Source organism: Mustela putorius, unplaced genomic scaffold (genome assembly GCF_011764305.1).
Source record: "Mustela putorius furo isolate JIRA1106 unplaced genomic scaffold, ASM1176430v1.1 tig00000228_pilon_pilon_pilon, whole genome shotgun sequence".
NCBI lineage: Eukaryota > Metazoa > Chordata > Mammalia > Carnivora > Mustelidae > Mustela > Mustela putorius.
Window position 1 is genome coordinate 829,846 of NW_025421322.1, and position 72,089 is coordinate 901,934.

The following is a 72,089-nucleotide window of genomic DNA, read 5'->3' on the forward strand; positions in this document are numbered from 1 at the left end:
GGTGGCCCAGTCAGTTAAGTGTCTGTCTTTGGCTCAGGTCATGATCCCAGGATTCTGGAATTGAGCCCTGCATCAGGCTCAGAGGGAGCCCTCCCTCAGAGGGAGAAGCTCCCTCTGCTTGTGCTCTCTCTTTAAAATAAATTAAATAAATAAGTAAATAAATAAATATTAAAAGTCTGGTTTGTCTGGTATAAGAATGGCTGCTTCAGCTTTCTTTGACACTCATTAGCATGATAGATGGTTTTCTATCCCTTTACTTTCAATCTGCAGGGGTCTTTAGGTCTAAAACGAGTGTCTTGTAGGTAGCATATCAAGCAGTCTTGTATTTTTATCCATTCTGACACCCTATGTTTTTTTTTTTTTTTAATTTTTATTTATTTATTTGACAGAGACGCAAGTAGGCAGAGAGGCAGGCAGAGGGGAGAGGGAGAAGCAGGCCCACTGAACAGGGAGGCTGATGCAGGACTCGATCCCAGTACCCTGGGATCATGACCTGAGCTAAAGGCAGTCGCGCAACCAACTGAGCCACCCAGGTGCCCCACCCTATGTTTTTTGATTGGAGTTTTTAGTCTATTTACATGCAGGTGGTTATTGAAAGATAATCATTTAGAGCCATTGTGTTACCCGTAAAGTTGGCATTTTTGGTTTCTGGTGATATTCTCTCCTTTCTAGTCTTTGTTGCTTTTGGTCTTTTTTCTTTCCTCAGAGTCCCTCTTAAAATTTCTTACAGGGCTGGTTTCGTGGTCATAAACTTCTTTAGTTTTTGTTTGTCTGGCAAACTCTTTATCTCTCCTTCTATTCTGAATGATAGCCTTGCTAGATAAAATGTTCTTGGCTGTATATTTTTCTCATTCAGCACACTAAATATTTCCTTCCACTCCTTTCTGGCCTGCCAAGTTGGGAGAGAGAGAATCTTAAGCAGGGCACGTAGCCCGACACAGGGCTTGATCTTACAACCCTGACATCTTGACCTGAGATGAAATCAAGAGTTGGACATTTAATGACTGTGACACCTAGGTGCCCCTACTTTTTATTTTCTATAAGACATTCAAATAGTAATTTTCAGTAGGCAAATAAATTGAAAGGCAGTGTTGTAGTAGTTAAAATGCATGGTCTGTGGATCCTGATTGACTCTTAGCAGCTGTGTGACCTTGGGAAAGTTTCTTAACCTTTCTGTGTTCCCTAGTTTCTTCATCTAGAAAATGGGGATTATAATAATAGTACTTATGTCATAATGTTCCTTTGAAGCCCAAATGAGCTTAGCATATATAAAGAACTTAGATTGGTGCATGGCACAGAATGAATACTATATTGATATTGGTCACTATTATTATTTATAGACAATCCCAAAGCTCAAGGAAATCTGGGCTGCTCCTGTAAATTTGGGGCTTATTCACAATGGCAAGTGTGAAGCTTCATGTGGGATGAGGCTTTTTCTCGGGAGTGTGTACAGAATGAAGAAGGAAGATGGCCTCACTCCAGGTCTCAAGGAATCTAAGAGTAGACTGAAGATGAGCGATTCACAGTGCTTGGGACTGAATGGGAAAGAGAGACAGAGGAGAAGTTTGGAAGCAAAGGGAAGACTGTGCTTTGAGGAGGAGGGAGGCTTCAGCAGTGTCATATGCTGTTAAGAGTGCCTGAATGCCAGGACAGAAAAATGCCCAACAGCTAGCAGGCAACCATTGAAAACTTTTGAAAATTTTAGGTGGTGCAGTGGAGATTGAAGCCAGGTTAAAGAGTGAGGAAAGAGGGAGACTTTAGGTGGGAACAAATTATTTGAGAAGTTTGGCTTATCAGGGAAGAAAACTTCCACTAGGAATACAGGTTACCTCCTGGCCAAGTGTGGGCCAGTCAATAAAGACTAGCCCTGAAGTATCCAAATCCCCTTTTGCATGCAGTGGAGGGAGCTAGAACTCCCTCGGTCATCGCCTTCAGTCCGATGGAGGAATTAGCCTCGGCGGTCTCCTGAATTGGCTGAGTTCAGCAGTTGTGGAAGTGGCCTGTGTTGGCCAGGTTTCTGTTGGATTCAGTGGTCTTGACATCACCAGTGGGCAGCAAGAATGTCTTACTACTCAGGGAAGATGATAGTTGAGGGATTGGGGAACATAGAAACTAGGCTGTTTCTGGAAAGTGGCTCAGAAAGAAACTGGCTTCTCTTACTGTCAGTCTGGGCTCAGATGCTTATCTGTGGAAAGAGCATTTTTTTTTTTTCTTTCTTTCTTTCTTTCTTTTCTTTTCTTTTCCTTTCTTTTTTTTTTTTGTCTGATACAGGTCTGGATGAGACCCCAGATCAAAGTACTACTTTAACAAATGTATGTTCCATCACCTAAAGTGAGGAAACCTGGCAGAACAATCAGGTCTGGGTTGAAAATAGATGTTTTGTGGGAACATCTGCTTTTGGAAAGACTTTCCTCTAATGTCCCTCTTTAACTACAAAGGGTGAGCCTTTCATTGTAACATGCTGTGATTTGCTGACAACTGTTGGAATGTGGAGGTGAACTTCGTTAGGTCATCTGGTTATGATGCCAGGCCACTGGAAGGCTCCAGGCAGGCTGGATTCAGAACTGTGAAGTCATTGGATTTTGTAAGGGCAGGATTCACTGAGATTGATGGTACTCACTTCCCGTAGTTTCTGCCCCTGCCCCTGAACACTATGCCTTTTGTGCAAGAAAGAAACAAATAATAGGAAATCAAACCTAATCAATTTGCATTATTCATGGTAGTTTTGTTCTGAAAGTTTCTGTGTAAACACTGAATTAATGAATATTAAACTACTGTTCCTAGAGGAAATACAAGCTTAGGCAGTATTTCACATTTTCTTCAGTGTTTAATATATGTAGCCTTGTTTTATGTGCATTTCTTTTTAAAAACACTTTCTTATTGTCAATTCATTAGCATGGAATTCTTGGCTAATGGTGCTAGAACTCATGCATGAGTGAAGTTTATCTAAGACATGTACTTTCTCTGTAAGGGGTATCATATCATTGCTTTCTTGTGCTTGGGAACAGTCAATAGTACTTCAGTACTATCGGGGCCATTTTTAGCAGTGAAATTATCAAAAAGTACAAAACAAAAATTGTGGCACTAAATATACCGTGGAAAAGAATCGTCGTATATAGTCTGAAACCTGAAACAGGAAGACAGGGTGTCCCTACTGTTTGACTTCAGCTGGGAACATGTGTGTCAGGAAGCTCAAAACTTGCCCCTACTCTGTGCATGTTTACAGATGAGTGGGAAAGCAGGGTGAATGTTGATATTGGGGTTACAAATAAGTTTTAATGAGTAGATGAATTAAAAAAATAATGGAATCCATGAATAATGAAGTTCAGTTTTCATGGATGTCTATAATTTGGATAGTTTGGTACAAGTTGGTTATTTTAACCATTTAACACACCTTCTTACATCGAGATTCTGTCATTGTCCTGGGGGTTAAAACCAAATCAGTCCAAATGTCTATACCTTTTATATCTAAAAGGCAACATAAGATCTATTTAGAAACATGGAACGACACCCAAAGGTCCTTACTCAGATTTCTTGTTATTATAGCGGCAGGATGGCGATGGCGGTTCTGAGCATCCAATTCAGACCCACAAAAGAGAAACTGTTTCTTCCCGTGTGTCTTCTGTTAGTGAAAAAAATCCTCCTCTGAAGCATTCTAAGAGATTCACTCGCACATCTCATTGGCTAGGCGTATGTCACAGGTCTAGCCATTTGCTGGCAAGAGTAATGAGATCAAGATAATCTCCAATTCAAATTCACCCCCTGGTGCTGGGAGTGCACATTGTCTGAAGCAACATGGCTTTTTTTTTTTTTTTTAAAGATTTAATTTATTTATGTGAGAGAGAAAGAGAGGGAGAGAGAGCACAAGTCGGGGGGGAGGGCAGAGGGAGATGCAGACCTCCTGTGGAGCAGGGAGCCCATGGGGGACTCGATGGCAGGACTCCAGGATCATGACCTGAGCTGAAGGCAGACACTTAACTGGCTGAGCCACCAAGACACTTGCAAGGTGGCTTTGCAGAGAAGATGATTTTTTAAAAATTTATTTTTTATTTATTTTCAGCATAACAGTATTATTATTTTTTCACCACACCCAGTGCTCCATGCAATCTGTGCCCTCTCTAATACCCACCACCTGGTTCCCCCAACCTCCCACCGCCCCCCGCCACTTCAAACCCCTCAGATTGTTTTTCAGAGTCCATAGTCTCTCATGGTTCACCTCCCCTTCCAATTTCCCCCAACTCCCTTCTCCTCTCTAACACCCCATGTTCTCCATGCTATTTGTTATGCAGAGAAGATGATTTTAAACAAAACTGGGCTTGGTCAGAAGAGGAAAGGGAAGTGAATTTGGGATAACCGAACAATAGTGTCTACCATACCTACTAATCAAAGACTGTATACTAATATATGGGAAGAATTTTAATCTCAAATTAAGTTTGTATTTTATGTTAGAGTTTCTACCACCCTTAGTAGGATGCCAGGACAATTACATGGTATCCTTCTGGATACTTCTCTACAGAGGGAATCTTCAGAGGTTCATTCTTTCTTCAGGCACATAGAAAAGAAGCTCTTGTTAAAGCCATTGGGGGGAAAAACTGTGAGCATTTGTGGGACTTAATCTTGCTACGGTAGGATAAAAGGGAGTCCAGATTATTTGCTACTACTTCCTTTGAGAGATGGGAGTCTAATTGCCCACCCTTAAAATTGGGCTGGTCTTTATGGATTGCCTAATTGCAAGAATGTAGACCCAGACCTCTTTGAATATTCAGTCTTGAGATATAGCTACTGTGTTATGAAGAAGTCCAGATACTCCATGGAGAGGGCCCTGTGAAGAAGAACCAAAACCCCTGACCTGATGACAGCCTGGGTTGAGCTCCAAGCTGATACATGGCATCAACTTGCCAGGCATGTGTGTACCTCATCTTGGTACAGCTGCGCCTCCCCAGATGAACTGCCTGGAGCAGAGATGAACCATCTCTCCGGAGCACTACTCTAATTGCAGATTCAGGAGCAAGGTAACTGACAACTTTTATTTTAAGCCACGGTAGTTTTGGGTGGTTTGTTATTAAGCAATATATAACCAGAACACTTAAGAGAAAGCAAGACAGACTCAAGATTGGAATAATTCTATCTGGGTGCTTAAGAAATGAATAGGCTTTTAATTAAACTCTTATTAATCACCCCACCCCTACCATGGTGCTCAGAAATGCTTATTGAATGAATGAATGAATGGTCATTTCACCCTTGCTGCCTTCAGAATAGGGAATAAAGAGAAAGTTTTAAGCAGTTCTTTTCTAGGAATATGATTTCAAACCTTGGTCCTTTCTGTTTCTTTGGAACATCCAGAAAAATCCTAGAATCAAAGAGCTGAAAGGGAGCATGTGTGATTTGTCACCCTGCCCTGGGGTTACATGGCACTTCATTCCTATGCTTTCCAAGTTGATTTTATTGCCTCTTTAACTTTTCTCTTGAAAATCTCAGGAGAAGAAAAGCATCAACCTCAGTTGTGACAAGTGAGTCATTGATAATCATCAAGAAAATGGAGAAAAAACATTTTCCCCTTAATTTATAATACAAAGGGATTTTTTATTTTTACTTCTTAAATGTACTACCTATTTCCACATCTTATATAATGAAGCCCACAGCATTTTGGAATGATTTCCCAACAGATGACAGAGTTCCTATTTTTTCTCACAGAGTTATTTTTGCTCACAGCTTTGTAGAGCATGGTGGGGGGGGTCTACCTCAGTTTCCAGTTTCCAGTGAATGCCAGATCTCTCTAATGGGGACATTGCCTTGACTGACTGGGCTTATCAGGTGTCACAGAAACAAATTCTGGGGTTAAGTTTGCTTCCTGCCTGGGCATTGCCTTTAAGTGCTTAGGCTTATAGTACTCATTGTGGAGTTGTCTGGACTCTTCATGTGAATTTTATATATGCAAGAAGGTTATGACCAATGAAGTCTTTGCTTGAGAAGCAGTTTCAGTCTTTTGAATTATGTCTTCAGTTTTAATATCTGCCTCAAGGAGGCAGATCAATACTTTTGTGAACAGCTAGGAGAGTTGAGAAAGAGCTGGTAATTCACACAAATTGGCTCCGTGAATCCTTCTAGTTGTGCAACCCATGTTCTCTGTTTAATATGAAAAAAGAAGTTGGGGTATGTATTTTTGCTAAATCCTAAGGTCAACAGCTTTGTAGGACAGAGTAAACTGGAGAACTGCCTCTAAAGGCAGTGTTGAAATCCCATTTCTGTAGTGTAGTGTTTTCAAAGGGCAGCTTGCAGACCATTTTTACCAGAATTACCGTGTGTGTGTGTGTGTGTGTGTGTGTGTGTGTGTGTGTGAGCACTTGTTAAATATTCAAATACCTGGGCCTCACTGTAAACATAGTGAATCTGAAGGGGGTTGGGGCAGGAATCTGCTTTTCTAATAAGCTTTTCCTGTTATTTAAAAGGTTCTGACACCTGCTGTCCCTGCAGGAAGACTGGTGGTTTGTGAACAACCATCTCAGACGTAAAAAGAGGCTTTAGAAGACACTGAGAGATGAGTATTTCACCTTCCACTGTCCCCAAATGACTTGTCAGGAAGTGGAACTTACAGAGAGAGGTCTGTGGGACTCCATAGCGGTTCTGAACAGGAATCTTTAAACTCTTTATCAACCATTTTCTACTTTAAATTTCTATCATTTTTTTTAAAGATTTTATTTATTTATTTGACAGAGATCACAAGTAGGCAGAGAGGCAGGCGGGGGGCTGGGGGAAGCAGGCTCCCCCTTGAGCAGAGCTTGATGTGGGGCTCAAGCCCAGGACCCTGGGATCATGACCCAAGCTGAAGGCAGAGGCTTTAACCCACTGAGCCACCCAGGTGCCCCTATCATGATGTTCTTAAGCAGAAGGACTGTTCAGTAGAATTTTGGAGCATTTTTAAAAACACTGCATTATCACAGACCTTGCTTAACCCAAATGTGCGAAATTTTGCAAAAGGAATTTGCCTGTTTAAGAGAATACTTTGACACTTTAGAAGAAGTTGGGGTTAAAATATTTTGTTCCTTTTGGTGTAATGAAAACTTGGGGTCATAAAAACATTGTCTTAAATTGTTATACTGGTTTCAATAAGTCATGCCTTTCTGAACTGAACCTGGGCTAGCCTAAATGACTTCCTTGGGCTAAAATAACTCAGTAGAAGTAACATTGTACAAGTTCTGGGACAGGGTCCTCCACATTCATGCTCTTGTGGCTTGTCATGTAAAGAAGCTCGGGCTAGCCTCTTTGAGCATGAGAGGACTTATGGAAGGAGAAGCCCTGGTGCATAAAGGACCATGGGCTGTCACAGTTGAGGTGCGAGAGCTGTGAATAGACCCATCTTGGATTTTCCAGCCTCAATCAGTTTGCCAAGTGACTGAAAATGCATGAATGAACCCAGAGAACTCATGAACACAGACAAGCTACCCAGCTGAGCCCAGCCCAGATTGTAGAATTATGAACAAATCAATGGTTTTAGGTCACCGATGGGAATGATTTTTTACAAACCACTAGATAACTGTAACAAACATGGTGGGAGACATGGGTCCTTTGGGTCATATGACGCTCAGGGAAGCCAGATAGGAAGAATGATTATGGAAGCTCCTGGGGATGGCGACACACTAGAGATTTGTCTTGGGCAGAGGAATCACAGTTGGGCTTCCATTTTCTCTGAGGGATTGCAACACCATGTCTTGTGCATACTTTATTTGTCACTAATATATAATTTGTTTCCATGCCTGTCTCTCTCACCAGAATGTGGAGAGTTCCTTGTAGAAGAGGCCACATTTCAGTTGTTCTGTAGCTCTAGCACCTAACACTGTTTACTCTATAGAGGTTGCTCAAGAAATGTTTGTTAAAAAAACCAAACACTGAAATAAAACCCCAATGAAGTGCTACTGTGTTACCAAGGAATAGGAAGGAAATGGTGCACTCTTGAGTGAACCAGTACAGAGGCATCTAGAGAAGGAAACAGTAGTTGTTTCTTTTGAATTTATGATTTTTTCCTTCTTTGAGTTGCACAGTTTATATTTCCTTTCTATTTCCTTTCCAGGGTGCTCGATGCATCCTACTTTAATCCTTCACTTTGTGGTAATTACTTCTGGTCCCTAGAAAAAGGATATAAAACTTCATTGTTGGATTTTCTCCCCCATGATTTAATTCCATCATTTTGACTGGCTAGTATGAAAAGACAATTTCATTTATGCCTAGAGTTGGGAAAATACAAAGGAAATTTAAATGTCTTTGGCATCAGTATCATATGAGATCACAAAGTGAATGCTATGTCGGTTTTGAAAAGTGGTATACACAGTGTGTTTGCATGTCCACAGTGCTCGGAGTGTCTATTTCTGTTTCTCTCCCCTCCCTCTTTTTCCTTATCCTTGTTTTTGTCTCCTTCAACCTTCTAACTTTATAAACACTTGCTGTATCTTTATCTTATTTAGCATTAAAATCAAACTGCAACACATATTTTACTAATTATAAACCATTTGTATTTTTTTTTAAAAAGATTTTATTCATTTATTTGACAGAGAGAGATCACATGTAGGCAGATAGAGAGAGGAGGAAGCAGGCTCCCTGCTAAGCAGAGAGCCCGATGTGGGGCTCGATCCCAGGACCCTGGGACCATGACCTGAGCCGAAGGCAGAGGCTTTAACCCATTGAGCCACCCAGGCGCCCCTAAACCATTTGTGTTTTTTGCTGTTGTTCTATTTATTTGATTTTTAGATTATTATATAACTTTATTTCTTGAAACATTCCTAATTATAAGGAAGTCTTATGGAACTTATGTCTCTGAGTTTTCTATGGGTAGTGGCCCTCAACATTAAAAAAGTTTCTACTGGGTGAGATCTGGCCTATGATGCACTTTTTTTTTTTTAAGATTTTATTTTTTTATTTGACACTCAGAGATCACAAGTAGACAGAGAGGCAGACAGAGAGAGAGGAGGAAGCAGGCTTCCCGCTGAGCAGAGAGCCCGATGCGGGGCTTGATCCCAGGATCTGAGCCGAAGGCAGAGGCTTTAACCCACTGAGCCACTCAGGTGCCCCTGGCCTATGATGCTTTTAAGGGCCTGTTTCCTCTTTTCAGTCATATCGAACTTGAGTAAATGGGGAGAGAGGAATGAAGTTTGGCTTGAACCTACTTGTAAGCCCTCAGAGGACTTCCTTACCTCTGTTCAGAGATAGAAGCCCCTATGACAGTCAGCCTTGACCTTTTCTGAAAACCAAGCAGCAGATTGTCAGAGGCTGCTTTCCAACCTTCCTCTTGGCTGTTCCATGTTTGGAGCAGCGTCTTACTTCCCCTACCTGGCTCCACCTCCACCTGAAAAAAAAAAAAAGAACCTGAGAAAACTGTGATTCCTCTGCGCATGACAAATCTGCCTAGTTTTCTGTCTTTTCTTTCTGATGAGTCCATCAATGCCGAATCCCTGGTTCTTTCTTGGATCCCGAACTCTGAGGTCATAGTTTCTAAACCCTGCGTGCCACGCAAGTATGGCAGAGACTGCTGCTGCCCACTGAGAGTCATTTTCTTCTTCATTCCCTGGACTCACTCACAGTTTTATGTATTCATGTAGCTGAATTCATGCCAGTAGAATGTGAGTGAGTATGGTAAGGTGTAGGCCCATTTGGGCTGGCCATAACCTTCCATGTTTGTTCCTCTCTTCTTTCTCTCTTTTGCCCACCTGGAATGGCAATGCGCAGGATGACCTTGGAAGCATGGTAGAGATGACAGAGCTGCTGTCTGCTCGGATCCCCGAAAAACCTCATGGAGCAGACTTCCCTTCTTCAATCAGGAACCACCCTGGATTGTTATGTGAATGAAATATTCTGTTGGGGTTAAGGCTGTGTTTTAGGTATTTAACACTTAGCTTATAAACCAAGATAATATAACAATTGTGTAAGTGTTCAGTAAACAATTCAGCCTAAGATATTGATACATCGTGAGTGGCTTATAGTGGAAAGAACTCTGGTGAACATTTCAAAGCAAGCGTGTGTATGTATGTGAGTGTGATGTGTGTATCTGGGGTCAAAAGCAAATCCTGTTCTGACATAATGAAGTGTATCAGTTAGCTTATGCTATTGAACAAAACACCCCCACATGTAGGCACTTAATAACATTTTAATTAAAAACTAATACTGTGGAGCTGCAATTAATGGGATAGTTCTTCTGGTCTCGCCTTGGCTCACTCTTGCACCTACCAGCAGCTTGCCTGGGGTGGAATGGCCTAGGATGGTTTCATGGCTAGAGTGCTTTGGTGATTCTCCAGCAGGCTAGCTGGGACATGTTCACATAGGAACCTCAGGGTTCTGAGTGCAGCAGGAGAGGGCAAGTGTCAATGTTGTCAATACTTGTGTCAATACTTGTCAAACAAGTATGTTTCAAGCCTTTTCTTATATCACGTTTGCAAATATCCAAATGGCTAAAGCAAGTGACATGACCAACCTCAGGTTCAGGGAGTGGAAAAAACGGGCTTTTTCTAGATGTGGCATTGATGGGAAGACATGCAAAATATTGTGGCTTTTTTTGCAGGGGGGAATTTATCACTATTGAGTCATGCAAGTAAAGTGCCACAGTGCTGAGCAACCTGATAGAAGGGAGTCTGGTACCCTTGTTGCCACCTTTTGTTGTTGTTGTTGTTGGACCTTAGAAAAGTCACTCACCTGCACTCCCCACCCCAGATGCAGGAATGGAAGCACAGTAAAGTCGCTGAGCTCAATAATCTCTAATGTCCCACCCAATGCTCTAATTTTGTCTTTCTTTCCCAGCAGAGGAGTCAGGGTCAAAGTACACATTATGGGAACTAAAAACATAGTTTTGTGTGTTGTTTTATGGTGGTTACAGGGGCACCTCCTGACCAGCCAAACCCTGAGCAAGACTCAGAGCAAACCGGGTAGGTGCCAGTGCCAAGGGCAGTGCCAGGGCAGAGCTGCGCCAGCCCAGCTGTGGCCACTTCCATCTCCTTTTAAGTTTAGCTCGGGTGAGTGGGAGGTGGGAATCCATTTTTATTTCTGGTCTGCTTCCTGCTGATTGTGATTCTTCCGTTAATGCCCTGTGCAAGTTGAATCTCACCTCCACTGTCCTCTTGAAAGCCAGATTCTCCTTTTACAGGTGTTTTCTTTTGCGGGGGTGGTGAATTGATGCAGCCACATTTTCCAAATACAAATAAACCAGAGTGGAAGGTGCCCTTGAAAGTGTTAGTGCTTGGAGCAAAGTCCCGGAACTCTGTGGAGCTGTCAGCCTCCTGGGGGTCTGCTCTTGCTTTGCCAGAGTTTGTTGGTTAGTGAGGGACAGGTGGCAATGGTGACAATCCTCCTCTTTCAGAAAGCAGCAGGCAGAAACCTTGAAACCTCCTTGAAATAATTCCCCTTTTAGTGCCTAAACAACCTTTAGGCAGGGGGAAAAAAAATAACCTTAATGGGAGAAGAGGAGGGGGTGGAGTGGGGGCAGAACTGAGATTTTGTCTTTTCTCCAGAAGGACGGCTATGAGGCCTATAAACCCCATGGCTTTTCCATCCCTCACATACGCTACCCTACTTTTCTTCCAGAGGGATTTGTCCAAGGGGTTTTAGCTGGAATAGTACCCTGTATGCAGCCTCTTTCCCACTAGCCTCCCCACGTTTTCTTACAAAGAGAGAATTGGGCTACACCACGAGGAGAGAAAGTGCTGGAAGGGGAAAGGGAGCCATAGAGGAGCAGCGGACTCCCCATGCCAAGGTGGGGAGAGGCATCCCATGGAGTGGAGGAGCTGATGAGCAGAGTGGGTGAAAGGGCCTCAGGGCTCATCGGGTCTGTCCCTGGCTCCCAGTCCCATAAACTGCTCGGCTGGTGCCTGGGGCTCCAAAGCTGAGCACGATTCTCTGACGATAACCATGAGGGTGATAGTGACCGGTGGCTGTCACTAACCAGAAAGAGAGGATTAGAAGGACGTGGAGAGGGAGGAATGGAGGAGGATTAAAACTGATTTTCCCGACCCAGTCCCACAAACGGGAATTTCTGGGTAAACGTGGTGACTCCTTTTGTTCTAATACTGCTTCTTCTAATGATTAAAATAGAAGATCAGGCAGAAGACACTAGCCAGCAATCAGCTCCCTTTCCTGCACTGTGATGCTGTTGGTACCGCTTCTGCCCTGGAGGAGATCCTCAGTAAAGGCCAGTTCCTTTGAGGATGGAAAATGAAACCAGGTTATCAGATTTTCCGTGAATCTTAGTGACTCAAACTCTGGGCCACCATTTAATGGCTGCGCTGGGTGAATATAGAATCACTGCAAGTTCATAACTGGGGGCTATAATAACCATTCCTGATAGCAGTTGGAGATGGCTGGGTGTGTCCTAGGAGAGCAGTGAAGAAGGAGTTCAGGATGTGAATTAAGAAGGAGAGGACGTTGGAGAGTATGGGTAAATACAGATGACTGACAAAAGGAAAGGGAGAGAACAGACAACACAAGGGAGTCTGTGGAGGATATTTTGTGTGTGTCAGCAAAGAGGGGCAAGAAGTGACAGGAGGCTGTTTTGGCATAAAACTGCTACCCTGGAGAGCCTGGCTTGGGGAAGGCAGGGAAGCTCGTACAAGAGCTTCAGACTTTGTTATAAAAGGACCATTATAGGAAATTTCTTAGAGGCCTTCTATCCAAATACTGGTTAAGATGCTTGCTGGTCCACTGTGTCCAGGTCTGGCCATGATGAAAGATTGGAAGTAACTGGTGTGACCAATAAATCTCCAGCCTTAGTAGTCTGTGTCCTACAAAGAAGAGTCCACTTTCTTTTAATATCCCAACTAATTTTCTCGAGTACCCATTGGCTTGATTGCAGGAAATTCATTTCTCTCAAAAATTCCCCCGCTAATTTTAAGACCGCTTCCTTACTGTATAATTAAAGGGGCTCAACCGTGTTTCCGCTTAGAGAACAAAGGGATAGACTGCTTCAAAGTCACGTTCTAGCTTGCCTCCAGCAGGCAAAAACCATTACTTTCAGAAGGGAGTTTATTTATTTTTTTGGCTTTCAAACAAGCAGAGCTGGTCTCTCTGCAGGTACCTCCTTGCAATGCAGACAACCACCTCCTCCATTAAATGTCTACTGTGCACCAAACATTTTGTTGGGTGCTACATTAAATGAGACATACGTTAAGTTGTGCAATCAGGTCCCAAAGTAACAGTGGCCTTTAGCACAGAGTTTATGCCTCTCTTTGTAAAAGTCTATCTGGTGTTTCGTCTCTGCTCTACAAAGTCAAGTAAGGTCCCAAGTTTCTTTGATCTCATCTCTCTGCTATCCCCTGGGTCTTGTCCCTATCCATACCTTCCAAGGTGGTTCTCCATCATGTCACATGCCAGCCAGAGCCAAGGAGAAAGGGGGAAAGAGAATGCAGGCCTGGAGATCATACATTTTTTTCCACATTCTGGAACTTAGGCTATGAATACCCATAGCTTCAAGGGAGGTTTGCAAGTACAGGTTTTACTCTGAATGATCATATGCCCAGCTATAAATGTTATTATAGTGGCAGAAAGAGAAAGTATATAATGGGTCAAAAGTGCTAGTAAAAAGCAATAGTTGTTGCCATAGGCACCTAACATACATTTTTTTTTTCCATTTAACCTTCACAGCAGCTCTGCAAGATCATTATAGTACTCCTTGAAATCTAGGCTTAAGGAGGCAACTTTTGTTGGTCAGACTTATCAGGAAGCCAGAGGACAGGGAAGACTGAAAGGATGTGGAGAGCAGAGGAGGGGAAAGGTTAGGAATGGACGAGAGCAAACAGGTTGGTGACAGGCATGTCATGGACTTGGCACGTGAAGCAGCCCTGTATCTCCACGAAGTGCAAACACTTATTTACTGGATACACGCCACAAGCATATGTGTCTAAGTAAAAACAGACTTAGGGAAAAAGAGGGCAGTTTTGAGTTTGAGATTTATAGAACAAGATTGAAAGAATATAGTTTAATTTTGTGCTTTCTGAAAACCCTTGTCCCTCTACCCAGGATAGAGATGAGGAAGATAGAGACGGTGAATACTCGACAGGACATTAGATTGGGAGTAAATGTACAATAACGTCAAATCAAGCTTCCCTGTTGTCCTCACACTAATGGGAAATGAAGCACATGAGAGAAATAAAGCTATTCCTATATGCCAGTCAACATTTGCTGGAACCGCTTTCAGTTTCTCAGATGTTCCCTGGTCTATCCTACCTCTGATCCTCTGAACATGTTTTTCCTTTTGAAACTCCACTCCCACCTCTCAGTTACCATTCCGCCTTCTAAACCTTCTCCCCTGTTCCTTTGTTCAGCTAATCCCTTCTCATCCATTGAGTCTCAATTAGAAGTCATTTCCTCGGGAGGCCCCCCCACAAAACCTGGGTTGGACTTGTCTTCTATGTGTATTACTGCTACTAGTAATGGTAATCTTATTATTAATGCTTATGGAGTCCTTTCCACATGGCCAGTGCTGTGCTAAGTGCTTTCTATGCCTTATCTCATTTGAATAGCCTGATACGATGTGTACTATTATTTTCCATATTTTAGGGTTGAGAAAACTGGAGATCAGAGAAGTTTAGAGGATTAATTTTCTTCAGCTGTTATAACAAATGACAACAGACTTAGTGGCTTAAAACAACAGAAGTTTACTCTTTTACAGTTCTGGAAGCCAGAACTCCAAAAATCACGGTGAGAGCAGGCTGTGCTCCTCTCCAAAGTTTCCAGGGGCCTGCCTTCCCTCTTGAAGCTGCTGGAGGTTCCGGGTGTTTCTTTGCTACGTCATTCTAGTCTCTGCCCCTGTCTTCGTCTTTATCTGTCTCTGTCTTTTGTTTCTTTTCTTTTCTTTTCTTTCTTTCTTTCTTTCTTTCTTTTTTTTTTTAAAGATTTTATTTATTTATTTGACACAGAGAGAGATCATAATTAGGCAGGCAGAGAGGTGGGGGGGGAAGCAGGCTTTCTGCTGAGCAGAGAGCTTGATGTGGGGCTCGATCCCAGGACCCTGAGATCATGACCTGAGCCGAAGGCAGAGACTTAACCCGCTGAGCCACCTCCATTAAAGACCCTTGTCTTTTGTTTCTAATAAAAGCACATGTCACTGGAGTTAGGGCCCACTTAGATAATCCAGGATAAACCCATCTCAGGATCCTTAATTATATCTATAAAGACCTTTATCCAAATAAGGTCATAGTCACAGGTTCAGAGGTTAGAATGTGGACCTGTTTTTTGGGGGGACTACCATTAGACTAAGTAATTCAGACAGTTGCTCAGGGCTAGGGGTGTGAACTTGGGCAGTGAGACTTGGGAACTCCAGCTTACCGTCTCTGCTATTTTGTTTCCCTGGGCGCTGGCTTGAGTATCCACTGACCCTCTCTTAGTGCTCTATACTTGTATAGTTTCCCGTTAACTGGACTGTATCCCCTATTGTGAGTATCAGGACAGTTACTGTCTTTGTTGATATCCATTGTATTCCCAACACAGTGTCTGGTTGGTGGTATGTTTTCAGTGACTTTATGCTGGATGAATAGATTGTTGGCCAGTTACATTGCCGAGCTCTTCAGAGCATACTGCTTGGTCTGAGTCACTTGGTCTGAGTTACTGACGGCAAAGCTGGTCACCTCCTCATTGTCCCCTCCTTCCTGAGGGTGCTGCCCACCTCTTGTTCTGAGCAGCTGTTGCTAGAGCCTTTGCCCAGCACCTTGAGTGGCAGGAGTCTGAGCTCTGCGTCCAGGCTGGCTCTCCCTCACACCCAGCACCCCAGCCCTGTCTATACCAAGTGTCTGTCTGCTTCCGGGCTTAGATAAAGCACCACTCCATGGGAAAGAACTCCAGCTTTCTGAGTAGCCATGGAGGAGCCAGATGATGTAACTTAGAAATATGGGGGTCAGCTTGTTATAGGGTAAACCTCCCTCAGTGAGAAGCAGGGCGATTTAGACTTACAACCAGTTGTTAAAAGAGACTGTAATTCTGCTTCTCCAGATGCGACTTGTGCCCCTTGATAAGACGTAAACATTGTGTATCACCTTGAAATATGTCTGATACTCTCTACTGGACTAGGTCCCCTAAATTCTTGAATTATAATGGAAGTTTTATGTATATATATTATGTATATATAATGATACAATTGTAATGGAAATTGTAATGGAAATGATGTATATATAAAATGATACAACAGTGTATATATAAAATATACAATGATATATTTGCATGAGTATACAGATATACTCATAGTCAAGTGGCAGAAAACTTGCATCTTTTCCTTATAGAAAAACCACATAGTGATCTTAGCATCGGCCTTTCTCATCCCATATTCACTAAATGATGCTGTTTATTCATGAGCTTATCTTATAGTTGAGGAAAAGAGGAGCACAGACATGAAGAAATGATAAAGAGGTGGCAGGGAGTGTGTGAGGAGAGGCCTCGCCTCCACTTCTGAGGAGAAAATGATGAGCTCCAGCTGGTTAGGTCTCAGGTGGTAGCCAGTGAAATGGAGCTGGAGGATGAGTCAGTCCAGAGAGGCAGGAAGGAGAGGAAAGGGCATCCAGAGGGAGAAGGGAATGATCTGGGTGTGGCATGGAGGCTAGAATTCATGTCATGACATCTCTTCTTCCTAACATTTCTTGCCTGGACTCCATAATCATCCTTTTAGAATTGAGGTACTATTCATATAAAATGTTCAAAAAACATAAAATTGCTCATTTGATAGTGTGCAATTCAGTGGCATTTAGTACATTCACAGTGTTGTGCGATGATCACCTCTATCTAGTTCCAGAACATGTCATCACCCCAAAGGAAACCCTTTCCCCATTAAGTTGCACCCTCCCCTTCCTTTTCCAGCCCTGGCAACTACCAGTCTGCTTTCCGTCTCTAAGGATTCACCTAGTCCAGATATTTCATATGAATGGAATCACACATATGTGACCTTTCATGTCTGGCCTCTTGTAATAATCGTCTTTTTAACATGTCTTCCATCTTCCCTCATTGTCTCTTCCAATCTATTCTCCATAAACAGTCATGATGCTCTTTCTAAACCACAGAACTGAGCATGCCACTCCCTTTTGTGAAATTCTTCAAATGCTTCCAAGTGCCCTTGGGATAAAGTCTGTATGATTGTGCCTGCCTGCTTCTCCAGCTGCAGGTTTGACTCCTTGGTCCTCATGGACCATTCTCACTGCCCATTGTGTCCAAACCCAACTCCTTTGAGTTTTTTTTTTTTTTTTTAAAGATTTTATTTATTTATCAGAGAGAGGGGGGCGGGGGAGAGAGCAAGCACAGGCAGACAGAATGGCAGGCATAGGCAGAGGGAGAAGCAGGCTCCCTGCCGAACAAGGAGCCCGATGTGGGACTCGATCCCAGGACGCTGGGATCATGACCTGAGCCGAAGGCAGCTGCTTAACCAACTGAGCCACCCAGGCGTCCCTCCTTTGAGTTTTTTGTTCACCTCTGGGCCTTGCTGAGGCTCTGACCCTTGCCTGGAGCACTTCCTCCTCACCTGTCCTCTCCTACTTTGTGTTAGATGTGACTCCCTTCAGAGAACCTCTAAACTGGGTTAGGACCTTGGTACAAACTGCTTTTCCCTTTTCTGCCAGCCTCGTAGCAATGGGAACTCTCTATTGCATGCTGTGACTGGAACAGTAGTTTCCCCTGCTGGACAGAAACGGCCTACAATGAGATGGGCTGAGTAATTGGTTTTTCTTAAAGCTCTCTGGATGCCAATAAGCAGTCAGAGTTCATGTCCGCTATCCTAAAGGGATTTTTCCCCCTTGTTCTAGAACAACAGATACTGAATTATCATCTTCCTGAAGGCAGGCTCTGTGTGGGTCTTGCTTATTCTTTGGCACCTGGCAGCAGTGAGTTTTGTTTCATGAATGTTTGTTTCATGAAGAGAGGTGGGGGAGAAGCTATTTTTTAAAAAATATTTTATTTATTTATTTGACAGAGATCACACGTAGGCAGAGAGGCAGGCAGAGAGAGAGAGAGGGGAGGAAGCAGGCTCCCCACCGAACAGAGAGCCCGACACCGGGCTCGATCCCAGAACCCTGGGACCATGACCCGAGCCGAAGGCAGAGGCCTTAACCCACCGAGCCACCCAGGTGCCCCGGTAGAAGCTATTTTTGAGGGGGTCAGAGAAGTTTCTGAAAAGCGGGTTCACATATTAGACAGTGGTGTGATAGCATGACCAAACTGAGGAGAACCTTGAATGCTAGGAGTTTAGAGTTCATCCTGTAGGTTAAGGGCTAATAAATTCAAAAAACTGCCTGAGGCTAGTGGGAACCATAATGGGTAAAAGGCCAGAAGAGGAGCACAGGTGCTGGTGGAAACATGGTGGATGGTAGAGAGCAGATGCCAGGGACGGGCAGACAGGGTCGCTCAGTGTCAGCTGATTGTTGCCAGGTGGGAACACAGGCCCAGAGTTGCCAGACTTTTTGAATTTTTAAGAGAAACCAGAGGGAGAGTGTGTGTGTGTGTGTGTGTGTGTGTGTGTGTGTATGTACGCACATGCACACATGCACACATACACGTGCATCTCTATTTTAAAATGTATCTAAATCAAGTTTTGGAAAACACAGTGTGAGCCAAACAAAAGCCTGCTGGGGCTGGATTCAACCAGAGGCTTCCAGTGCTCAGCCTCTGCTAGAGACATTAAAGGTGCTTGAGCCGGGAAGTAACACATGGACTGTGACATCGTAGGGTGATAACTGACGGGAGAACTTCCGAGGATACAATGCAGTGTTAATAACTATAATTACTGTGCTGTACGTTAGATCCCTAGAGCTTATGCATCTTCTATCTGGACCTTTTTGGCCAACATCTTTCTATTTCTCCCAAGCAGGCCCGGGTAACTGCCATTCTACTCTCTGTTTCTATGAGTTGGCTTTTTTTTCTTATTTTTATTTTTTAAGATTTGTTTATTTGAGAGAAAGTTGGGGTTGGGGAGGAGCAGAGAGAGAGGGAGAGAAATCTTCAAGCCGACCCCCCACTGTAAGCAGGGAGCCCAACACAGAGCTCCATCTCAGGACCCTGAGATCTTGACTTGAGCCAAGAGCAAGAATCAAGTCAGACACTGAACTGACTGAACCACCCAGGCACCCCAAGTTTGGCTTTTTATAGGCTACATATCAGTGATATCCTACACTGTTTTCCTTTCTTTGTCCTATTTCAATTTGCATAATGCCCTAAAGCTCTGGTGGTCACAAATGGCGGGATGTCCTTTCTTCATATGACTAATATTTGATTGTGTGTGTGTGTGTGTGAGTGTGTGTATATGTATATATATATACACACACACACACGTATATATATATGTATTCACATATATATGTACACATATATAAATACAGTGATACATATCTATACACACACACACACTCTACATCATCTTTATCCATTCACCCACTGATGGATCCTTTTTTTCTGTATGTTGGCTATTATGAGTAATGCTACAGGGAATATGGAAGATTTTTTTTTTTTTTTAAGGTTTTATTTGACAGAACACAAGCAGGGGGAGCAGGAGGGAGATGGAGAAGCAGGCTTCCCACTGAGCAGGGAGTCCTATGCGGGCTCAATCCCAGGTCCCCAAGATCATCACCTGAGCTGAAGGCAGATGCTTAACTGACTGAGCCACTGAAGGTGCCCCCGAACATGGGAGATCTTTTTTCTCTGAAATTTGTTTTAATTTCTTTCAGATAAATATTCAGAAGTGGAACTGCTGGATTGTTAGTAGTTGTATTTTTAACTTTTTGATGAACCTCCGTACTGTTTTTTATACTGACTGTACTATGAGAATTTACATTCTCATCAGTGGTGTACCAAGGTTCTTTTTTCTCCACACCTAACTGATACTTGTTGTCTCTTGTCTTTTTGAAGATTGCCATGGCTCCAATTTTAATGGTGAGTTTTTACTACTTTGTGATACACTCTTTGGTCAGCTTACCTGCTTAGTTTATTTTCTTTCACCTGTTACTGGATTTTCTATATTGTACTTTCCCAGTCTGTGGGGATACCTCAGTAGTCTTATTCAGACTGTCCTACCTGACTCTGTGATGGTCACTGCCTGTTGAGGCTGCTACCCTTTGTTCTCTTTTCTTTGGGTGGGTGTTGTGTTCTGCCTGCAGGCCTGGACTTTTCTTCAGGAACTGACCCCTGCTGCCTTCTTCAGCAGATGGTCTTGTTCTGGACCCTGACCCTTTTTTGCCTACCCAGATGCATACCAGGCCCTGATCTACGCTCTTAGAGAAAAGCAAAAGTATGGAACATTTGCTTACATTCCAGGGGTTTAAGATGGGGAAGCTGTCAAGTTAACATTTCAAGTGCCCTAACACCAAAACATGATGGCCCATTCTTACCCATTTGTGATTTTAAAAAATTGTAAAATTTCAAGCACACATATATTTGAAACTAAAATAATACATATTTTATTTTTCTGATTGAATCAAATCTAAACCTTCCTCATATTCTCTCCCTGTTTGAAAGTGCCCTAACCATATCAATCTGTATTGGGCCCAGAGGTGAGGCAGAGTGAGGGGAATAGAAAGACCAATCAGTGAGAACTGGCTTAAGGTGATAATGAACCAAGGAATACCTCAATGATTCTAGCTCCTACATGTCCTAGAGCTTTCTTACCTGTTGAATTAATGATGTCGTTGCTTAAGGGAAAGCCTAAAATTAAGTGGCTATTGATTAGGTTTGGGTTTTAAATCAGATTTGAGTCCAAGCAAAATAAAATCAAAGGGAAGAGGCAGTCCAAGCAATATGAAAAACAGCATGGAGTTCCCCCTTTTTTTAAATGAGAGAAAATGATTTTTATGAATTTCAGAAGCTTCTCAGTCCATGTCAAGATCCACATATGGCCAACTCAGACCATAACAATCTTGCCAAAAGCTATAGTGCAGAGATAGGAGGAGGCAATTGGTATGAAGGAAGTTTCTGGTAGGTTGGCAGGAAGGGTAAATGCTTGCTTGTTTAGGACAGGAGCTTAGAGGGTCATGGAAGAATGGCAAGTCAGGTACATGTGTTCTTATTTTGCTTTGTGACCAGAATGACCATGTCACTGGCCAGGCAGCCAAATGACAGCTCAGACCTGACAAGGGCAGTTGAGACCACATCACTCTGTGGGCTCCAGCATGGTAGGCTCAGTGAGCAGAGCAGGGAGATGAACATCTTAGCTGAGGACAGCATAGACCTCAGTCCTGGCCCTCTCCACTGTCAGGAGAGGTGTATATACTTGGGGATGTTCTAGGGAATGAAGAGGGGGAGAACGATCTTTTGAAAGGGAAGTAATAGTCCTGATATGGAGTTAAAATTTTGAGTGGGCTATTTAAATATTTTTGTTTTTCTGTTATGAAGAGGACTTGAGAAAAAATATGAGTTGTTAAAGCTACAAGAGTTGTTAATATCTGAATCATAATATGTTTATATCAAATCCCCCATCCTATCTCTCCAAATATGCAATAGGCTGTTGTGCAGAAGTTGGGTTGATGAACCTTCATGAATGAAAACTATACAATCACATACAGTACGTTGCATCTGGATGTTGCGAACAAAGGAGAAGAACGGGTCTAAGGTGACTTTGAATGACTAGAGTAAGGAGAATGTAAAACAGTGATAACATAAATAGGAAAATAGGGTCTGGTAGATACAGCTGGTTTGCCATGGTTTGAGTGTAGCTCACTCTTCCTAGTGGTAATGACTGCAGGCCTGAGATCCTAACTGCCCCCTACCTTGTCCTGGGCTGCCTCCTCTACGGGGGATCTGTCTTATCACTGTTTTAGCAGAGGCTGCTTGGGGATAGGGAAAGGAGATCACATAATCTGACTACACCTCCATGTCCTAACCACTTCCTTTAATGGACAGAAGTAAAATCAAATTAATTTGCTTTATCACTGGTGGCAACTTCTGACACTATGGTTGCAAAGGAGCTTAGAAACTTCCAATTATTTTTGAATGCTTTTGGCATAATTAAGAATTGATTATATGTATTTGAGATATTTTGAGAACACAAATGCTAAAATTTTGATATTAATATTAATTTAGTCTTAAACTTTAATATAGAATTAAATAAGCTCAAGGGCGCCTGGGTGGCTCAGTTGGTTAAGCATCTGCCTTTGGCTCAGGTTATGATCCCAGGGGCCTGGGATCAAGCCCAAGGTAGGCTCCATCCTCAGCGAGGACCCTTCTTGTCCTTCTCCCTCTGCCTGCTGCTCCCCCAGCTTGTATGCGGGAGCCCTCTCTCTCTCTCTCTCTTTCTCGTTCTCTCTCTGTCAAAGAAAATCTTAAAAAAAAGAGAAGAATCAAATAAGCTCGGTATCTTATGTTTTGAGAAAACCTTGGAGGTAATTTAATTCACCTTTAGTATAACACAAAAATCCCCAGTAGTAACACTTTGATGTTTAATCAGTGAAACAAACTTGGAGCCAGGGACTGTGTCTTAATTATTTTGGAATTCCCAGTGCTTTGTATAATGCCTGGCACATGGTAAGTGTTCATTAACTGCTTGGGTGGCTGTTACATATATTGATTAGATAGTAAGCAGTAAACCAGTTTATCTCAGAATAAATACTCTCAGTCTCTAAATTTAGATTTCTTGTTCCTTGAAGACTTAAATTTAGTAGAGACCACATCATAGATAAAGCTTAGATGCTAGAAACTTGTAAATCAATGGCTGTGATGGAGACGTTAAGACAATGCAAAGGTCAAAAGGGCTGATTTTCTATGCTGACATATTAGGATTAGGAATTAAAACACTTTGTTCAGTAAGAGTTCAAATGGTATTAGACCCATTTGTTGTCTAGATCAAAAAATAGATCAAAACTCTTTAAGACTTTGAAGAGAATTTTTTTTTAAGTCAGGTAGACTATAGAATCTTGACTTTAAAATATGCTTTTAATATTAATACTTTTAATATTGAAAATACAGATTTCACATGTGGGAATAAAGAAAAAGCAGATAATGAATCTTCTCCCTCAGAGATCAGTCATAGCCCATAAGGAATCTTCTCCCTCAGAGATCAGTCATAACCTATCAGAAAAGACAAGAATGCTGGTTGGGGTAAGCATAATTATAGCAGCAGCAGGGCCTGGAGACTTCGTGATAGGAATATTCACAGCAGAGAGTGAACCCAAAAAATTAAATAAAAAGTTTCCAAAACGACAAAGGCCCAAACTGTTGCATCTCCATAGCAACAGGAAATGCAATATTTATGCCCTTATTTACCCTTCTATTCAACCAAAAAAATGCATGGCACTTGCCATGGTAATGTCCACATCATATATGCATGTATTGCTTCAGATATGCAGCCTGCTGTTCTAAAAACAACAAATACATACCAAGACATGGACGTCATGTGAAACCTCTACTCATTTTACAATGTTTTGATGGAAAAATATGTCCCGCTGGACCTTGACATCTTTTTCTCAAGGACTGTTTTCCCGTTTCAGTGGCAGAAAACCCAGGTGTCTCTCCATTCCTTTCTTTTGCCTCCCAAGTAACAGCGCGAGCGCTAGAGATGTGTCATCAAAAGTGGATGTGGGAAGGAGGTCAGGGTAAGAGTATCCACAACAGGACAAGGTCAAAGAATTATGGCTTTGACAAGACAGGGGGAGGGGCTCTGTGGCTACGATGCCAGAATGTATGGAAGAGGCGAGTGTAGGAGACTGTCATCTATGTCCCTGGAGTGATTTGAAAAGCCCTGAAAGGCCTCTTTTCTCCGAAAGATTCTTCTCTGGATTTGCCTTGAAGGCTGAGATTCAACATCTTTCGATCACAGCAGCAGTGTTGCTTCTTACAGTGTAATCGTTGAGGAGAACATGGCCTTAATCCCATAGTGGCCAGCAGTGCCTTGGCTTATGTAAATTAATGTGTTGGCCTGGCCAGGCCTGAAGAGAATTGGACCTAGGATTGATGAGACAGGGTAGAGGAGAAGGAAGGTGTTGGGGCTGTGGTACTGCTGTGGTGGCTTCAGAGCTCGAGTGCCTCAGGTCTGGATACTAGGTGGTTGAAGTATGGGACCGAAATCACTGAAAGGAGAAGGGGGCCAGGAGAATGAACACATAATTCAAGAAATAGTGATTTTGTCAGCCGTGTGGCAGATACCGGGTCTGGAAATAAACTTTACAGTTTTGTCTGTGGCTGCCCAGGTTTTTAGCTTTCTAATTTACCCTACTATTGGCCTGACATAAAAGTTTGGGGTTTGGCTGAGAAGTAAAGGTTCCATGCTGGTTGTGTGGCCTCCATCCCCACCTTTGCCTTAGCCCTTCACTATAACATCTTTCCCAACTTCGCATCTTTGGGATGACCAGTATATCCACAAGAGAGGGCAGACTTTCATTTCCTGTCCTTATTTTATTTGGCACTTCCCTTCTTTTCATTTACTACCAGTTAGATGGCCACTATTTTTGGTAGCCTCTGACCCAGATAATCTTGAGGAAAGGGTGACCTTATCTGAGGGTAGTGCTGTTAGGTTCCATTCCCAGCTTTGAGTCCCATTGAGCCCAGGATGCTTCTGGCTGCCTATTCACATTTAGTTAGATCCGGCTCAGCTCTGCTGCTGTGATGAACACATACCAAAATCTCAGTGGCTTAACATATAAAGCTTTATTTCTTGTTCAAGAAAAGCCTGGCAGTTCCCTAGAGCATTTTCCTTATTGGCCTTGATTCAGAGATGGAGGCTGCTTGACATCCTGCTAATACTTTGGGAAGTGGAAGACAGAGAGGGTCATGCACTGGCTGTTCAAAATTTCAGCCCAGAAGTGAGGTATTACTTTCACTCATGGCCCATTGGCCAGAACTAGACACAGGGCCTGCCCCCATTCACTAGTGGGGAGGGGCTAGGAAGCATGGCTGAGCTCATGAATGTTCAGTGTGTAGTGAATGTTTTTGTCATACCCACGGTGTTTGGTAACCAACTCTAGATTTAATGATCTGAAGAATAGGACTGGTTAGGTGAAGTCAGAGCAAAGTAATCAATTGTTAAAAAATCAAAACCATTTTTAAAGACATTACATAAAAGTATATATATATATATATATTTAAAGATTTTATTTATTTATTTGACAGAGAGAAATCACAAGTAGATGGAGAGGCAGGCAGAGAGAGAGAGGGAAGCAGGCTCTCTGCTGAGCAGAGAGCCAGATGCGGGGCTCGATCCCAGGACTCTGAGATCATGACCTGAGCTGAAGGCAGCGGCTTAACCCACTGAGCCACCCAGGCACCCCACATAAAAGTATATTTATGAACCACTTTTGCTAGGTAGGGTGCTTCTGACAGCACTTAGACAAGTCAGAGCAGCTGGAGACCTGCTACAGAGATGAAGAACACCCCCCCCCCCACACTTAGTCATACCACGTGATGTATATTATTCCATTGGTATAAACAAGAATGGCTCCTAGTGTGAAAAGTTTCATGGTTGGAGCTTCTCTACTGTTCCAGGTCTTAAATTCCCAAGCATTGGCAATCTATCACTTTTGTATCTAGTGGTCTTACCTGGGTACCTGGCATGACAAACCTTTGTCTGTAAACCCATGCTCTTTTACCAAAGATGAGGGGAGCTGTCATATCAGAGAAACTGTCCATCTGCTTTAGAGACCCAGTTGTTCTGGAAAACTACGGAAAATGGCTGAATTTCATGAAATACCCAACTTATAAAAGCCAGCTTCCCAAATTCCAACACTTGCTGACCTGGGATATTGTGATGATTAATCAGAAGAGGTATAATTATATCATTAGAATGGTGAGTGTGTGTCAGCTCTCAGGAGCATCATGAAGCATGAGCTGAGGAAGTAAGAAACACCAAGATTTGGGTGCTAAGTGTGCCCTCTGTGGTGACAGAGATGAGGCCGAACTGTACTATCATTCTTGCTGAGGGAAAAAGTGGCATGAGTCGTGGAGATTCCTATGGGGAGTGGCTTCCTTTTGCTGGATCATCACTGCTTTCAGTCTGTACTGCACAATCTAGCTAAATTAACTAAATTAGACATTTAGCCAAGTAAATGGTGCCCTGCACATATCTCACTGTTTGTGTATATGTCATCACTGCTCCCAAAATAAGTGTAGATGAGAAGGAAGTAGGTCCTGTGTCTGTGTGTCTTCTAGGTCATGAAAATGTAGAGGAGGATACTGATTGGCTCTATCTGAGATCTTGGAAATTTAAACCTGGTGATGATCTTTTATCTAGTCCAAGAGTCTTAGTAGGAGAGTTTTAAATTATGATCACAGTTGGAGGTAGAAATGAAAAGCAGGAAAGATGACCATGTTTTCATGTGCAGGGAAGACGCACCATATTGTAACTAATGTCCTTTCTTATAATTCTCTCTTTTTTTAAATTGATAACTACTCAGTACCAAAGGCTCTCTTATGGGATCCTCATAGCAGCTCTGATATGTAGGCAGACCAGAGAGGAAGAGAACAATTTTGTGGCAGTTGCAGGTTTTCTTTCCTTTCCTAAAAGACCTACACTCTTTTGTGGGCGTGTGCACTGTAGAAAGGGAAATAAACATTTCAGAGATTCCTAGGTGTTGGTTCTGAACTAATTTCAGGAGACCCGAAATGTTACTGTGGCCCAGCAGTCAGAGTAGGACACAGAGGGCAGGCGATCAGTGGACTTTTAGCTCAGATCCATCTGCCATGTAGTTAGCCTTTAAACTTATCCTGTGGTTGTCGCCCCAGTTTGTGAATGCATAATTGGAATAGACCTCCTTAGCGACTGGCAGAATCCCCACACTGGGGAGACCTTCCTCCAAGTTCACTCCCCTCCCTCATCTGCCCCACCCAGTTTTCCTTCCCTTTCCCTAGGGAGGATTAGGTGCCCCTTCTTTGAGCATTATTTATTTCCCATATCAAAATGTACATCACACTCATAATTTTTCTTATAATTGTTTTTTCCCATTTGAGGGAACCAGTGAATAAGTAACTGAGTCTCAGGGGCATTATGACATTCATCCAAGAAAACCCAGCTGAGAATGGCAGAGCCAGGCCTTGAACACGGATCTCAATTCCAAGTTCAGGGATCCTTTTACAATATTGGAGGCCCTTACCTCTAACTGTTGACCTTGCTCTGGCCCTCTTGTTTACATGATCTAATTTGGTTTCTTGGTTAGTGCTTTGTAGGCAGAATGGATGTTATTATCAGGACTGGCCACATAATTTCTAGGATCCAGTGCAAAATGATAATGCAGGAGGGTTTGCTCAAAAAGTATTAGTGATTTCAAGACCAAAGTAGAAGAGTGTTAAACCAAGGGCCTCCTTCTACCTGTGGGTGTACACAGGTTGCACACCCATGAAGCTGACCCTCGTAACCACAGGGAACATGTACCTTTAGGAGGTAAATGACGTCGCTCACTCTATGAGCTGTTCCTGTAGTTAGAGTATGGCTGTTCCTGGGTGGGGCTGGATCAGTCACTTCCAGCAGGAAAGGCATAGTAACAGACACTTGACAGTAGACGGTGCTGAGAATGGGTGAGCCCCTGCATAGATCTTGTGTGGACTGTTTCTGCCCTAGTCTTCTCTGGAGGCCTCCTCACAGGGACAGTGGGCATATTGGGAGTATGATGGAGTTGAGTGAGCTGTGTGGCTTTTTAGCTTCCAGTTCTCTGTCTGGATTATTCTCACTTTGAATCCCAAAGAATCTATTTGCTTAAAAACATCAGTAAGCTTGGTTAATTTTTTGTAGGGGGCATATGCCTTCGTCATCTCAAGACAACTTAAAATCCTTTCTAGGTGTTTGTTTTCTCCCCAGTCTCCTTTGTAGCCTTGTTCTTCTTTTCTTCCTCTTTTCTGTTCCTTCCCTTCCTGAACTGCAACCATCTTGGCCTCTCCTATATCCTACCTCTCCTTTATTTTGGGAACTCCAGACTCCTGACCTCTTTTTTTTTTTTTTTTTAAATATGATGCAGTTCAACTCTGCCACAGCATCTAACTGCAAACAGAACAGAGGAACAAAAGACTCCTTAGCCAATGGGACCCTTTCCATTTATCAGTTGACTTAGCGACCATCTTTATTTGGGTGTGGGTTTATTATTTGAGTGTACCCCTTGGAGTCTCCCTCTTTACCTCAAGTGGTCAATGTTACTTACATATTATGTATTTACAGTGAATGTGTACAGTTTGCTCTATCCTTGTTATTATATTATGACACTACTTCCGTGCTGGCTTTTGCATAAGACATCCCCACTACTATCCAGCGATAGGGGGTGAGAGCAGGTGGTTGGCTGTGACAGCATATTCTCCCCAAGCGAGATGGAGTTTGATCTCTGAGTCCCTACTGGGAGAGGAATATCTTCCTGGCATTCTGGGAGAGATGGGGTTGCTGAGTCTCAGTTCTGGATTGCTTGTAGGGTCTGTGCAGTGACCCCTTCATTCACTGCCATGAGCCTTCTTTTATTTTGTAGACTCACAGTTTTAGCCCAGGCAAGTATCACTAGCAGAATGAAAGAAATGGTAAACAATTTAAGTGTAGAATTTTGTGCATTTTGGTATTATCAAGAGAGAATACTTTTATACTTGGAAGCCTTTTGTCTTAAATGAGAGAAATGCTTTCCACTAGCATAAGATGTGAACTTGAAAGGAAAAGAACACGGGCAAGGAAATATTAGCCATTTGGGGAAAGAAGCAGATGCTGTCTGCTCTTCCCCCATGGGAAACATAACACCAGGATTAGTGTTACTAGGTGTGGTCTAATGAAGTCAGCTGGCTCAAAGTTGGATGGAATCCTGCTCCTTGGGAGAGCAATATTCATGTGCTAGTCTAGTATGGTAGTCAGTTTCTTTTTAGTGGAAGAAAAACTTGAATACACAAAACCTTAGCATTTTTCCTGCCAAACATAGGGACATAGTGCAACTTAGGCTGGGTTTTCATTCTCACTTCTGAGAAGGGCCAGCATCACCTTTCCCTGGATAGGTAAGTGTATGGTACTTCTGGAGGCTCTATCTCTTCTCATTTCAATGCCAGCTCTGCCCATGTCTGTGTACCCTCGATTGAACCAAACCAATAGCTACCCCTGGACCATGTACAGCTCCACAGGGAGGGGTTTTATGTGCTGTTAGGATCCTTAGCCTCTTGGGAATGGGGACTGGTCTATTTACAGTAGTGTCCCAGGATGTAGCTTAGTGCCTGGCATATAGTAGCTGCTCAGTGAGTGTGGAAGAAATGAAGAAACAAGAGAAAAATTGAATACCCTTTTCAAAGCAATATCCATATAAAGCCCTGGGGCCTCCATTTTGGAGCAATATAGAAGATCAAAGACAGTGAGATTGAATAATGGCCCAGGAAACTTTATTCACAAGTTGGGGTATTGTGGTGTTGGATGTGGATGGGGCAGGGGTCCATGATTATCTGTACTGGAGTCTATTGCTGCTACTTATACATGGCACACCTATGTCAAAGATCTTCATCTGGGAGAGAGGCAGAAGTTGGAATGAACTAATGGCTGTCAGCCCATGGGTGCAGCTTTCAGAACTAGAACTTAAGGATTGGTGTTATTCGTTATGTAGTAGGATTCTGTGAGTGGAAAGGGACCTTAGAAATAATTTAATTCACCCTCCTCTTTCTCTTCTGATATCTTTTCCTCCCTGTCCCTCCTCTCCCCTCACCCCACAGAGATAGAAACCAAAGCCCAGAGAATTTAAGAGACTTGTTCAAACCATGTAGTTGTTGGGCAGGAGACTCAAGAATGTATAGCTGATCTACTTGTAAGGTAAGAGCTTATTCCATTTGTCCTCTGTGACCTTGTTCTGGGTAGCAGTTCTTAAACATTTTGGAGTCACCCTTTGACAATCTGTTAGCAGCTCTATAGTCATCTCACAAAATGTTTGTCTTCTGAATCATACAAAGTTCTACATATTCTAGGATCCCTGTAACTCTATATGTATTTCTTCCACTTTTGTTTATTTTCACCATTGGCATTGGGCAAATAAATGATAGAAGTGCCTCTGGGGTTAAACTGAAACATAATTCTCACTCAGCATTTTAGGTTCAGCATCCTAAAAGGTTATAGAACCAAAAGATTTTTTTTTTCCCATTCTAGGGGGAATGGTAAAAAAAAAAAAAAAAAAAAGGTATAATTGCAAAATGAGATGAAAAAAAGAAAAAAAATTACAAAGGACTAGTGGGGTTGAATCCCAGGGGAAAATCTTTTGAATGGAAGAGCTATCAGAATGTGGAGTCATTGCCCAAGGTAAGGGCATGTAGCCTTATTGCAATCACGCCTGGATGCGGTTGGAGCCCACAGACCTCGCGGAACAATGTCTGTCTGGCAAGGTGCAAGCATAAGATGACTTAATAAATCTTTTCCATTTTTTATTTCTGTGATTCTGTGAAATGAAAACATTAGTCATACATCTCCTAAAAGCAGGCCACTTCAGAGCTGGCTTGATTACAAAGATCAGACTTAGAGTTAATGTCCATATCTGGGGTTTTGAAGTTTCAAACTGGTGTTCATAGGAGGACAAGTAGGAGGGACTTTGTACAATCAATTGTTTTTCACACTGTTGCTTTTCAGCACTAAGCACTTAAGAGGGCGGGAGAAGACAACAAAACCATTTAGGTCAAATATGCACTCTCTCATTGAGAGCCATCTGACAACCTGTAGTCCCATGTGATGCTGGAACAATTAGTGTGCAGGAGACCTTTGCTGCTGTTCCCCTCTCATCACATTCTGCTTAAGCATCACCAACATGAATCGGGATCCATCCAAGCTGGCTTCTGTGTTCTTTTGACATGTCCTCATCATTATTTAAGCATTTTCTTGCTTTCTGGTGTGACAAGGTCTTCTAGTTTCCCTACCCTGGTCCTTGAATTGTCTGTTTTTTGAAGGAAATCTGATTTTGCTGTGGAGAAGAGTAGTTAGAAGCCAAGCCCTGGGCACTAGGTGTGCTCACTGTTCTTGTGCTGTCCATTCCCTAAGGCCTTCTCAGTAGACAGAGCTAGGAAACACATATATATTTGTACCGTTACATAAATAACAAACATAGATACATGTGTGTATATATATATACACACATATAGGCTGCCCCATGTAGATGTCTCCTGCTTTGTTTCTGACTCCTCAGGCCAGGTTGCCCTCCTGCATGGATGCTCTTCTCATATTCCTTGATCTGCCTTATTCTTCCTTTCTTTAATTATCTCTTTGTTTCTGGTTCTGGGGTCATTATGTCTTTTTAGTTTTTAAAAAAATGTCAATCACTATATTTTTCATTTCTAAGGTTCCAGATAAGGTTTTAAAATCACATATATCAGTTCTTCATTTTTATGTGTTTTGTCTTATAAATTTATGTTCACTTTAATGGCATCTTTATTTATCTTTCAGAATGTCCTAAGCATGCTTATTTTATATTTTGTGAAGTTCTTTTGTACAGTTTATTTCACCTGTAATAAATTTACAGAGACTTGTTTCAAGTTTGGTGGCTAAGTTTCTCAGTATTAGATTTCTTATTTTTACGATTTGGGTTTGAAGATTTAAATGGGAGCTTTGGTTGGTTTTTTTCCTCTTCCTTATTGTCCAGTTCTGTTTCGTTTTGTTGCTCTTCCATTTTTGCCTTTGTTTCTGGGCTGCCACAACTTAAAATTGAGCTTTCATGATAAACTTAGTTCCTTGTCATGAAGCTCTGTCTCTTTGCCCCCATTTCCCTCAGCACAGTTTTGTATGAAGCTATAGCCTTCTATGTTAGGTAAGTATTTTTCTTTATTTTCTAGCTCCTTCCACAATCAAGAAAACCTCAGCCCCATGGCTTCGTGGAGAGAACCTGGCTCCATACCTACTTGTAAATGGAGCACCTTTAGTTGTTATTACCCTTTCTTACTCTGGCGGCCCTGGGCTCTCACTACTTCTGACTCCAGAAACCCAGCAGACCCATAGCTTCAATCCGGACTTTAGATTTTTTTTATAGATATTGTAAGCCCATATATGTCTTATGATTTCATCCCTTTCTGTTTTCATCTATTTGGAAGAGAGGCGAAGCCACATCATGAAGCTATCTTTCCTGGGAAACTTATTTTTAAATGTATAATTCCCTGAACCATGGGCCTGGTGTAATGGGATTTCCCTATAACTTTTAGCCACATGGAACCTCTTAGTCATGCCCTTGACTTCTGGAAGGCAGGAATGTGCAGTCCTCCACTTAATATTCTTAGTATTGGAGGGTCTTCCTGTTGGAGGATCAAAGCGTACTCTTGGAGGATTGACTGTATTTGGAGTTCAGAAGATGGAGAAAATCAGTTCTCTTCCAGATTATTCCAGTCCATACTGAGTGCCTGCAGATGGGTTTAGGAAGTCTCTCTTTTCTGATCATTCTCTCCCTTTTTCTTCCTCATTATCCTTTCTGCATTTCCTAAGGTTTCCTCATCTCAGCTTTTGTTTGTTTTTTCTCAGTGGGCCTGGGTGCTGGTGGAGCTGGTGATTGTGTGTGCTTTAGGTCTGCATAGAGAGGTGAGGTCATGAAGAAATGTGGCTGTTCCCAAATATTCTGAGAGCACAGCTCTGGTATATTATTTTGAGTGTCTGAGCCTCTTTTCCCTGCATTTCAAAGACCCTGTTCTATTATGCTTTGTGGCCAGGTTCCCTGGAAGAAGATGGTTTTGCTTCTAGTCCCAGAAAGGGGGTGCAAAGAAAAAGCAAATCCAATCCTGCCATACTTCCACAGAATTAAGTTGAACCCCATGAAATACCACAGAATATATACCTTTTGGAAATCTTCTGTTGCCCATTCTGTTTTTATATCCACAGACTGAATCTAAGCTATCTGTTAAAACTTCTAATCCACCCTACAAAATAGGATCAAAACAGGCAACTTTTTGAGCACTTTTGAGTAATAAACTGACAGGCACAAATAGGTAGAGTCCAATTAGAAGTGTATCTTAAACATTTAAAATGACTATGGTGGTGATTGAATCATCTGATCATTTTAAGATAGAAGACTTCAAGTTATATAAGAGTCAGTTTTATTTCTCCAGTAATATCAGGGCATAATGTAGTAAATACATGAGGTTAGTTTACTTTATTTGAAAAATAATTCATTTCAGTTTTTACAGTTCTCTTAAATAAAATCTGCAAAGGCTAGAAATTCTTCTTGTGTTTTTGCCTCATTAGGTTTTCTTCCTCTCAGAAGGGACAATTTGCTCAAGTTGTTAATCTCTGGAATCAGATAATTTAATGTTAGAATCCTCTCCCAATATTCAGATTTTATTCACTTTGCTTCTGATAAAGGGGAGCTGCTTTTGAGACAAGAGGGACAATGGTGGTGGAAGCAAAAGGCTGTCTGTCTACCCTCATTTCCCAGTCTCCAGAGTGAATCAAGTTTTATTAGAGAAATTGGTCTCTCTCTCCCAAGTATTTGGAGAGTTATATCATCAGAGACAAAGTTCTGGGGGATGTGCAGCAGATAAATGGACTTTTTGACCCATGACCCTGGTAATTGATCATCTGCTAGAAAGAACTGAGAAGGGAGGGCACCTGAGAGCAGGAGAGACCATCTTCTGACCAGGAATTCGTAAATTCAAAGGCCTCAGTGACCTGTTTTAAGACCTTGTCCTAGTTTGGGTCCTCCTAAAAATAGACCATATTATCATGACACATGGATGTTTTATAGTCCCATTTATCTGGGTATGACAATATTAATTGAACTGTCAAATTTCTGAGGATGGAGCTGCTTGGTCCAAATACTTGGAATTACAGAGAAAGAAATTCCCAGGGGTTCAAGGCAGCTGGACTCAATGTGGAATGCAAAGCTCCTAGGGGTAGCTGCCTGCCTGCCTTTATCTGGTCTGAAATTCCAGGGAGCTGCTGGACTCGTTCATGCCTGAATGATTATATTAAGAAGCCTGGATCTTGCAGAGGTGTCTCAGGCAAACATGTTGTGTGCACAGCTGGTTCTGTTACCTTAAAATACCAGTTAGCCTTGAATTAAGGCTTTGATGAAAGATGTCAGTGTTGATCTTGGGAAGCTCTCTCCACATTAATTCAAGAGGTGTGTTAGCCAGAGTTTGGGGCACAGGTTGGAGATGTACTGAGAGGGGAAAGGGAAACGAGGCATTATTTTCCATGTTACCTGCCTCTAGATGGGGAAAGTGTCAGACCTTGCCACCTTCTGAAATTTGGAGTGGGAGTTGAAATACAGATTATCATTGATTTCAAAACGTTCAGTTCATTCAATCATGAATCCAGCATTTTCTCCATGGGCATGTAGCAGTGGCAGCTCTATAAGATACAAGAAAGGAGTTAATTAACTCTTGGTTTTGTAAATAGCAACCTGGAATTCTAACTGCCCAGGATCCTCTGAAGAATAAATTCATTGAGTCAGTCCAGTTTTTGCAACTGTCATGAAACCACTTAAAAATTTTATGTTTGAAAACCTTGCCCAAATTTGCTATTTAAAAATGGGCTGTGGGTGGAATACATGTGCCATAAGGAAACTGTTCTGGAAACTTGTCATCCATGGTAGGTGAGTTCTAGCCTCTGCCCAGCTGGTCTAAGAGAACTACCATTGTATGGAAATTTTAAGTAATGTCTAACTGCCTGCTTCCATCCAGAAAGCTTTTGCGGGAGAGACTAGATCACTTCCCTATTTTGTATGCATTGTCTTTAACAATATATCCCCCAGTTGAGACTTACCAGCTCTGTGTGTTATAGACTCTAGACTTGACTGTTTATCTGCTCACTGTCATCTCTCTTCTAAATGAGACTATGGACTCCGAAAAACAATCTGAGGGGTTTGAAGTGGCGGGGGATGGGAGGTCGGGGTACCAGGTGGTGGGTATTATAGAGGGCACGGATTGCATGGAGCACTGGTGTGGTGCAAAAATAATGATACTGTTATGCTGAAAATAAATAAATGAAAAAAAAATAAATGAGATGATATATGTCCAGTTGCTTTGTAAATTGTGAGCCTTTTCTTTTTTCAGTTATTCTTTTTGTCTTCATATCTTTGTTTACTTTGTTCTCTCCCTTTGGAGTCCCCTCCACCTCACTGTTCATTCAGAATTTTCCATTTTCTGAGGTTGGCACGTAGGTACCTGCAGCTAATTAGATGCTCAGTAAATACCTAATAAAAGGTTTTCTCAAGACCCAACTTTTTCACGAAACCTCTCCAAGTCATCTCCCAGTAATGCACCCATTAGGCAGCTTCCTGAGTTGAGTATGGGTACAGCCACTATCAGCAGCAGGACCACCATTATCTGGAGCCCTCACCTGCTGCTGTGCTCTCTGGAGACCTCCCTGTGCCAGAGTCACATTGTGGAAAGCATGACTATGTCCCCTTCTATGTTCCTCTGTGCTTTAAGGATATGAAAACAGTTCTGATTTGTCTCTTAATTTCTCAGTGAGAGTTCAGAGAAAACAAGCTGTATGTTCTTGACTAACATTTCCGTCCTCCTTGTAATTTGAACAAACCCAAGTTAGGTACATTAGGCTGTATTCCATCTATCCATTTATTCATTCCAAAAACCATTTACTGGAACTTCAAGGTGTCTACCATTGGGGCAGATACTTAGAATACAGTGGTGATAAGGTAGATAGAGTCCTTGCTCTCAGGAAGTTAAGAGGTGTAGTATTGAACAGACTTTGTGTGTCTGCATCTTTCATTTTTAGGTATCTTCCCTAAAAGATTTGTCAGACTCTCAGCAAGCAGACTCTTGGCAGGTCTCTTTCACTTTTCTCACAGGTGAACCCAGGCAGATAAAATTGGGCTATATTTCACAGCTATCCTGATTGGAGCAGGTGGTAGGCAATGAGGTGGACAGGAAATCTCAAGGGCTTTTGTTCACTCTCTTCAAAGATCATGTGCCTGGGGCTTACCTTTCTACACTAGTCCCTGCCTTGCTCAATGTCAGGACTCCCACCCTTGGCTTCAAGGGTTATAAAACTGATGAGCTGTTGAATGGGCCGTGTCCACTTGGGATGGTTCGGATGGACCAGGAAGATTCTTGGGCAGTATGTGGCTATTGGAGGAAGTGCTAGGAATTGGAAATGAGGACAGTTAAGATGATGCTCAGCACAAGTGATGGAGGAGCTCCCAAGATGCAGCTCTGGGATTAGATACCACATGGGCCCTTGGTGCTGGTGAATGGCCTTGTGTTCAGCAAGAGACTGGACCATGTCTCAGAGCTGACTCAGATCCTCAGTTCCTCTTGACTCGGTTCCTCTAGGTCTGGCCTTCTCAGCATAAATTCCCAGAGCTCTGTCCAGGTCAGACATCCCCCTTTCCTAGGCTGGACAGCTCTCTTTTGGTCTCTGTATATACTCTCTGACTCTTCATTTGTATTTCTCCCTTGTTCATTAATTTGAGCAGTTTCTCAGTGAGGGTGCTATTGGCATTGGGATAATTAAGTAATGCCCCCACCAATATTTCCAACTCAACCCCAATTCTTACCCTATCATGCCTGAGGGGGAGATGCTGTGTTTCTCATAGATCAAATCTATAGTCTTATAAATTCTAAGCTTTGCTTCTTTCATGGGTTAGCTTTTATTATTTATTTATTTATAAATATTTAATTTATTTATTTGACACAGAGAGAGACAGCAAGAGAGGAAATACAAGCAGGGTGTGGGTGGCAGAGGGAGAAGCAGGCTTTCCACCGAGCGGGCAGCCCAGTGCAGAGCTTGATCCCAGAACCCTGGGACTATGACTGAGCCACCCAGGGACCCCATGGTTTAACTTCTAATTCCCAAAGGTCTTTTCCTCTTAAAAAGGCTGGTTCCTACAACGTAAACAGTTTTGGCTTTCTACGTTCTTGTTTCTATTATGAATTTTTAACATCTATGTAAAACTTCAGAAATTGAACATTAAAGCATTATTATTATTATTATTATTATTATTATCCTTTTAATGTCTGCCATAATTCTACCTGGGTCAGTGAATGAGTGTGCGTTTCTTTCTTTTTTTTTTTTTTAATTTTTATTTATTTATTTTATTTTTTTTTTATTTTTGCAACACAGTTTTGAAATTTTTAATATATATGTATATATATCTGTGATTGTTATTATTATATATTATATAATACCAAGAGCCTCAAAAATAAATAAATAGAGGAATAAAGGAGAACACAAATAGATTCCGTCTGGTAGGCTATGTTTTACCTTGTTGTTGTTGTTTTTAATTTTTTTTTTTAATATAATTTTATTGAGTGTGCGTTTCAATGAGTGGTCCTGGTGGATCCAAGGAAGATCTTTACTTAAAATTTCAAATTTTACCCCAGTGCTCATGTCTGAGGCTCAGCAGAAAAATAAAGCTTAAGATCTAACAAGGGCCCCTTATTACATCACTTATAACATTCTAATTTGTCCCACTTCTTGTGTCTCAGTGGAGAGAGAGACACACACAGTATGACTCCTTTAAGATATCTAAAGCTAACAGAAAAATCATTGCTAGGATAGAGGGACAATGATTTAGGAAAGATGACAATAGACACCTTTAGTCTGAGACTAACAAATCTGTAGCAGAAGGAGGACAACTTTGGAGCAAATTCAGAGCAGTTGAGGGTCCCAGTTATTCAGCAAAAAACAGAGTATATCGTTATAAAAACAAACAACTGTGTGCAGTAGATAGGTAAATCATGAGGGAAGAAATGTGAATGGCCAAAAATGCTTGTCTTGCTTTTCTAGAAACTGAACAATGGCAAAGAATAAAAAGTCTGTTAAGGCTAAGAGTTGTCAAGGTGGGTGGTGGATATTTGCTTGCCTTGCTATTAGAATAGTAAACTTAGCAATTCAGAACATTCTGAAGTACAATTTGACAATAAGAATGGAAATTCTTAGACAATGTATGTGCTTAAAGAGAGTATTTATCAAAGGAGCAGTTTTACTCAGATATGCACAAAGCATGTTTATCACAGCATTCTTTATAATGGTGGAAAATTAGAAAATATCTAGCTGTAAATCAATGTAGGATTGGTTAAATTATGTACCTTCACCATGATAATGTTGGTCTTCATTAATCAGGAAATGTAACCATCATGTGTTCTTTAAGAAGGAAAAAAATAAGACTATAAAGCCTTACTATTTTGGTAAAAATTTTAAAACAATATATGCATATTTATGTATAGAAAAAGTTTAAAAAGATGAAATTCTATCTCTGAGCTGTGAGATTATAGGTGATTTTTATTTTATATTCGTCTGTCTTTTCTGAATGCTTAATAATCAGAACAGAAGAAAGTAGTTCTTCTTAGGAATACAGTTTCAGTTATTTGTCTTTTTCCTCTGATCAATAGCTGGAAAATGTCTGGAAGAGAAGAGGCAGAGAAACATGCAAAAGTCCTGGGACAGCTCTGGAAACTAAGATGGTGATCTGCTTTCTGGTATGAAGAAAAAAGAAGATTCAGTAAACAGTTAAGTAGAGATTTCCTTTCTTTTAACTTTTGTTCTGCCTAGTGCATTACACTATTACAAGAAGGTATTTGTCATATTGAACTGATGTTTTCTTTTCCTTAAGAGAGAATGATCTATTTTGATGTCTCATGGAGGTATTGGAACACGTTTTTCTCTGTAGGGATATTTATGCTTTTTATTTTTTCTAACAGCATCAAAACAAAAACCATCCTCAAAGGTAATAAGGCTTTCTTATGTTCATCATCTTAGAGGATGTCTGAAGAGGCTGGAGGGAGCAGGTCCCTAGGATAAAATGGAGAAGGAGCCCCAGGATGGTTAACTAGTGTGGTTTTGATGTCTACTTTGAAATTACCTGTTTTTTAAACAACAGAAATTAGCACAGCAAATGTGGGCTTACCTTGGCAGGTCCATAGTTAGTTCTGAGCTTGGATATATCTACTTTTTCTCTGCAGAGGAGCCTATCCTTACAGACCGGGTAATCAGAGTTCTTACAAGTCTCAGGTTTGCACTATATCTTATAGACTGGCATTTTATCATTTTTATGTCAGGAAGACCCTAAGGCTTGCACCATTTCTATCCTTCAGTGAACAGATAACTTTGCCAATAGCTTTTGTGAAGGTATTTCTGAAAAGTACAAGAAAATTTTCTGTTTGGTTGAATCAGCAAGTAGGTGAAACCTTCTTTCTCCAATTTCATTAGTGTATTTAAATTTACTTCCCAAACCCACATTAGTATCAAAGGGTAAAGTCCATCTCAGCCCACAATTAGTGACTCTGCGTGTGTGTATGTGTGTGTGTGTGTGTGTGTGTGTGTATGATTTTAATTTGATCATTAAAACATGCATGTGTAACAGTCTCTGAGCCCTGCAGCCTGATTTCTCTCCTCACCCGCCCTTGACCCTGCCAGCCCTTCTTCACTGGAGCTTTGTGCAGTGACCTCTCTACCCCTGCCAGCCTTTTTCTCTGGCCAGGCCCACATATGCGTAACTGAAATATCATGAATTCCAGATGAGTGGGATCCAAATTTGTGAGGTTATTCTATATGCTTATTAATTCCACTGCCCCACACAGGTGGAAATGTGGTTTTGAGATATGTTGGACACTGAATTTTCCCCATGCATTCCAAGGATGGAAAAAACATGTGCTAAATAACTGAGCTGACCGGCTGCAACACCGTGGTACTCAATAGCTCTTAAATTTTTATAATGGCCTGCCTACCTTTGGTGGTCTCATTACTAGGCTTTGGTAATTGTACTTTGGGACTCTGTCTAATGGTGGAAGCATGAGGTAACCTTGCTTTAAGATTTCTTAAATGAGTTAATACCTGGGAGGTGCCCTTGCCCTCTTTCACCCATTAAACAGCATTTCTTTGTCTTTTAGCTTATATTAAATGCACTTAAGAGGACAAAAGAGGTTCTAGAGGGAATAAAAAAAAAAGTGTACTGGACTGAGATTTTAAAATACACCTAGTAAACGTCAAAGCCTGCATCCAAACTTATGATAGGAATCTAGGTGGTAGTCTGCATCATTTGTTTGAAAGAACACCAGCTGCCATGGATGGGAACTGTGTGTGTAGATGGAAAATAAATTGGAAAAACTGAATCAGCAGGATGGCAAATAGTAGGCCAAAGATGGCTTTCTTTTGAAATAGGTAATTGAGTCAGAGTGCTCTTAAAGTTTCACTTAGTTAATTAAAAGTCCCGGTTACTCATTTGTTGTCAGACATGCTGTTTTCAACTCTAGTTGAATATGGGGTGAGGCGTTCACTTTTGTAAGCCCTGGTTTCCTTATCTGGTTAATGGGAATAGCAGTAATATCTGTTCCATAGTGGTTTCATTAGGTGGATTAAATGAAATAATTCTTAAAAAACATTTAAATAGCATCATGCCTGGATTCAGTACATATTGTTAATTTACGGGTCATTTGCTTCCTTCAGATGATGTTATTTCTGCTCTAGACTTGAAGGATGTGATGTATTTCTGCGCAAAGTATTTCTTCCTACTGTCCTTCGAGGCAGGCAGGCCAAAGGTGGTGGTTGTTGTTGTTGTTGTTGTTGTTTATCACATCGTATCAGGGTAGGGTCAGCTGCAGTAACTGGTCACAGAGCTTTAGTGACCCGGTGCAATCAGTGTTTATTTCTTGCTCATGAAATAGTCCCAATGAGATATTTTGGTTAAAGGTCAGCTTTCTTTCACAGGGCAATCTTGGGATATATTTTCCAGCTCTGCCATCTTCAATGTGGATATTTAGGTTTCCAGCATTAACCACATCCAGTTGGTGGGAAGAGAAAAAGGGGGCACACCAACTTTTTGGCCTTAGAATGGCACACCACACTTTTGTCCGTAGTCTGTTGGCTAGTCACATGGCCACGCTTAACCACAAAGGAAACGAGGCTATGTACTCTAGCTGTGTGCCCAGGAAGAAGATGAAACAGATTTATGGAGAACAGCTGGCAGCCTCTGTCACACACCCAGTTAACTGGATGAAACTCACATCCAGGGAAAATGGAGTGATTTGCCCATTGCAGCACAGTGCTTTGGAGCCATTGTCCAACATGTCAGGATATGATGTGAATCCCATCTAGAATAATATGTGAGGGTCCAGGAGGAAAGGAAGAGCTCAGGTGATGGAGGGCTAGCCTTGCTATGAGGCCGGGCGGCACCCCCCATCCCAGTACCTTCCCTGGGGACTCTCACAGCAGCTCTGTTTAGCGCCCTAGGAGAGCTTGCAATCCTTGCTCTTTCTTGCTCCCATCTATAGACGCCTGGTGGGCTGCTAGTCCTGGGTAAGAGAATTTCAAATCACTGCTGAGATAAAACGCACACCTCTCCCGCGGCTATTGTCGCACGCACCCTGGCTGCAGGCTGCAGGAGAAAACCTTGAATCAATTTGTCTTGTAGAGGCCGAGGGGTTGGCTGCCTGCCCTTCACAACTTGTTAAAATGAACACTTAGACTCTGGGAGGGGGTGAAGCTGAGTCTCTGGGGTGATTCTCACTTCGTGATCCTCTTGGCGGATTTTTTTAGGTTCTAGGATGTCCGTGTCACCGTGCTGGGTGTTGGGGGGAGCACAGAGCCTTCCATCTCTTTTCTTTCCTACCTGAAATGCTTTGGAAAACACTTCAGGTTGGCTGGGATTTTGCCCAGATCCTTTTTCTCTCCCGGCTGGACTCAAACACTCTCCTACAGTTGTTCCTTTGGTACAAAAGTCTCAGAAGACCGCAAGTCCTCCCTTTCTCTGAAGGGTGATTAATACCCAGGTCACATATGCCTCAGACACGCTGCGGAAGGGGCTCCCCCTCTACCCTGGCCAAAGGCTGATTGGACCAGCCAACAAGTTTTGTTTGACTTGACATGAAAGCTGGTTGAAGTTAAGCAGGATACATGTTTTTGTTTCTTTAATAAATAAAAGTAAGGACCCTGTACATGAATAAAAGTAAAAGTCACTCCCCTGAGGTTTTTAGGCTTCCAAAAATAGTCCCAAGCTTAGCCAAGGTTAATGTAGCCAGAATTTCCATGGAAAGCTTCACTGGTAAGGAAGAGGCAGTGCCAGTGGGTGTACAAACAGGCGGCCCGTCCTCCGCCCCCCTTCCTGTCTCAGTCCCTGGGAGTTTAGAAAACAGGTTTTTGAAATTGTGTTCATTTTCTGGTTCGAGATAAAGACAAGGGCAGCAGCAGCATTATTTATTTATCATGGAATCCAGCTGGAGGGCTGTAGGGGGTGGCAACATAGACAGCGAGGTGGATTTATACGGGGCAGCAGGGGGAAATTTGTCCCTGTCAGCCAGTGAAGACACATGTCTTTTTTTTCCTTCCTTTTTTTTTTTTTTCTTACAGGTTTTTTTTTTTTTTTTAAAGTTTATTTATTTATTTGACAGACAGAGATCACAAGTAGGCAGAGAGGCAGGCAGAGAGTGAAGAGGGAAGCAGGCTCTCCACTGAGCAGAGAGCCCAATGCAGGGCTGGATCCTAGGTCCCTGAGATCATGACCTGAGCCAAAGACAGAGGCTTTAACCCACTGAGCCACCCAGGTGCCCTGAAGACACATGTCTTTAAAAAAAAAAAAAAAAAAAAAGAAATATAGGGCAAGAAAATTATACTAAGTAAATTGATGTTTAAAAAAAAAACAAACTGTATCAAAGTAGCTCTCCCATCCTCTAATTGATTATTTATAGCAAAGGTGAGCTGGTTAGCAGCGAGAAACTGTCTTCTAGTATTTGTAGCTGGAGACCTCTCTTCTCCTCCCTAGCTAGAGACCCCACAGCTTAGGGGCTGCTCCAGGAGACATCCCATGTGTGGACTGTTCACCTTGTCTATTTGCAGCTGTGGCCAACTTGTTTCTCTTTGAGTGAATCGGTCCGAGTATTAACACTTGTCTGCTTAGCAAATTTTACTGAAGTTCAGGGTTCCAGGAACCATTAGAAATATGAGAATGAAAGAACTGCACTGGCTAGGGTGCATTGTACCTATCCCCACTGTTGGGCATCTTTGAAGTTGCTGTGCCTTGGGGATGAGGGGATCAAACCTAGAAGTCTTGAGGAACACAGATTTAAAACATAAGCAATTTTTGGGGGGCAGGGAATGAGGATGATAGTCATGTCTTTAGTTATCAACAATTCAGCTCTGGGGTTGCCTGGGTGGCTCAGTCGGTTAAGCAGCTGCCTTCGGCTCAGGTCATGATCCCAGGGTCCTGCGATTGAGCCCTGCATTGAGCTCCCTGTTCGGGAGACAGCCTGCTTCTCTCTCTCCCTGCTGCTCTGCCTATTTGTGCTCTCAGTCTATTTCTATAAAATCTTAAAAAAAAATCAGCTCTGCTTGAGAAAGATTGCATTATTTGCTTTAAAAAAGATTTTCATAAATGATTCTGTTCTTAACTAAATCAAGGTGATTTTCAAAAATGGGAAGATCCTCCAATGGGTAATTCAGGCTGAATAAAAGACGCAAATACTCTTCCTTCCTGTGTCAAGGCATAACTTAATTTTTCTTGGTTGTCCAATTTAGAAGGGTGTATATGAAGGATGGTAGTAGGTATATGTGTGTGTCGAGTATGGAGGGGGGTTTCATTATGTACATTATCTATCAGAAACTTGCCAAATACTCCTCAATTTGAAAGAGAAAGCAAACTAAAATGGAAAATAACTATAAGTATTATTTCAACTTTCATATGGGCCAGATATTCCTGACAATGAGGAAACCTTCAGGAGCAAGTCCCCCAGGGTCATGTTCTGCCTGTGTTTGGGGGAGCCTGTGTGGGGACACAAGGGGCTGCAGTGAGGTGGTAATCCTTTCCCACAATAGCTGAGTTAGCGGAGTTAGGCCCTTTGTGCAGAGGTGCTTGTTCAGAGAAACAAATTGGATCCCAAGTCTTTCTTCAGAAACTCAGTAGCCCTTCTTGGTGAGGCGATCAATAGTTTGATAGCATAGGAGACAAAGATAGGTCATCTTATTTCATTTGATTACATTGGGGGAAATATAGAAAATGCTCATTAGCTATGAAAAGTAATACAAGGCATATTTTCATATTCAGGTCTCCAAAGAAATAATTATAAAAGGACCTCCTTGTAGGTTTCTCAAAAAAGTTAAAAATAGAATTACCCTGTGATCCAGCAATCACATTATTGGGCATTTACCAAGAGAATACAAGAACACTAATTCAAAGGGATATGCACACCCCTATGTTTATAGCAGCATTATTTGTAGTAGCCAAGATATGGAAGCAGCCCAAGTGACCATTGACTGATGAATGGATAAAGAAGATGTGGTATATATTCAACGTAATGTTCAGCCGTAAAAAAGAATGAAATCTTGCCATTTGCAATGGCATGGATGGAGCTAGAGAGTATTACGGTAAGAAGACAGTCAGAGGAAGACAAATATCTTATGATTTCCAGAATCTAAGAAACAAAGTAAATGAGCAAAGGAAAAAGAGAGACCAAGAAATAGATTCTTAATTATAGAGAACAAACTGAGGTGACCAGAGAGGATGTGGGCAGGGCGGGGCGGGTCGGGAGGTGGGGATGGGTGAAATAAGTGACGGCGATTAAGGAGGACACTTGTGATGAGCACCGGGCACTGTGCGGGAATGTTGAATCACTGTATCATACCTGCAACTAATAGAACACTGTACGGTAACTAACAAATTAAAATAAAAACTTCTAAAAAATGCATTCACATAAAAAGAACTCATTTGAAGGGGATTCTATGAGGAGTCTTTTGGAAAATCAATAAAACATTTGAATTAAAAAAATGAAAGGACCTCCTTATCACTTAAATTTTCAAACAAAACGATAGTCACAACTGTTTTTTTTTTTTTTTAATTTTTTTGTAGCTGAGAAAGAACTCCTGAGTTGCAAAGGCAAGTAATTCCATTTGGACCAAAAGTCTGTTTTTCCTGTGCATATTGAAACTCTGTGAGATTCTGTGAAAATGTCCATTTTTCATGCTTCTGGTGTTGGTTGCCTTTTTAAATTTTAGCTATACATATTCTTTTTTTATTAATTTATTTATTTTCAGCATAACAGTATTCATTATTTTTGCACCACACCCAGTGCTCCATGCAATCCATGCCCTCTATAATACCCACCACCTGGTACCCCAATCTCCCCCCCCGCCCGCCACTTCAAAACCCTCAGATTGTTTTTTAGAGTCCATAGTCTCTCATGGTTCACCTCCCCTTCCAATTTACCCCAACTCCCTTCTCCTCTCTAACACCCCTTGTCCTCCATGCTTTTTGTTATGCTCCACAAATAAGTGAAACCATATGATAATTGACTCTCTCTGCTTGACTTATTTCACTCAGCATAATCTCTCCCAGTCCCGTCCATGTTGCTACAAAAGTTGGGTATTTATCCCTTCTGATAGAGGCATAATACTCCATAGTGAGCTATACATATTCTTTTTTTTTTTTTTAAAGATTTTATTTATTTATTTATTTGACAGATAGAGATCACAAGTAGGCAGAGAGGCAGGCAATGAGAGAGAGGAGGAAGCAGGCTCCCTGCTGAGCAGAGAGCCCGATGCGGGGCTTGATCCCAGGACCCTGAGATCATGACCTGAGCCGAAAGCAGAGGCTTTAACCCACTGAGCCACCCAGGTGCCCCAAGCTATACATATTCTTAAAAGGGAAACTCTATCATGTATGTTCTGATGCCTAACCCTTCTGATATTTGTTTTATTGGAAGAAGGTGGTGTCAATCAAGAAATGTTTTAGTCTCATGAAGGAAACATCTTACTGTAAATGTTCAAGATCTCAAGTCCACTCATGAATTCATGTCTCTGTAATGGGAAAACATCTGGATAAAGGGTAAAAAGATCTGTTTATAAAGGTGATTGTTTTTTTTAACAGTACATCAGATTTTCAAATGTTAGTGCACTCTGGCAATGCACCTGTTGTGGAATGCAATGCTTCCTTTCATATGAGGACATCGTGCTCTTTCAAGCTGTAGTCTTAGTAAGTTTCAGGAAACAAACCCATCTTTACCAGATGTTGTGACTTTTATAGTTCTACAGACTTCAGTTTTAATCCTGAAATTTTAATCATTAGAAGGGCCTTGCCTGTTGGACCTGTCCTCATAAGGAATTTTATTTCCCTTCTTAGTGAAGTTTCTGTTGTCTTTAGGCAGGTGTGACTGCATCTCCAGTGATTAGAACCATGGACTGTTACAGGCCTTGTAGGACACCTAGACTTGACTCTTAACTTATAGTTGAAGAAATTGTGGCCCAGAATGGTAAAGGGACTTCTCTAATCTAAATTTGAAGATAAGTATCACGTGCTTTATTGACCAAAATGTTTCTCAAGGCTCTAGCCACCTCTTTTCCCCCACAACCACTGCCCTGGTTCAGCCTTCATTGCCTTTTCTTGGGGCCCTAAAATAACAGCCCCTTGTCTGGCCTTTCCCATTCTTCCCCTGTCCACTTGACTCCTTTGCTACCGAGGTTAGATTAATCCATCTAGTATTTGCATGTGGCAAATGCCACTTCTGGGCTGAGGCACCTGTCATCTTTAGGATGAATTCTGAATTCCCAGCCACTCTGTGACTTAACCCTCATGCCTCTCTCTAGCCTCACTTACCGTCCTTTTCATCTCATTGCACCCAGGTTGGGATTGGTTTCGCCCATGGTCCTTCGGGAATATGTATGCTTTATCGTTTATGACACTTTATTGTATTTCTGTTTAGGTACTTGTTCCTATTAGGTATTTTGTTCCTGTTTAAGTATCCACCTCTCATTTTTAGACTCTCCATGGGTAGGTACTGTGGCTTAGGTATCTTTGGACACTCATTGATTCCTGCACTGTTTGGCTAGTTGACCTGCCTAATGGATTCATTCCTTAATTTGTTCACTGTTAGTTGAACTGTGTAGGTTACACAGGTACTTAATGGCAGAGGTGGGAGTAAACCCCAAGTCTCTCGACTTCATTATTTCTGAAAGAAACAGGAACATACCTCCTTTCCCCCTCTCTTCCACCCCTCACCTCTATTAATTTCTCTCCATGGTTTAGATTCTATCAGTCTTGTTTGTTCTGAGTAGATTCTTATCCAACCACTGCTATGGCAGATGGTTTAAGAAACTTAGAGCTACTGGTTTGTAAACTGTGGTCCTGTCCTGGATATTGAATAGGCAAATGCAGAGAGCTTTTGGGGAAATATGTGTAGCCACAATCCGGTCTTGAATCATTATGTCACATATTGAATAGGCTTCCTTGGAGCAGAAGTCCTAACAGATCAATACTTTGGTCCATGGACCCTCTGGCTAAGAAGTGTGTGCATTTTTAAGGGTAACATAAGTACAGCTCATACCAGTCATACAGCAGCTTGGGTAGATGGATTTGTGCTATAGCAGTCATCCCTGGGTAGAAATGTGGGCCAAGAGCCAGGAGACCCTAGTTCAATTTCCAGTTAAGTCATCTCTGTTTATTTCTCACAGAATACATATTTTAAAAAAGTTGAAATTAAAACGTCATGCTTAAAACACTTTATAGTAAACAGAGGTCTTAAAAGAAGAGCTGTTGCCAGCACCACTTTTTGTTAAAGCTGTATCCAATTTAAAGTTTATTTTATACCCGGGATACAGAATGGTGTGTAGAGTGCTCTAAGAAGTCCCCACACATCTGGGCAGGACTGATCAGACATTTTGGCAGGCTTTTCTCTGGACAGGCTACCCACACTCTTGGGGTGGATTTGAGCATTGGCAGATGCGTGTGGATCTGCACATGGGACATTGGAAACTAGGTGTGTGCATCTACCCCCTCCTTTCTGCCACACTTTGCAAGTCCATAAGTATCTCCTTTCTCTTCATGTCCTTCTGCTCTCCATCACCCCGCCATCTTCAGATTAGTCTCTGTGCACCCACTGTTTCCCTTCTCCAGTCAGTATGGAGCATTTCACTCATACTGTCACTGCTTCAATTCAATCAGTGCTTCCTATTGTTCTTAGGATGAGGGTCCAAGTCCTGAATATGGGCCAAGCTCTCAGATCTAGCCCCATCATTTCTCCAGCCTGACCTGGCAGCCACCCTGTTGCCTATGCTCTCTTTGGGGCAGCCATGGCTCTCCTGCCCCAAGGACGCTCTCATGATGTTTCTTCTGTTTGGGAACTTCTTCGTGACTCTCCCTACCCTCCTTCTCTTCATCTAGTTGATGCCGACTCATCCTTCCAATTTCAGTTCAGAGGTCACTTCCTTAGGAAACTCTTCCCTACCCACTGCTTATACTCCTACAACACTGCAAGAGTATTCTTTTCCTTTTCGGCATTTATCATCATTAGAACTTAGACATTTATGTCTGTGACTATTTGAATAATCTTTTATTGTCTTGCCTAACACTAATGAAAACATTTATCAAACACTTATTGCCTATAGATGGTCTCTGACTTATGATGGTTTGGCTTACAATTTTTCTACTTTATAATGGTTCAAAAGTGATACCCATTCAGTGGAAACCATACTCTGAATTTCAAATTTGGATTTTTTTTTTCCCAGGCTGGTGATATATGCAGTATGATCCTCTGTCGTGACTGACTGGGGGCAGTGAGCCACAGCTCTGTCAGCCATGTGACCACAAGGGTAAACAACCTATATACTCACAACCCTTTTGTTTTTTGCTTTCAGTACAGCATTCAGTAAATTACATGAGATATTCAACATTTTACTATAAAATTGGCTTTGTCTTGGATAATTTTTGCCCAACTGTAGGTTACTGTAAATGTTCTGAGTATGTTCAAGGTAAGCTGGCCTAAGCTGTGATGTTCAGTATGTTAGGTATATTAAATGCATTTTCATCTTATGAGTTTTTTCTCCAGGATTTTATTTAAATTCAAGTTAGTTAACATATAGTGTAGTATTAATTTCAGGAGTAGAATCTAGTGATTCATATAATACTGGGTATTAGTTACATATAATACCCAGTGCTCATCACAGCAAGTGCCCTCTATAATGCCTGTTACCCACTCAGACCATCTCCCCTACCCACCTCTCTTCCAGCAATCCTTAGGTTTTTCTCTATAGTTAAGAGTCTCTAATGTTTTGCCTCCCTCTCTGTTTTTATTTTATTTTTATTTTCCTTCCTTTCCCCTATGACCAACTCTTTTGTTTCTTAAATTTTCAACTTACAGTGGATTTATATGGATGTAACCTCATTGTAATCAAGGAAGATCTGTATTTGGCAATTTCTAAGTCCTCTCAATGCACTGACTCATTTAATTCTCACATAACTGAAGAAGTATGTCCTATTACTGTCCTTCTTTCCTGAAGTCTTAAGTAACTCGCTCACAGCCACATAGCTAATAAGCACAGAGCTGGGATTTGAACCTAGGCTGACTGACCCAGTAGGTATAGATTTAGTCAAGACCTTGTGTTGCCTCCTGGTAGACCACAATTTCTCAATCTTTGATTATTGCTCCCTTAAAGAGAACTTTTTAGATATGTTTTGCTAAACCTTCCCATTGGAAATGTTAACACTACAGATAGAATGTTGTGGGCAGAATAGCGCCCTCTCTCAGCTGCAAGACATCTATATCTTAAACCCTGGAACCTTTGAACAAGTCATATTACATGGAAAGGGGAAATTAGACCTGCAGATGGATTAAAGTTTGTTAAGTAGCTTGAGATGGGAAGATTACCCTGGATTATCCTGGTGGGCTCAGTGTAATCACAAGGTTCTCATAAGTCAAAGAGGGAGGCAGGAGATCAGTGTGAGGGAGATGGCAGTGTGAGAAAGACGAGACTGTCATTGCTGGCTTTGAAGATAGAAGAGAGCCAAGAGCCAGGGAAGGTGGGCAACCTCTAGAAACTGGAAAAGGCAAGGAAACTGATTCTTCCCCAGAGTTTATGGAAGAAATGCCATCATGCCAGGCCTTGATTTCAACCCAGTGAGACCCACTTCAGACTTCTGACTCCAGAACTGAGAGATAATAAATATACCTTATTTAGTCGTTTAAGATAATTTGTTACAGCAACAATAGGTATATTGTTATATATATTATGTACATATGGATGCCTACATGATGTATATATGTATACAGTATGTGTACATATATGTGTATATATATGCAATATATGTGTACAGTTGTGTATATTGCATGTACTATATACATATCTGTTTTATACATAAAATGAATAGGTTCTTTCACCACCTGGGATCCAGCTTGTTCCCCTTTGGGGCAATATTTCCTCTGCTGAGAATGTGTTACTGGACCACAGGAACAAGAATCACTTCTGGCTTTGATCACTATTCTGTCTCCACATAGTGTCTGGCACATTGTAGGCAGTCAAGAAATATTTGTTGATTAAGTGAATGAATCAATAGGTGAATGACTATGAATGACTTGAATTAAGGGTCATAATCCTGTTTATGAAACATAAAATGGACTGAAGGACTAACCCTATGTTGGAAGTGGAAGAATCAGCATTTCTGAATACCTGTGACACTGTAGTGCTGTGAATGGCTTGCTTATCTTCACGAATTTATCCAAGTCTCAGGGCACCTTTAGCCTTGGCTAAAGTGAAGAAGGCACTGCTGAAAGGGGCTTGAGTACATACACTACGGCATACAGTAAGCTCAGCAGTAGGCAAATGGCCTTGGTTTGCAAAGCTCTAGGATTTGATCTTAAATGAGCCATTCTAAGTTTTATATGGAGCCAAGAGCTTCAGGGACAGATGCTTTTTTTTTTCTGCCAGCTCTCCCTCTTCTCTCTTACCTGTCAAGTGTCCACTTGGAAGGAGCTTAAGGCTCCATTATCAGTGACCCAGCTTGTGCAGGAGAACCCACATTCCCATGTGGTTTTCTGGCCATCGCCCTGGCTCTGGGGAGGACGCAGACTCTTCCCAGGGTCTGCTCTGTGTGTGTATTACAGTGATGATGGGAGCAGTAAACTACCTTGGATCACAGGCCATGCTGGCTTTGGTTATGCTCCTGGTGCTGGCAAGTTAAGCACATTCCTTTCTAACTCTCCTAGAGATGCTGTGTGGGACAGCCAGGCAGAACCACCCCATTGGGGTGAATCCAGGGGGATGAAATGAAGAATGTGCCAAGCTCTGCACCTCAATGCCAACTGGGAATGGCCAAAGTCCGGAGGATTGCTGGAGGAGAAAGCTGGGGGTCTTTGGAAAGGTGGCCAAGATGGGGGGGTGGGGCACTGCACAGCACAGGAGGCCTTTGGGGGAGTTATTTCTCAGGCACATGTGAAGTATGGCCTCAGAGCTCTACTTGGCAGAGTTTGTCACTTCACTTGATCTTACCACATGGCAGTGCTGGTCTCCAGGGCCCCTTGCATAGCTAACAAGGAACACTTGTCTGGCAATCATGTTTACAAATAACTTTCCTGTGCAGGATTTTGGGATGATGGATTTTGAGAGGGTCTAGTCCAGCCTCTCAGCCTCTCAGTGGCTGTTTTTATCCCATATTTTAGCTGTCATAGATTCCAGTGCCTACTATGTGCAGTGATAACAGCAAACACAAACATTTGGATTGCATTTTCCATTCAGTTTGTTTTTTGACTTCATTAGCTCCACGGCAGTTGTGAGATTGCATCTTACACCCTCATTTTTCAGATGAGAATATTTAGGAAAGCAAATTAACATGGACTATTCACTGGGCTATGGAGAATAATAACATGATCTACCTAAGTATAGCACTACTGTAAGTGCTTGTATTCATTTAATTCCCAGAGCATTGGGGTAGGCATTATTATTACTCTGTTTACAAATGCAAAAATCGAGGTGCAAGATGACAAACAATTGCCCAAGCTCATAGAGCTGTTAAGAATAGACAGGTTTTGGGGTGCCTGGGTGGTTCAGTGGGTTAAGCCTCTGCCTTCAGCTCGGGTCATGAAGGGGTCCTGGGATCGAGCCCCGCATCAGGCTCTCTGCTCACCAGGGAGCCTGTTTCCCCCTGCCTCTCTGCCTACTTGTGATCTCTGTCTGTCAAATAAATTAAAAAAAAAAAAAAAAAAAGAATAGGCAGGGTTTGAACCCAGGCGGCCTGGCATCATAGACTTTCATTTCAACCTCTGTGCCTGGAAATACACAGTATTTCCAGGGCTGAATTCCACACCCTTATTTCATCTCTATCACGGTTACCTCTCTATGCCAAGCAATCTGTGAAGGAAAATGACATTATTCCTGCTTACAGTCTGGCTGGGAACAAAGGTATGTACCAAGTGAAAGCCACAGGTGTCTGGGGGGTGATGTGGGACCTCAAGCAATAGCCCAGGAGACTCAGGTCTGGTGGTCTCTATAGCCCCTTCCCTGCTGGTCTTGCCCACCCTGGCCTTCCAGTTCCAAATTGTCTCTTAGAAGGAGTCTCCCTTGCCATTTTCCCTGGATTAGTCTTTTTGACCTTATATTTGGGGGGTTTGGAGGCCGTACCTCTAGGAAATTTCTTCTAGAAAATTCACCCCATATGCAGTGTGATCAGCAAACACAGAGGAGAGCAGTACGCAAGCCGTTGAGAAAGTGTCCTAAATCCTATCCCATGCTGCGTGTCTGAAATGGAGAACTTTAGGGCTCTTGCTTTTCCTGGCTGGTTTCTCATCAACTTGGAAGGATCGTCTATTGCTGCTTCTGCTGGGTGCTGCCTTTTCTAATTTTGAACTGAACCCAGCACTCCATGACTACTTTCCCTCAGCCACTAGCCCAGTTCAGCCTTGACTACTACCTCCCCATGGGCATCATTTTCTAGACGGTAGTGCCATCTTTTGCCTGTATTTTGCAACCCCCAAATTGGAATTTGTAGGTATGGCATGTATTTATATACATTTGGGTGTAATGCTTTAAAATATTTGAAACTAGAGGTGTCATTTAGTTTTCTGAACATTTGGTTGCCATTACCACCACTCTAATTTTGCCTGAATCCCTCTAGTCTGACTGCTTTGACCATCCCTTTCTTCCTGCTAGCCATGATAGAATCTTGATTTCCTGTGTTGGGGTTCTCTGTGCTTTCTCTCTCTCTCTCTTTTTTGCCTACCCCAAGTCTATGCTTTTGTTATCACAGCTTGCAAAGGTGATACTCTGTATGCGTGATTGTATTACTGAGTAATATAAAACCATTTGATGTTTCCTTAGCCCTTTAGTCTTAACTTCGATGTAGCTTTTAGTACCTGCATCAGAGTTATTTCTTTTCACATCTGATTCTTTTATAGATTATAAATTCTTAAGATCAAGAATCATTCCTCATTCATCTTTGCATTCTCAGTCCAAGCATGGTAGTGGGAACACAATATGTGTCCCCAAAAATGGTGTAGAAAAACGAAATCACTGTCTTTGATCTGTTTCATAAATGATTCACTTTTATCACCCATGGAGTCACAACTATGTATGTATGTCTCTTCTACTAAGTGTTAAGCTTTTAGCTTGAACCATCTAGCACAAACTGTAGATTGATACTATTTTTCTCAGTAGCAATCCTTTTTCCAAGCATGTGGTAGTCAGACTAATTAACTTGCTAAAGAAGTCTTTGCTCACTCACACTGATAATTCAAATAAATTCATTTATTTAATACCAAATGTCAGGCACTGTTATAGGACCTAGCAGAGATTATTACAATAGTGTATCCATTTTGCCAAGAACTAAATTTGTCCAGGGTGATGCTGCCAAGTGATCAAGCTGGGATTGAATATTGTTGAATGAGCGAGAGGCCAAGCACTTAGACACTATGCTATATTTCCTTTTGAGTAACATAATTAGCACCTACTGAGATCCTTGTGATAGATGCTTCTACTTTAATTTTCTTATATAATCTTGACAATAAGACCGAGACAAGCATAATTATTAGTTTCTTTTAAAAATTCTTTTTTCTTCCAAGATTTTATTTATTTATTTATTAAAAGATTTTATTTATTTATCAGAGGAGAGAGGGAGAGTGAGCACAGGCAGACAGACTGGCAGGCAGAGGCAGAGGGAGAAGCAGGCTCCCTGCTGAGCAAGGAGCCCGATGTGGGACTCCATCTCAAGACTCTGGGATCATGACCTGAGCCGAAGGCAGCTGCTTAACCAGCTGAGCCACCCAGGCGTCCCCCAAGATTTTATTTAAATTCAACATACAATGTAATAATGGTTTTCAGGAATAAAATCTAGTGATTCATCACTTATATAGAACACCCAGTGCTCATCACAACACATGACCTCCTTAACGCCCATCACCCATTTATAAAGCCCATTCCCCCACTGGTCTCCTCTCCAGTAACCCTCAGTTTTTTCCTCTATAGTTAAGTCTTGTATGGCTTGCTTCCCTCACTGTTTTTAATCTTTTTTTTTAAGTTTTTTATTTATTTGAGAGAGAAAGTTCACAAATGAGAGAGAGTGTAAGCAGGGAGAGGGGCAAAGGGAGAGAGAAGCAGACTCCTGGCTGAGCAGGGAGCTGGACATGGGGTTCGATCCCTATGGGATCAGGATCTAAACTGAAGGCAGACATTTAACTGACTGAGCCACCCAGGTGCCCCTCTCTGATTTTATTTTATTTTATTTATTATTTTATTATTTATTTTTCTTTCCCTTCCCCTATGTTCATCTGTTTCTGTTTCTTAAATTTCATATACAAGTAAAATCATGATATTTGTCTTTCTCTGGATAACTTATTTTGTTCAGCATAATACACTCTAGTTCCATTCACATGGTAGCAAATGGCAAGATTTTGTTTTTTTTGAAATACATATATATATATACACATTCATATATACATATATGAATATCTACATATATGTACATATACATATATACATATATATTCATATATACATATATATGAATGTGTATATATACCACATCTTCTATATCCACTCATCTGTTGAAGAATATCTCAGGTCCTTCCACTGTTTGGCTATTGTGGACATTGCTGCTATGACCATTGGTGCATGTACCTCTTCTTTTCACTACATCTGTATCTTTGGGATAAACACCTATGACCCAGCAATTGCAATACTAGGTCTTTATCTTTTGCCCTTTTCTTATTGTCTTATTTTTTTAGTTAAGAAAACTGAAACTTGGCTTAAATGGCTAGTCCAAGGTCATACCACTCGTAAGGGGAAGAGTTTGAATTTGGAAGCACTTAGATGCCTTGTTCTTTCCCTCATATCATAGCTGGATGCAAATCAGTGAATCAGTGAATCAATTTAGCATTGATTAGTTAAATTCCTGGGACCTAGTTTGTCACAATTTTTACTTTGCAAATCTAAGTCTTAAGAGAAGGAGCTTTGGAGTTTGACAGACTTTAGTTTATTTCCTAGTTCTGCCACTTTTTAGTTCTCAGACACTGTTCAAGTAAGATATTAATCTTGGTGTCTCTGTTTTCTTATGAAAATGGATTTTATATGTGAAAATTAAATGTATAGGTTATAAGGAGAGTGCCTAGTACATGGGTAAAGCTCTGTACATATTAACTTCTATTCACAAAGCTGGCAAAAGGCAGGATTTGAATATTCAACCTTGCTTAACTCCATTAGACCCTTCTACCTCTCATCTGGCTCCCCATGGGTACTCTCTGCAGCCTTCTGTCATTACCTTATTTAATGATTTAATGGGGGGATGAATGCCTCTTGGAGAACTAGCAAGTTTTACTGATGGTTCCATAATTGGTTCCCAAAACCAAGAAAATATTTATTCTAAAACTAAATAGTTTTGGGTGCAACATCACCAAGTCAAAGAAGGAGAAACAACAGAATTAAGTCTGTAGAAATTTGTAGTAATTTTTGTAGTAAAATTTGTAGAAATTTGTAGTAATTTTTGTAGTAAAATTTGTAGAAATTTGTAGGGCCTATCATCAGTTTAACCTTATGCATTCTTTCTGGAGGTAGTCGCTTAGAGCAATGTATGACTCTTAGACATAAAATCCAGAAAGGGAAGGTTACCCCTGTGACAAAAGAAAATTAAAGAAAGAAAAAAAAATGAAAAGAATAGATACACCAACAAGATGAATTTGTCCCATTTACAGGCCATGAACAATCCTTGGGTTTACTTTTTTTTTTTTTTTTTTTTTTTTTAACGAAAGAGGGGAGGGCCAGCAGAAGAGGGAAAGAGAGAATCTCAAGCAGGCTCCATGCCCTGTGTGGAGCCTGACACAGGGCTGAATTCCAAGACCCTGAGATCATGACCTGAGTTGAAATCAATAGTTGGACGCTTAACCAACTGAGCTGCCCAGGTGCTCCTATACAGAATTTTTTTTAAATGCATGAATTTCAAATGTCTCAGATTCACTAATTTGTAGTTAGTTCTCACCTTCTATAGAAACAAGGTAGAGGTAGGATTAGCTTGTAAGGTGAATTTGGATATCTGGGTGGAGGGAGGGGAAGTGGTCTGGAAACTCTTTCCAGGGACCATTGCTTCCCTGCTGGTCCAGGTGGCCCCTGTAGCTTAAGCTTGGGTACCCTGGGGGCTCTACTCTCTACTCTTCTCCCTGCTAGCTGCTTTCCTTCTGCAAAATTATTTTTTTTTCCTAAGTTAGGGGACAAGAATTTTATTTTCCAGAATAGACTATGAAGCTAGGATACAATTACTCATATGGTTTAATTTAAAATGCAAAATCTTTGAAAAATAGGTATTTTCAAAATAAGCGTTTTGGTTTGGAGCTCTGGTTCTCATTAACTTGGCTGAAGCCCTTGATGATATGTTGGAACTGCTTAAACACCAGCTCACATGCCTGCTCTCAGGTGTTCATAAACCCCCTACTTTCCCCAGGGACCCTGGCCAGCGGCATCCTGACAGGTCTGAGCCAAAGCCTGGTGTTCCCCTCACTCCATCCGTGACTTTTGTGAAAGGGAGCTGAGTGGTTTAATGTGATGTTTTGTTAATCTCTGCTCATTTTGCTGAAGTGCATGGTGCAGGAATGACAGTGTTTGGGGTCCGGTTCTGCCTCAAACAGTATGTGCCTGGTCTCCTGCCTCCCTGGCCAGGGACTTACCTTCACTGAGGTTCATTGCATGTGAGTCTTTAAGAAAAAACTTTGGCAGAGGCTGAAGAGTCTTTCCAGCCTGGTGGGAGTATATTAAATATTACTAGAACAAGCCAAATATAATCTCTGTACCTACTGTTAAACCTAGAAGGCATGGTAGAAAAAAGGCATTCCACATGCATATAAAATTACGTGTTTACTTTAAGACATGCCTTTTATCTATGATCTCCAAGTACATTTAAAGCATTAACTGCTGGTTCTCAGGAATGACCTTCTTTGGGGAGAAAGGCAAGAAACCTGGTAGTCCTTTTTCTATAGGTCTGCATGAAAGGGATGGCAGAGCTCGGAGGCTGCAAACACCCACATTTTGAGGTGCTAAGACCTGGATGATGCTTGTGAGATAGATGGTCCTTCTCTTCCTCGAGCACATAAGGAGAGGTCCTGTGCTATAAACATATCAAGGCTTAAGTCCACCGGCTACTCCCACAAGCTGTGATACCACAGACAGAGTGCACTTGGAAAGTCTTCTGGACCCCTTAGCAACTTTGTTCAGACTTCCCTTCAAAAGACTTCAGAAGGGGCACCTGGGTGGTGCAGTGGGTTAAGCCGCTGCCTTCGGCTCAGGTCATGGTCTTGGGGTCCGAGGATCGAGTCCCGCATCGGGCTCTCTGCTCAGCGGGGAGCCTGCTTCCTCCTTTCTCTCTCTCTGCCTGCATCTCTGCCTACTTGTGATCTCTCTCTGTCAAATAAATAAAGAAAATCTTAAAAAAAAAAAAAAAAGACTTCAGAAGAGCCTCTCAGCAGTTTTTTATTTGGAAAGTATCATTATCCTGATACTTCTTGGAACTCAACTTTCATAAACCCAGTCTGTTCAATTGTGTCCCATATCCTTGGCATCTTGGCTCCTGCCTTCAATGCTAAGCCTGTACTCAGAGTCCTTTTCTCTTCATATTGCCCAGGACTTCCTCATCCATCCTCCTTATTCTGCTGTCCCTCTTCCCAACATATTCCCTTTTCCATCCTAGACACTTAGACCTTTATTCTTCTCAGTCAATGTCCCTTTCACCATCTGCTCAGCAGAAACTTGTATATCTGCTCTTAGCATTTCTTTGCTACAGAGTCTGCAACTCTGAAATAAAGAAATGCACTGAGAACTGAAAGCTCTTTGAATCTTACTTTGTGACAAAAATATATCTGACTTGATATGAAGCTATTTATCCTACTTGCTAGTACTCATATATTTGTTTGCAGAACTATTAGGGTATTTGGTTATGAAGTGTTATGTATTAACTATGTATGTTCCATTATTAATTTTATAAAATCTAAAAAATTTTGAATCCAGAAACACATCTGGTCCTAGGAGTTTCAGATAAGGGTTTATAAACCTATACTTCTAAACCATTGCTTTCAAATTCTGGTAAGTCTTTTCCTGCATTTAGGATTGTGCTTTCTGGCTATCCCCCATGTTCCTGTGTCTGTATTGACATTGTCTGCTTCTCCTCTGGTCATTTCCCGACATGATGGAAGCTATACATCTCCATGTTTTTCTTCTTCCCTGATCTCTGTGCTAAATTCACCCTGACTCAACCCACTACTTGCCAAGTCCAGGGGACTTTTTCATTATTTTATTTGCTCTCTCTATCAGTAAGAACAGTTCATTTCTCCTTTTTTGGATACAAACTCTTCCCTTTTCTTTTCTTTTTCTTTTTTTTTTTTAATTTATTTAACAGACAGAGATCACAAGTAGGCAGAGAGGCAGGCAGAGAGAGGAGGAAGCAGGCTCCCTGCTGAGCAGAGAGTCCGACGCGGGGCTCGATCCCAGGACCCTGGGATCATGACCTGAGCCGAAGGCAGAGGCTTTAACCCACTGAGCCACCCGGGCACCCCTTCCCTTTTCTTCTTTAGCACCATTCTCCCTAATCCTCTTCTCCCTCTCCAACCAGTATTGCTTGTTAGTGTGGTTTTCTGACCATTACACTGTGCCCACATGTCCTCCCAGAGGTCACTGCAGACAAGAAGGCTGGGTCACTCCTGGTGATTCCATAGGCCCTCCCTTCCCATTAGCCCTGACTTCATTGTTTCCATTCATTTATCAAGAAAAGAATGGTCATCATCCCTCCTCATTCTCTAATTCTCCAGAAACAATCTCATGCATTCTCATAGCTTCACCTGAAGACTTAGATCTTCCCCTGAACTCTAAAAAGGGGAATACACCTTCCTACTGGATATTGCCTTTTCCAGTAGATCTCCACAGTTAACATGTACACAGTAAACCTCCATTATCTTTATGAATGCTTCTACCATTCAGAAATGAGGTCATTCTCATGGATCATCTTCCAAGTCCTTTTGACATGATTTTAATAGCATCTTTTGTCTTCTGGAATGATAAGATAGTCCAGGCTCATCTTTCCTAATTCCTGCCCCAGACATGGAGTTATTCATTTTTCCAATGACTCTTAGGGCCTGCTAGTGGAAAATGACAGTTAGAACCCAATCTGGGTGTGGAGATACTGATTTCTGAGGTAGGTCATGGTTTCTAAAGCCTTTTCAGCAGATAGTACCACAAGAAGATAACATTTTCAAGAAAATGTTTAATTCCAGTATAGTTAGCATACAGTGTTATATTAATTTCATGTTTACAGTGTAGTGATTCAACAGTTTTATGCATTTCTCAGTGCTCATCATGATAAGAGTACTCTCATTCCCCTTCATCTATCTTACCCACTTCCCTTCTGGAACCATTGGTTTATTCTCTGTTAAGAGACTGTTCTGTGATCTGTTGCTTCTTTTCTTTGTCCATTTGTTTTGTTTCTTAAATTCCACATGTGTGAAATCATAGGGTATTTGTTTTTTCTCTGACTTACTTATTTCACTTTTGATTATACCCTCTAGATCTCTCCATGTTGTTGCAAATGGCAAGATTTCATTCTTTCTTATGGCTGAGTAATATTCCATTGTATATATATGCCACATCTGTGTCCATCTCTCTATTGATGAACACTTGGATTGCTTCTGTAATTTGGCTATTGTGAGTCATTCTGCAGTAAACATAGGGTGCATATATCTTTTAGAATGAATGGTTTTTGTTTTTCTTTTTTTGGGGGGATACCTAGTAGTAGAATTACTGGATTATAAGATAATTCTGTCTTTGATTTTTTTTTTTTTGTGGAACTCCATACTCTTTTCCACAGTGGTTGTATCAGTTTTCATTCCCAAAAACACTAATAAGGATTTCTTTTTCTGCATGTCCTTGACAATACTTATTGTTTCTTGTGATTTTGTTTAGCCTTGATGAGCAGTGTAAGGGGATATCACATTGTGGTTTTGATTTACGTTTTCCTGATGATGGTGATGATGGGAGCATGTTTTCATGTGTCTGTTGACTATCAGTATTTGTTTTACATTTGTATTTGCTCCTTTCCTTACTGAAAATTATGGTTCTCACTTATAACATCATGTTTGCTCAATTGCTTTGTCTCACAATATACAAATAGAATAAAATCAGTTGTAACATAAATATTATAATTACTTAAATCAGTTTAAATTGTTACTATTTTCTGCTTAGAGCATATCCTACTAGGTATGTATAGTCAAATTTTTCTAATTAAAGCAACTTGGAATAATTCCTATGTGGTTAATGCCACCAACTATGTGGATTTACTTGTTTTTTGCCTTTGATTTTCAAGACTTGCTTTAAAAAGATTTAATTTTATTTTAATTTACATTAGATATATTTATAGTTCAAAAGACATGTCTATAAACAGGAATATTTAAAAAATCTAATTTCTTTTCTGTTCCTTCCACATAATCCAGGACCAAACAAATTAATACATTAGTGAATGAAATTGTTCAATTAGTTCCATTAATAAGTAGAACTATTAGGCATTTCTTTTGGCCTAATGATACCATGAAAAATTATTGGGACATTAAGGGGGTTATGAATCAAGAAAGTTTGAGTCTGTGTAGTTTCTTGAGTGTATACACATATGCACACACCCACACACACATTGAGAGAGAATACTATACATTAGTATATGTTGTATATGAAGTATATTCTCTTTATAGCTGCCTAGTACCACTTTAGGTGGATGCACTGTAGTTAATTCCACTGCAGCCTATGATACACATTTGGGTTGTTTGTAGCTTTAGCTATTTCAAATAGTGCTGAAATGAATACTCTTGTGGGGTGTTTTTTTTAATATCTTTACCGGTTTTTCTGTGGGAGATACTCCTATAGGTGGGGTGGCTAGGTCAAAGGGCAAACACATATGACATTTTATTAGATACTGTCAAATTCCCCTTCATAGGGGTTATACCAATTTGCATTCCCACAATCAAATTATGGGAGTGTCTATTCCCCTAAAGTCTTGCCAGCAAAGTATGATGTCAGAGTTTTGGTGTTTTGCCAGTAAGACAGGTGAGAAATTGTATCAGATTGTAGTTTTAATTTACATTTCTCTTATTATTAAAGAGGTTGAGCATTATTTCATATAAGTAAATACAGTTTGCATTTACTTTTCTTCGAACTGTCCATTTATATCTTGAGTGAAATTTTCTATAGAGCTTAGGTCTTTTTCTTCTCCAATTTTAGAGACTTTTTACATATAAATTGCAAATATTTTTCCTAGTTTGTCATTTTTGTCTTTTTAAAAAATCTATTTCCTAAAAATCCTTTAGATTGTCATTTGTCTTTTTAGTTGCATGTTAGGGTGGTGTATCTTTTTATTTATTATGCAAATTCTTATACTTTTTTAAAAATTTTTTATTTTTTATAAACATATATTTTTATCCCCAGGGGTACAGGTCTGTGAATCACCAGGTTTACACACTTCACAGCACTCACCAAAGCATATACCCTCCCCAATGTCCATAATCCCACCCCCTTCTCCCAAAACCCCTCCCCCCAGCAACCCTCAGTTTGTTTTGTGAGATTAAGAGTCACTTATGGTTTTTCTCCCTCCCAATCCCATCTTGTTTCATTGATTCTTCTCCTACCCACTTAAGCCCCGATGTTGCATCACCACTTCCTCATATCAGGGAGATCAGATGATAGTTGTCTTTCTCTGCTTGACTTATTTCGCTAAGCATGATACGCTCTAGTTCCATCCATGTTGTCGCAAATGGCAAGATTTCATTTCTTTTGATGGCTGCATAGTATTCCATTGTGTATATATACCACATCTTCTTGATCCATTCATCTGTTTATGGACATCTAGGTTCTTTCCATAGTTTGGCTATTGTGGACATTGCTGCGATAAACATTCGGGTGCACGTGCCCCTTTGGATCACTACGTTTGTATCTTTAGGGTAAATACCCAATAGTGCAATTGCTGGGTCATAGGGCAGTTCTATTTTCAACATTTTGAGGAACCTCCATGCTGTTTTCCAGAGTGGCTGCACCAGCTTGCATTCCCACCAACAGTGTAGGAGGGTTACCCTTTCTCCGCATCCTCTCCAGCATCTGTCATTTCCTGACTTGTTGATTTTAGCCATTCTGACTGATGTGAGGTGATATCTCATTGTGGTTTTGATTTGTACTTCCCTGATGCCGAGTGATATGGAGCACTTTTTCATGTGTCTGTTGGCCATCTGGATGTCTTCTTTGCAGAAATGTCTGTTCATGTCCTCTGCCCATTTCTTGATCGGATTATTTGTTCTTTGGGTGTTGAGTTTGCTAAGTTCTTTATAGATAGATTCTGGACACTAGTCCTTTATCTGATATGTCGTTTGCAAATATCTTCTCCCATTCTGTCAGTTGTCTTTTGATTTTGTTAACTGTTTCCTTTGCTGTGCAAAAGCTTTTGATCTTGATGAAATCCCAATAGTTCATTTTTGCCCTTGCTTCCCTTGCCTTTGGCGTTGTTCCTAGGAAGATGTTGCTGCGGCAGAGGTCGAAGAGGTTGCTGCCTGTGTTCTCCTCAAGGATTTTGATGGATTCCTTTCTCACATTGAGGTCCTTGATCCATTTTGAGTCTATTTTTGTGTGTGGTGTAAGGAAATGGTCCAATTTCATTTTTCTGCATGTGGCTGTCCAATTTTCCCAGCACCATTTATTGAAGAGGCTGTCTTTTTTCCATTGGACATTCTTCCTTGCTTTGTCAAAGATTAGTTGACCATAGAGTTGAGGGTCTATTTCTGGGCTCTCTATTCTGTTCCATTGATCTATGTGTCTGTTTTTGTGCCAGTACCATGCTGTCTTGATGATGACAGCTTTGTAATAGAGCTTGAAGTCCGGAATTGTGATGCCACCAATGTTGGCTTTCTTTTTCAATATCCCTTTGGCTATTCGAGGTCTTTTCTGGTTCCATATAAATTTTAGAATTATTTGTTCCATTTCTTTGAAAAAGATGGATGCTACTTTGATAGGAATTGCATTAAATGTGTAGATTGCTTTAGGTAGCATAGACATTTTCACAATATTTATTCTTCCAATCCAGGAGCATGGAACATTTTTCCATTTCTTTGTGTCTTCCTCAATTTCTTTCATGAGTACTTTATAGTTTTCTGAGTATAGATTCTGTGTCTCTTTGGTTAGGTTTATTCCTAGGTATCTTATGGTTTTGGATGCAATTGTAAATGGGATTGACTCCTTAATTTCTCTTTCTTCTGTCTTGCTGTTGTTGTAGAGAAATGCAACTGATTTCTGTGCATTGATTTTATATCCTGACACTTTACTGAATTCCTGTACAAGTTCTAGCACTTTTGGAGTGGAGTCTTTTGGGTTTTCCACATATAGTATCATATCATCTGCGAAGAGTGATAATTTGACTTCTTCTTTGCCGATTTGGATGCCTTTAATTTCCTTTTGTTGTCTGATTGCTGAGGTTAGGACCTCTAGTACTATGTTGAATAGCAGTGGTGATAATGGACATCCCTGCCGTGTTCCTGACCTTAGCGGAAAAGCTTTCAGTTTTTCTCCATTGAGAATGATATTTGCGGTGGGTTTTTCATAGATGGCTTTGATGATATTGAAGTATGTGTCCTCTATCCCTACACTTTGAAGAGTTTTGATCAGGAAGGGAGGCTGTACTTTGTCAAATGCTTTTTCAGCATCTATTGAGAGTATCATATGGTTCTTGTTCTTTCTTTTATTGATGTGTTGTATCACATTGACTGATTTGCGGATGTTGAACCAACCTTGCAGCCCTGGAATAAATCCCACTTGGTCGTGGTGAATAATCTTTTTAATGTACTGTTGAATCCTATTGGCTAGTATTTTGTTGAGTATTTTCGCATCTGTGTTCATCAAGGATATTGGTCTATAGCTCTCTTTTTTGGTGGGATCCTTGTCTGGTTTTGGGATCAAGGTGATGCTGGCCTCATAAAATGAGTTTGGAAGTTTTCCTTCCATTTCTATTTTTTGGAACAGTTTCAGGAGAATAGGAATTAGTTCTTCTTTAAATGTTTGGTAGAATTCCCCCGGGAAGCCGTCTGGCCCTGGGCTTTTGTTTGTTTGGAGATTTTTAATGACTGTTTCAATCTCCTTACTGGTTATGGGTCTGTTCAGGCTTTCTATTTCTTCCTGATTCAGTTGTGGTAGTTTATATGTTTCTAGGAATGCATCCATTTCTTCCAGATTGTCAAATTTATTGGCGTAGAGTTGCTCATAGTATGTTCTCATAATAGTTTGTATTTCTTTGGTGTTAGTTGTGATCTCTCCTCTTTCATTCATGATTTTATTTATTTGAGTCCTTTCTCTTTTCTTTTTGATAAGTCGGGCCAGGGGTTTATCAATTTTATTAATTCTTTCAAAGAACCAGCTCCTAGTTTCGTTGATTTGCTCTATTGTTTTTTTGGTTTCTATTTCATTGATTTCTGCTCTGATCTTTATGATTTCTCTTCTCCTGCTGGGCTTAGGGTTTCTTTCTTGTTCTTTCTCCAGCTCCTTTAGGTGTAGGGTTAGGTTGTGTACCTGAGACCTTTCTTGTTTTTTGAGAAATGCTTGTACTGCTATATATTTTCCTCTCAGGACTGCCTTTGTTGTGTCCCACAGATTTTGAACTGTTGTATATTCATTATCATTTGTTTCCATGATTTTTTTCAATTCTTCTTTAATTTCCCGGTTGACCCATTCATTCTTTAGAAGGATGCTGTTTAGTCTCCATGTATTTGGGTTCTTTCCAAACTTCCTTTTGTGGTTGAGTTCTAGCTTTAGAGCATTGTGGTCTGAAAATATGCAGGGAATGATCCCAATCTTTTGATACCGGTTGAGTCCTGATTTATGACCGAGGATGTGATCTATTCTGGAGAATGTTCCATGTGCACTAGAGAAGAATGTGTATTCTGTTGCTTTGGGATGAAATGTTCTGAATATATCTGTGATGTCCATCTGGTCCAGTGTGTCGTTTAAGGCCTTTATTTCCTTGCTGATCTTTTGCTTGGATGATCTGTCCATTTCAGTGAGGGGAGTGTTAAAGTCCCCTACTATTATTGTATTATTGTTGATGTGTTTCTTTGATTTTGTTATTAATTGGTTTATATAGTTGGCTGCTCCCACGTTGGGGGCGTAGATATTTAAAATTGTTAGATCTTCTTGTTGGACAGACCCTTTGAGTATGATATAGTGTCCTTCCTCATCTCTTATTATAGTCTTTGGCTTAAAATCTAATTGATCTGATATAAGGATTGCCACTCCTGCTTTCCTCTGATGTCCATTAGCATGGTAAATTCTTTTCCACCCCCTCACTTTAAATCTGGAGGTGTCTTCGGGCTTAAAATGAGTTTCTTGGAGGCAACATATAGATGGTTTTTGTTTTTTTATCCATTCTGATACCCTGTGTCTTTTGACAGGGGCATTTAGCCCATTAACATTCAGGGTAACTATTGAGAGATATGAATTTAGGGCCATTGTATTGCCTGTAAGGTGACTGTTACTGTATATGGTCTCTGTTCCTTTCTGATCTACCACTTGTAGGCTCTCTCTTTGCTTAGAGGACCCCTTTCAAGATTTCCTGTAGAGCTGGTTTGGTATTTGCAAATTCTTTCAGTTTTTGTTTGTCCTGGAAGCTTTTAATCTCTCCTTCTATTTTCAATGATAGCCTAGCTGGATATAGTATTCTTGGCTGCATGTTTTTCTTGTTTAGTGCTCTGAAAATATCATGCCAGCTCTTTCTGGCCTGCCAGGTCTCTGTGGATAAGTCAGCTGCCAATCTAATATTCTTACCATTGTATGTTACAGACTTCTTTTCCCGGGCTGCTTTCAGGATTTTCTCTTTGTCACTGAGACTTGTAAATTTTACTATTAGGTGACGGGGTGTGGGCCTATTCTTATTGATTTTGAGGGGCGTTCTCTGAACCTCCTGAATTTTGATGCTTGTTCCCTTTGCCATATTGGGGAAATTCTCCCCAATAATTCTCTCCAGTATACCTTCTGCTCCCCTCTCTCTTTCTTCTTCTTCTGGAATCCCAATTATTCTAATGTTGTTTCGTCTTATGGTGTCACTTATCTCTCGAATTCTCCCCTCGTGGTCCAGTAGCTGTTTGTCCCTCTTTTGCTCAGCTTCTTTATTCTCTGTCATTTGGTCTTCTATATCACTAATTCTTTCTTCTGCCTCATTTATCCTAGCAGTGAGAGCCTCCATTTTTGATTGCACCTCATTAATAGCTTTTTTTTAATTTCAAGTTGGTTATATTTTAGTTCTTTTATTTCTCCAGGAAGGGCCTTTATATCTCTCGAGAGGGTTTCTCTAATATCTTCCATGCCTTTTTCGAGCCCGGCTAGAACCTTGAGAATTGTCATTCTGAACTCTAGATCTGACATATTACCAATGTCTGTATTGATTAGGTCCCTAGCCTTCGGTACTGCTTCTTGTTCTTTTTTTTGTGTCGAATTTTTCCTTCTTGTCATTTTGTCCAGATAAGAGTTTATGAAGGGGCAAGTCAAATACTAAAAGGGTGGCAACAACCCCAGGAAAATATGCTTTAACCAAATTAGAAGAGATCCAAAATCGTGAGGGAGGAGAAAGGGGATAAAAAGAGGTTCAAAAGGAAGAAAAAAAAAAAAGAAAAAAAAAAAAGAAAAGAAAAGAAATAAAAAAAAAGAAAACACCTAAGAAAAATATAAAAAAAAGAATAAATATATATATTAGATAAACTAGTAAAAAATCGTTAAAAAAGAAAAAGGTAACAGTTAAAAAAAAATTTTACCCGAAGGCGAGAAAAAAAAAACCAAAAAATGAAAAAGAAAAAAATTAAATTAACTGCAAGACTAAAAAAATCACAGGGAAAAAGCCATGAGTTCCGTGCTTGGCTTTCTCCTCTTCTGGAATTCTGCTGCTCTCCTTGGTATTGAAACCGCACTCCTTGTTAGGTGAACTTGGTCTTGGCTGGATTTCTTGTTGATCTTCTGGGGGAGGGGCCTGTTGTAGTGATTCTCAAGTGTCTTTGCCCCAGGCGGAATTACACCGCCCTTACCCGGGGGGCCGGGGTGAGTAATCTGCTCGGGTTTGCTTTCAGGAGCTTTTGTTCCCTGAGCGCTTTCCGTAGAGTTCCGGAGGACGGGAATACAAATGGCGGCCTCCTGGTCTCCGGCCCAGAGGAGCCGAGAGCCCAGGGCCGCACTCCTCAGTGTGTCCTCAGAGAACAGCGCCCAGTTACTCCCGTCTGCCTGACCTCCAGCCGCGCTCCGAGCTCACTGAGCCTGCGACCGGTTCAAGGTAACACCGAGCTGTGAGCTTACTGTCGGCTCTGTCTCTGTAGCCGGCTTTCCCGTTCCAATACCCGCAAACTCTGCGACACTCAGACACCCCCGATCCTTCTGTGACCCTGTGGGACCTGAGGCCACGCTGACCCCGTGTGGGCTTTGCCCTGGGTAGCCTCTGGAGCAATATCCCTCAGCGGAACAGACTTTTAAAGTCCTGATTTTGTCCGCCGTTGCTCCGCCACTTGCCGGGAGCCGGCCCCTCCCCCCGGGGTCTATCTTCCCGTCACTTTGGATTCACTTCTTCGCCGGTCCTACCTTTCAGAAAGTGGTTGTTTTTCTGTTTCCAGAATTGCTGTTCTTCTTCTTTTCGATCTGCCGATGGATTTTCAGGTGTTTGCAATCTTTAGATAAGCTATCTAGCTGATCTCCGGCTAGCTGAAGTAGTCTCAGCCTGCTACTTCTCCGCCATCTTGACTCCTCCCTCAAATTCTTATACTTTTATATTATTAATGTTTTTGTTTCTTTGAAGCACAGGATTAGGACAATTTGCCTGACTCTATGAATTCATGCTTTCTTTTAATGGACTTTTGATTTTTCCATGGCTCTCTATGTGCAGAAAATAGGGAAAACAATCAAAGAAAAATCATGTATAATATGGGAGGACCAGAACACACTTTTTTACCTTGACGTGTCAGGACCTAGAATTGCCCTGGGTAGCCAGGGCAATTCTACATTTTCCTTTGGACATATAATCAGTTATCTTTTGTATTTGGCTTCAAGTTCTAACTCTACAAAGTGCCCATTTTTACCTTGGAAATTGACTTTAAAATATATTGACTATAAGCATTTGCCTTTGTTTTATCCAAGGAAAGATAGGGAAGTGAATTGACTGTCAAGAGTAGAGAAGGCACACAAGTAAAGGAACAGTGAAGTTCTAGAGTCTATTTGAATAGATTTATTGACATTTAAAATGTATTGGTGGAGTGTGTGTGTGTGTGTGTGATGATCCATAAAAGTAACTTGTAATACTTTTTTTCAAAGCGATGTCGACTTATGACCACTCAAATACTGTGCTACTGAGGAGCAAAAGAAAGCTTTACAGAGTGAAGCTACATTTCTACTGTAATGTTAGAAAACAAGAACTTTGACCCTAATTAAGTTCAATATTACCCCAATAAGAAATTCCACTCTTCTCATTTGTATATTATAAAAAATTATATTTTGTGATATTTTGAGTTTTCTTAAAAATTTGTGAAAATTTTCTATTTCGTTATATAGGTTATCTACATAAAATCCTTGATTTTGCTTCTAGGTATGCAAAGGTTAAAATATACTTTTACCTGGGACCATACAGAAAACACTTGCCCACTCCTGCATTAAAGAAACAGTCAGGTTTGTGATGGAACTTGAAGGAAGAAGCTCACAGTGTAATGGGAGGGTACAATGAGGGGCTTTAGCTTGTTTACAGCATAGATTCCAACACTTCAGGATGTAGAAGGATTTTCACCCCATCCTTGCCATCAATGGGGTAGTATGATTCAGCAGCTGTGAGGTGAAAGCAGGGTTTCTGCATTTTATCAAGAAGCCACACTATTGGGGCACCTGGGTGGCTCAATGTGTTAGCCTCTGCCTTCAGCTCAGGTCATGATCTCAGTGTCCTGGGATCGAGCCCTGCATCAGGCTCTCTGCTCAGCGGGGAGCCTGCTTTCCCCTCTCTCCGCCTGCCTCTTTGCCTGCTTGTGATCTCTCTCTGTCAAATAAACAAATGATATCTTAAAAAAAAAAAAAAGCCACACTATTTTGTTGGAGTTTGACTACCATGAAAAACCTGCCACAGATGGAGGAAAGGCATTTCTAGGGAAGTAAAACCTAAGCTGAGACTTGGAGATGGAGGGGAGCAAAAATGGGTGGTTTGGAGAAGAGTGTTCTGAGAGGGATGGTGAATCAAGCAGGAATAGCCAAGGAAGTGGACGAAATCTGAGGTTTCTGGAGCAGAGAAGTGCCGAGTATGAGAAAGGGGAGACTGGAGAGGGAGAAAGACTCATCTCTAGAACATCTCTACAACACAGACTCTAGCTGTGTTGTAGTTTGCACTTGATCCTAGAGACAATGAGAAACCATTAAAATGTTTTAAAAAATCATTTTATATCTTCCTATGTTTGTGTACACATATGTGTGATTTTATGTAGTGCATATATGTGCTTTTTTTTTTTAAGTGTAGTCCTTTTTTTTTTTTTTTTTGGCTTGGTCTCTTTTCTCAAGTCTCCCCAAGAAGCTTGTTGTTATGGACTGAATTGTGTCCCCCTCAAATTTATATGTTGAAGCCCCAATCCCTAGTACCTTGGAATGTGACTGTATTTGGAGATAGAGCATTTAAAGAGTTAAGGTTAAATTGTCATGATGGTGGGGCCCTAATCCAGTATGACTCATTTCCTTATTAAAAGGGGGTAACATACTAGGGATGTGCAAACAGAAAGAAAGGCCATGGGAGGACACAGTGAAGAGGAGGTCTTTTACAAGCCAAGGTCGAGGCTGCAGGAGAAGTGAACTCTGCTGACATCTTGATCTTGGACTTCTAGCCTCCAGAACTGTGGGAAAATAAATTTCTCTTGTTCAAACTACCCATCCCCGTCCAGTCTGTCATACTTTGTTGTGGTAGTCCTACCAGACTAATACATCCATATTAGGATCCTTGATCATGTTCATCCACAATTTTCTCCCTACTCATACAATCTTGTGCAGATGTTAAAATATACATATTTATACCACATATTTCACTTTAAGATGTCACTAGTGTAAGACACAAAATTATCTTGTTATACATAGAAAGAAACAAATGCTATCCATTAAACTATGACACAATGCTTTCTTAACCCTTGTAATTTTTTTTCAAAATTTTATTTATTTATTTAACAGACAGAGATCACAAGTAGGCAGAGAGGCAGGAAGAGAGGAAGGGAAGCAGGCTCCCCGCTGAGCAGAGGGCCTGACCTGGGGCTCGATTCCAGGATCCCGGGGTCATGATCTGAGCCGAAGGCGGAGGCTTTAACCCACTGAGCCACCCAGGCGCCCCAACCCTTGTAATTTTTATTCTAAACTTATTGAATTAGTTCTTTTAGCTCTACATAGAATCATTCTTTTGAGCACATGAAAGAAAAATGTATGTGGAATAAATTGAGTAAGACAGTCCTAGGACTTCATATGCGAATTTGACTCTTTGGAAGTCCTTCTCAATTCATAGACACCGGGGTCTGGGCTTTCCCACACATTGCTGTCATCTGTGCCAAGATCATTAATGATGCAATATGGCCTGTAAGAGTGCTCCATTGTTGTTTTGGGGCTGTTCCTTGAACCTCCAACACCCATTGTATGTGGATGGACATGCTTTGATGTACATGTATGGGCAAGGACAATGCTGGAACAACTGCCATATGGCCTTTGGTGACTAGAAGATACAGTCTCATTTAAGAGATGCTATAATGTGAAAAAAAATAGGTATTTAAAAATAAAGGAAAGACGATCATATTTTATATGTATATATACCTGAACATTTTTTGAGCGGTGTTTGTTTTTTCTTTTTCTAAATGGCATCATATTCACATTTTCCTGCATTTTGCTTTTCTCAGTACTGTGTAGAACTCCCTCCAAGTCACTTGGCTTAGCTCATTTTTTTAGGTAGCCATTTACAATTTTATTGTGTAGATGTATTACACTGTATTTAGCCAGTTTCCCATTTATGAACATTCATTTTGCTTATAGAACTTTTTGCAACTATAAATGATGCTGCAGTATGTATCTTCGTACATCTGTCCTTAAGTATTAGTGCTTTTATTTCCTGGGACTAGAGTTATTGAGCCAAAGGATACTGTTTATTTTAACATATGTTGTAAGATTGCTTTCCACAAGTGCTTGTTAACCTCCTCTTTCCACCAGCAGTGTATGAATGTTCTGTTCCACATAACCATATTTATTTTGCAAGCAATGACATTTAATGATAATAGGCTTTACCATCCAAGAGAGTGGTTATCTTGTCTGTCTTTAATACTATTTCTAGTTTCCTTAATATAGTTCTTGTGTACTTTTTGTTAAACTTACTCCTAAGTATTTCATTGTTTTTGTTCTTCTTAAAAGGAAGTGTTTCCCCCATTTCATTCCCAAGAGCTTATTCTAGAATAAAGCCATTGATTTTTAAATTACTTCTTTCCCAGCCTCTGGAGGCTGTCAGCAATTTACATTCCTCATGGAGGTTTTCTCTTGATGAGAGATGTAAGACCTCTGGGACTGCCGCAGCCTGTTCTATCAATTTTCTTCTGTAGAATACTTTTAATTTCTGTTTAACTTCCGTCCTTCTTCTCCTCTCTCCTCTCTCCACCCACCAACCTCGCTTCTACATTTTGTTGAGATAGTGCTTCTTATTTAATGTATCTCTTCTATTTCAGTGATCCTTGTTTATCACAAACTATACATGACTCCACAAAGAGATACACGTTTTCATTAAGATTTAAGTTTACACACATGCTCAATACTTTTTTTGTTTTTACCGTCTCCTATCTTAAAGTCTCTGATTAATTTATTGGAATGTTAATTTTTTTCTCAAGTATTTTTCTCATACGGGGAACTTGAATAGTATACTTTTTTGCAGTCTTCTCCTGTATTGTAGTATTTTTCATCCATCTGACAAGGGAATAGTATTTTGGCTGGGTATGAAATTCTTCATTCACAGTCTTTCCATTTAGTTGTCTGTAGATCCTTTTTCTTAACTCTTAGCTTCCTAGGTTCTGGG

At 41.1% G+C, this 72,089-nt stretch overlaps 1 long non-coding RNA gene across 1 annotated transcript; it reads left to right on the forward strand.

The window, feature by feature from the left end:
• The first annotated feature begins 37,292 nt into the window (after positions 1-37,292).
• LOC101680532 lies at positions 37,293-48,360 on the forward strand. Its single transcript, XR_200629.3, has 3 exons — positions 37,293-37,617; positions 38,170-38,286; positions 48,263-48,360. It is a non-coding gene; the product is annotated as an uncharacterized LOC101680532 (long non-coding RNA).
• Positions 48,361-72,089: the final 23,729 nt, after the last annotated feature.